This window comes from Gymnoscopelus braueri, assembly GCF_963280865.1.
Source record: "Gymnoscopelus braueri genome assembly, chromosome: 6".
Taxonomy (NCBI): Eukaryota; Metazoa; Chordata; class Actinopteri; order Myctophiformes; family Myctophidae; genus Gymnoscopelus; species Gymnoscopelus braueri.
In genome coordinates this window covers 27641834-27696359 of record NC_137607.1, presented here as the reverse complement: position 1 = coordinate 27696359, position 54526 = coordinate 27641834, and the positions used below count along the sequence as shown (strand labels likewise).

At 41.9% G+C, this 54526-nt stretch overlaps 2 protein-coding genes across 8 annotated transcripts; one reads left to right on the top strand and one right to left on the bottom strand.

Annotated features, from left to right (window-relative positions):
- The first annotated feature begins 8943 nt into the window (after nucleotides 1-8943).
- On the top strand, nucleotides 8944-43586 carry tprb (translocated promoter region b, nuclear basket protein). 5 transcript variants are annotated; one of them, XM_080429781.1, is made up of 51 exons: nucleotides 8944-9095; nucleotides 9997-10101; nucleotides 10969-11042; nucleotides 11295-11391; nucleotides 11526-11629; nucleotides 11847-12011; nucleotides 12204-12296; nucleotides 12628-12708; nucleotides 12900-12987; nucleotides 14038-14178; nucleotides 14385-14488; nucleotides 14773-14970; nucleotides 15106-15213; nucleotides 16184-16410; nucleotides 17310-17473; nucleotides 17590-17726; nucleotides 18134-18282; nucleotides 19748-19910; nucleotides 20031-20165; nucleotides 20632-20772; nucleotides 20978-21152; nucleotides 21988-22154; nucleotides 22368-22520; nucleotides 22727-22843; nucleotides 23041-23244; nucleotides 23708-23895; nucleotides 24019-24166; nucleotides 24629-24766; nucleotides 25350-25481; nucleotides 25619-25749; nucleotides 25843-26053; nucleotides 27818-27964; nucleotides 28843-29041; nucleotides 29836-30029; nucleotides 30676-30743; nucleotides 30873-31060; nucleotides 32189-32455; nucleotides 32885-33036; nucleotides 33169-33249; nucleotides 33794-33976; nucleotides 34524-34679; nucleotides 37057-37150; nucleotides 37740-37900; nucleotides 39505-39573; nucleotides 39670-39758; nucleotides 39963-40072; nucleotides 40395-40493; nucleotides 40793-40931; nucleotides 41177-41301; nucleotides 41591-41716; nucleotides 43321-43586. In XM_080429781.1, exons 1-51 carry the CDS (start codon nucleotides 8945-8947, stop codon nucleotides 43368-43370), a joined length of 7086 nt encoding a protein of 2361 aa, XP_080285907.1. In that variant the 5' UTR covers nucleotide 8944; the 3' UTR covers nucleotides 43371-43586. The 5 variants fall into 5 exon arrangements, with proteins under 5 accessions (XP_080285907.1, XP_080285906.1, XP_080285905.1 ...); XM_080429780.1 differs by having other exon boundaries at nucleotides 17584-17726; nucleotides 33172-33249; XM_080429779.1 differs by having other exon boundaries at nucleotides 17584-17726; nucleotides 39673-39758.
- A 5-nt stretch (nucleotides 43587-43591) lies between these two features.
- On the bottom strand, nucleotides 43592-52407 carry prg4b (proteoglycan 4b). 3 transcript variants are annotated; one of them, XM_080429784.1, is made up of 15 exons: nucleotides 52351-52407; nucleotides 52117-52216; nucleotides 51424-51537; nucleotides 50900-51022; nucleotides 50286-50366; nucleotides 50108-50179; nucleotides 49259-49312; nucleotides 48692-48979; nucleotides 47443-48522; nucleotides 46716-46802; nucleotides 46222-46358; nucleotides 45715-45871; nucleotides 45146-45262; nucleotides 44698-44826; nucleotides 43592-43729 (listed from the first exon to the last, which is right to left on the bottom strand). In XM_080429784.1, the coding sequence occupies exons 2-15, from the start codon at nucleotides 52199-52201 to the stop codon at nucleotides 43614-43616; spliced, it is 2640 nt and encodes an 879-aa protein (XP_080285910.1). In that variant the 5' UTR covers nucleotides 52202-52216; nucleotides 52351-52407; the 3' UTR covers nucleotides 43592-43613. The 3 variants fall into 3 exon arrangements, with proteins under 3 accessions (XP_080285910.1, XP_080285909.1, XP_080285911.1); XM_080429783.1 differs by lacking the exon at nucleotides 52351-52407 and having other exon boundaries at nucleotides 52117-52263; XM_080429785.1 differs by lacking the exons at nucleotides 50286-50366; nucleotides 52351-52407 and having other exon boundaries at nucleotides 52117-52263.
- Between the last annotated feature and the right edge of the window lie 2119 nt (nucleotides 52408-54526).

The window sequence follows — 54526 nt, the reverse complement described above, 5'->3', positions numbered from 1 at the left end:
ACAGGAGTCCAAATTGAGCTGAACAGGCCAATCCTCTTAAAAGCGGATTAAGGTTGTAGCTTTGGTGTCTGTGCTTCTATATCTGTGACTGTGTGGGCTGAGAACGATAATAAAAAGAAAACTTTTACACTCATCTCAATCCTCAATAAAAGCAAGCTAAGGAACTCTGGAAATACATGCAAGTATTTATTAATTAATGTATTAATAAATGTATTTTATTTTGACCTAGCATAACTATGTACTGATCAGTATACTCCTTGATCAGAGGCAGGGATAGAAGACTTTGCATAATAGGTCACTCTCCATGTCTACAACAGGCTGTGACATGTTAACTAACCCTCAATCAATAGCCTGATAGCAGAGCAAATCTGACTCCTCTGTGACCCTAATCAGGTTTGAACAGTTCAAGCATAACAAAAACCACAACAGAGACGCATGTTTAGTACAGTCAGACGCATATTATTTAGCCACAATTTGATAACTAAATCATAAATTAAATTAATCTACTACCTGCCTTCTGTTAGAATTGACAGAAAATGGGCGTCATTATGTTTTACTTGCAGCTGCCATCTTCTAAATCGTTCATCCCCATGGCAATGCTACATAGGCTCTTTTTTATTTTTTACCTTATTACTGTAAGGAATGTTCAACTAATTAGTTAACCCTATACTAAGTTTGACCCCCCCCCCCCGGCTCTATATTTGGTCTGTTCCTTTTTTCCCTCTACACCAAATCTTGTTTCTCTATTACAAGCTTCTCAGAACTAATTATTAGTGGGGGTAGTTTGAAGTTGAAGGGTAGGGCCTAGTGTCCAATCCAGCACCTTATCCTTTCATTACACGTCAACCATTGAATTAAATAACAGCATACATACAGTACATAACATACAAGATAACATACAACACTATGGTATGTTAGAATTCCTTGAGGATGCATCACAAGTCCTATGAACATTTTGCCCACTTACCAAAATGGAATTTTGGGCATTTAGTCTGTCTGTATATCTTTAAAAAAGATTATCCTTTCAAATACATGCCAAGATATCTACTGTAGTTTGATGTTGTTTCTACTGCAGACAGCTTGTCTGCAATAAGGCCCTTGATTCCTAGTACATTTATCTGAGAATCTGTTTTTGCACTGATGTATTTGGCACCGCCTGCATAGCCCATAGCTGGAACTCGGTGTGCACTGAGTAGCGTGTCTAAGATATATCATAATTTCTGGGATACCTCCCACAAGAACCTTCCGTGCAACAAGGCTTTCCCAAGGTGCACAAACATGTCACAACAGTCTCACCAGGCTGTGCACCCAGACGCCCTAGACAAAATAGCAGTAGCTAAAATACTGCGTCTGGACTCTTCAGGCAGCGCAGTACATGTTACTGCTGGCCTTCACAGTTCACGCCAACCAAAAGTGTTTCTACATGTATGTAGATAATGTGGGCTGCACAGCATCACAGCCATGCATAATAAGTGCAACACATGGCTGGTGTTCTGATCACAGGGGGTCAGAGTTCAACGAGTGCAGTGAAAGCCTCTGGCTAAGTGGCAGCAATAGAATGTTTCAATTCACGAGAGGGTTATGAAACAACTTAAAACCAAACAACAAACAACTCAACTCTATTTAGAGGAGGCCCAAAAAGGAAAACACCCGACAGCATGCGATCAGAAGACATGTCATGCCTCAATATGCTATAACCAAACCCTATCAGAAGCAGATGACTCACTGCTGCACCACACATAAATATTTACTCCAAAGCACTGACCTTCTGATTCCTCTCATTTTGATTGGTCGTTCAATTCTGTTGCTTCCCTAATTGGAGAGCTTTTGTGTTGCTTGTTGTTGAGCCCAGCTGCAATGCTCTAGTTCACCCACACAAAAGCCCAACTCACTAAGGTGACGTCATGACACAGCTATACAGACCCCATCGGAGGCATCCCCTTCCCCGGTTACCCGAAATGGACAACGGAAGGTGGGTGGGCTGGTACTGTGAAACCCATATGTACACTCTGAGTTAAATTAACAGGATTTACTGTGTACAGGCCTTTTCACAAATGAATTACCCTTATAATTTGTATGCTTTTATTAAAGTGAGCCAAATCTCACTTTAAAAAAAGAAAAATTGTTTAGTATCTTTTGTTGCATAGTATAATAAGAAAAGTTACTCTCGTTTTTTATTACATAATTACATAATTATTACGTCACCAATGGGTGACGTCATGGCTCCCTTCGCCCATTCTTTTTGGGCGGTGTAGCCGCCCCTATAAGTGGGGTTGGGACACCTCATTAGTATTAGTTTCCTGCACTGTGATTGGCCCATTAGTACACCCCTAGCTGTACTGTGATTGGCTGACTCTATTGGCTGACTCTATTCAGCACTGTGATTGGCTAGCGAGACACATGATGACATTAATAACCTATAAATAGGATTATGCACTTCCAAAAATCATTTTTTTGGGAAGTGAGCTTCCATCACTATGATGACCACTGTGATGACCACACCGCCCACTTCACACTGGGTGTGATTTTTTTATATTAAATAGGCTTATAAGTGGTTGAAAATTCAGGATTCGGAGGCTCATGCTGAATGTCTTCACTTGCTTTAACCCATTAATTCTACAAATTCCTTCTAAACAACAGGTTTCCTCTAAGCACTTTCAAGATCTTCTAAACACTTTCAAGCTATTTCAAAAATGTTCAAACATAGTACAAGCTCGCAGCGTGGCATGAAGTGACGCGCTATGACACCCTGTGAGCTTGTATATCTTCTATTTTTGAATAGCCAAAGCTAAAATCTCAAATGACACAGATGCTTTACCAGTTTTAATGGGTTAAACATAAAGGATTTTCCAGGACAACGTCATGTATTCCAGGACATTTGAACTATTTTGTCATCGTTAATGACTGCATAAACTAAAGTTTTCCAGGATACGTGTACTACCAAAACAAAGGACTTGCTGAGTAATATGACAAAGGGGGAGGAAGGGTAAAGGAAGGATAAATGCCATAGTATATAGTCACAGTAGCGAAATTCGTGCACAAAACTAATTAATGATAGTCCTGCTGCCACCCACACATTTAAGTCCTCTTTTAGGGCAGGTCTTATAAGAGAGGAGTTTGTCTTCCCCAACATTACTATGGGATGAATGGATGGGAGGGTGGATAAATGGATGGGTGGGTGGATGAGTGGATGAATGGGTGGACAGACGGATGGATAGATGAATGGACAGAGTGAAGTGAAAGGATACATGACACTGACAGATAAAATAAACACTTAATCATTACATATCTCAGGCCTTTTCTGTATTCCTGATTATTTTAGTACAATGAGGACGAGATGCAGTTAGGTCAGGTTTTGCAATCTATAAAAAGACAAAATTGGTGATGGGTAATAGAAGATATGGCTGGGCCATATATCGATATTATTGATATCATGATGAGACTAGATATCATGTGGGATTTTGGATATCGTAATATCATGATATGACATAAGTGACATGACATTTGAAAGATCTTATGGAAATTGTATATTATCGTCAAAATACAACAATATGATCACAATGTCAATATCGAGGCCCAGCCCTAATAGCAGGCCCGGCGCCACGGGGGGGCCTGAGGGGGCATTGCCCCCTCAGTTTCAAATTGTGCCCCCTCAGTTTATTTTGGGGGGGGGGGGGAATGAAATTTATTTTCTTTATAATTATTTTTTTGATAAAAAAATCGGTAAAATCAGGCAAAAATAAGAATTAAATAACATAAGCCTAACCTAACCCTAACCCCGAAATAAAGTAACAAAAAACGCCCAAAAACTGCCACAATCCGCACAATTAACCGCAAAATTTTGCGAGCGCCCGCTGCGCGCGCGTGCATGCTGCACGACTGGTGTGCCCCCCCACAATTTTCAACTGCCCCCTCAGTGATTTCATCCTGGCGCCTGGCCTGCCTAATAGAGGGGTTCAGTAGGCATGAGTCAGGTGCTTCACGTGACTATACATACCACACCTTTCTTAAACACCATGGAATGCAACATATGTAGCCACATTTGACACAAAGTATTTACTCTGGGTTTCACTTTTATGACAAGTGTTGAAACATCTCACACAGTTTAAGAAGTTTGACAAAACTTCAGACAAAAAGGAGTACTCCGGTGTTTGTTACAACCTGTCTGGACATGGCTATACTGTGTACAGTATGTGTCACAAGGGGCACCGGTGGTGTTGAAACTGAAACTGCGGAGGCGTTTACTTAAAGCATCCTCTTGGAGGAAAAAGCAGTAATCCAGGATAATGCAATAAATGCCTCGATCAATTATTAAGAATTAAGAAGTTGCCAGAGGAAGGCCTCAAGCATTTGTCACTGACTTATTTTATTTTCAAGGAAATATCAAACTTCATTAAATTGTCTCACATTCATTTCCTTGAAATGTGAATGAAGTGATCGTAATTGAGTGGTAGTTCTTATGATAGGGAAGATTACCATTATATTACTGTATACTGCATCCATATTTACATTAGGTACTGTATATTATTTTAGGTATGATGAAGCATTGCAACATGTAGACTGGACATAATGAGAGATCAATTAATTAAATCACAGATGGAAGATTGATGTTTTCACATTTCAAGGCTATAATAGCAAAATTGACATTGTGGTTGTAAGAAACTATAGAAAATCTATTTCCACTAACAGTTTTAGAATTGATTTCAAGATGACACTGATTACTTTTAACAACTGGCTTCCCTACTTTGAGAAAGAAAACCTTTTTTCAAATACCATGAGCTTGTAGATCGGCTATTTTAGCTATTCTTTAAACTAGAAAAAAGCCCCCTTCGGAGGTTTGGCCACTTTCTATGTGAAAGGCCCCTGATCTTGTGTTTTTTTCCCTATAGAAACTGGGACCTATATAAGTAGATGGCAAACAATACAGAGGTAGGAATAGAAGATTTACAGAAAAGGTCACTCTCCATGTCTACAATGGGCTGTGGCATGTTAACCAACCTCAACCAATAGCCTGATAACAGAGAAAATCTGACTCCTCTGTGACCCTAATGAGGTGAACAGTTCAAGCATAACAAAACCACGACACAGAAGCATGTTTAGTACAGATACATATAATTCAGCCGCAATTTAATGTGTCATGAATCAAATTAAGCTGTTTCCTGCTTTCTCTTAAAATCAATTGACACCCACAGCGGTTAGGTGAATTGTGGCTTATGCTAGTAAACAGAGAAATTAGGACCTGCTTTACAGAGGGTCTGTACTCTGTAGTATACGATTCTGTTTTGTGGTTCCAGGGCATGCACTACAGTGTATAAGGTTTATCAGTTGTCCTTGATAAGCAGCCACACAATATAAAGTAGATGTGAGCCGTTTGAAGGTCTTTGTCTTCTATCCATGTCCTCAAGTACTTTTTACTGAAGTAGTCATTAAATTGTCTGGCAATGTGAACGAAGAAATGTGCTATACAAGTGCTATACAAATAAAGATTGCATTATTGAATACACAGGACAACAATGGAAACAAGCCCTTAGGGCTTTTTGTGTTATCCGTTTATCACCATTGTATAATCGTGCCACTGTACTATTTGCAAACTGTTAATAAAGTATTCAATCGATCAATATTATTATTATTATTATTATTATTATTATTATTATTATTAAGTATTAACAGTAAAATTCTTTAACACATTGCCTGCCAAAGACGTTTTAAAACGTCTTTTAAAATACACCACTTGCCTGCCAAAGTCGTTTAAAAACGTCTTTTTAAAAAAACGTCAGGATCAGGAGATAACGTGATCCAAAGATTTACTGCTCCATTCACTTTGTGGTTGACATATTACTTTAAAATCCTGTATCTCGGTCGGTGATCGCGGAAGATATTCTGTGACTACTTGAAAAGGTAAGAAAATCGTAAAAAATGCTGGCAGAGGCTGCAGCCTGTTTTAGGAAACCCCTGGCAGTGTTGAAGAGATTTTTGAAGAGATTTTTGAAGACAGTATATGATCATATTTGCAGATTAGTCACTGCTGTTTGATACATACATGTACTGGACACACATTGGTGTACTGCTCCACTTTGTCCTCAACCCTCAGTTCAAACTGCTTATCACAATTAGCAGGCACAGGAACTAATTTGTGTGCCTAAGACTATCTGTTGACTGTGTCGAGTCAACAAGGCTGTAAGAGAAAACCAGGGATTATCCTTGAAATAGTTTATCCGCAACAATACCGTGCATCTACGTAGCCTTTAAGCCTCTTAAAAATGTGCTTTGGACCTAAAGTCTTCTGTTTAGGATTTCCCTGTCTCAGAGTCCTATTTCAAGCACCAGTGCACTGTGTAGTGTACTAGTGTTGTTGCCATTTTGTGTTGTACCTTGATGTGATTAGTCTACAGTTGCCTCACAGCAGAAGGTTCATACTGAGGCCTTTGCATGTTCTCCGACTCCCAGTGTTCAAGTGGGCTTCCTCTGGGTCTTCTGGTTTCCTGCAACACTAAAAGACATACATGCATGTTAGGCATGTATATGTTCAACATTCGGATACAGGATAGGTGGGCACTATAGGACATCTGGGCACCTCGATGTAAAATGGCTATTTTGACCAAAATGTAAAAAAAAAAAATTGTATTTTTTAACATTTTGGAAAAAATAGCCAATTTAACACTGAGGTGCCCACTCTTCCTTGGTGCCCACCTATCCTGTTACCCAACTATCAGCAGTGCCAAGGCCCTTAACCAAGACACTGGTCTTGCTGGAAGCTAGAGTAGGTCCCTGGGAGTTGCTCAGTGGCAGAACACTGCTCCTGATACTTAGGGAAAACTGGTCCTAAAAAATCCCTTATTCCCTGTTTTACATTTAAAAACCAGAACAACGTGACAAAATACCAATACCCAATTATCAGTTTCAGTTTTATAGTGTTCCAGTTCCAAATGTTCTGCTCTTTTTTTGTTCTGTTTCATCACTTACAATTTCACTTGTTTAACCTGTTTACTGTATGAGTTCTGTCGCCTGATTGGATAGGCCTACAATTGGTATCCCGACTTGAACATTTATTTTCAGTTCACTAAAGAGACCCTGTTACTGAACAAACACAATAGCAATTATTGCAATACAGAACTATTTAACACGTAGTTTAAACAAACAAAAATATCACTTTACACCACCTTTGCTAGAACTCTACTGATTGAATTGATTGCTGGTTGAAATCAAATGAAATTACATTACCTCCGTTTTTCCAAAGTGATGCATCGTCGCCATCTGCTGGGGGAAATTGCCTCGCGTAAACATATATAGATCAGTACAAAAAGTACAACAATTTTGTATTTTTTGTAGTAAAGAGTAAAAGTACTCACATTTTGTATTTAAATAAAAGTATCAATACTGCAATGTAGAAACTACTATGTTACAATACTACTATGTTAAAGGAGCTACACCATGAATTTAAAAAAAATATTTGATATTTAATATCATATGGTGTATGTCCCTCAAACCTTTTTCAAAAGGTTTGAGCCTAAATCATCACTCAGATATACTCATCCCAAGTCAATTGTCTCTGGCTTATACAGCGCTTTCAGCTGCAATACCAAAACGTCCTCTTGGGCAGGGGGGGCTACTGAGCAATTCTGTCTGTTAATACAAAAAAATATTTTAAAAAATTATTTAAAAAAAGGGAAAAAAATTCTGCATAAAAAGAAGCATCTAAGAAAAATACAAAATCGAAAAAAAAAAACACTTTGAACATTTTTGAACAATTCCACCAAGTGTTTGAGGTGCCTGTTTCACCCACTTCCGGGGGGCGGAGCCAAAATCCGAGCCCGAAGTATTTGTTCGTAGACCCCCACTTAGGGGGGGTAGAAAAAGTTTCGGAGCGATTCGGGCACTTTTCATTTAACATTGGGTTTGCCATCAATAATGTTTGTGACATCATAAACATTTCCATTCTGAGATCGCCTGTTCAGACACGCCCATTCTGGAAATCCATGAAATGAGAAGGAATGACTGAATTTAAAAAAAAAACATTTTTTTGGGTACAAGAGACACTGGGGACCCCAAAAAATACAAAAAAACAAGAAAAAAGTGATTTTCATGGTGTAGACCCTTTAAGTAAAAGTCCAGAATTCAAAATGTACTTAAGTAAAAGTACTAAATTATTGCCATCAAATCTACTTAAAGTACCCAAAGTAAATGTACCCATTATGCAGAATGTCCCTTTTCACAGGTTTCAAATGTATTAAAATATTTTGAAAATAGTCAAAGTTTTATAATAATAATCCAAATCTACAAAGTAACTAGTAACTTAAGTTTTCTATTAATTGTAGTGGAGTAAAAAGTAAAAAATACCTTAAAAAGTACAGTACGTGAGTAAATGTACTTACTTTACACCACTTTTATCGTTCTTATGTTTTCAGGTAGTAGTCATAGAGTTAAAAATAAGGTATTAGTCCACTCACCACCAGACAACAGTCAATCATTTCAAAGAAATTCATGGCAATAAATTGTTAAATTACTGAAGCTCAGCCAAGTTGCAGTAGTTCCACGTCTCCCGGTGTTAAAAAAATCCACTATTCACCACACCAAGTCGGGCATGGGTGAGAGATGGTGGCATATTTGGAACATTATTTGGGCACCCATGCTGCAGGCAGGGTCACAAAACATTTTACTTTGTTTGTTGACCTGAACCAGAGTGTAGAAGAGAGAGTAACGTCACGCTTTGATCTATGAGATGGGCTATAGTTCCAAACATTGGAACTATCTCATTGAGACAGAGAACTTCCGCATTCCATTCTTACAATGGGAATCAGTCAACGCTAGTGTCGTAAAACTCTCTTAAACGGCTCTGACACTTTAACCACGTGACATCGAAACACTACAGCTCCCATAATGCCCTACGATGTGAAAAGCTCCCAACTGCGCGTGCGTGCTCACCTTCCACACTTGCGGCGGAAAAATGGCGGCGGTACTGCTGCAAGTGTTAGAACGAACGGAGATCGGTAAATTACCAAAAGCGGTTCAAAATAAACTGGAGAAGTTCCTTTTGGACCAGCAATATGAGATAGACTCGTTGAAGGCCCAGCAGGAGCAGTCCAGGGTCGATAACGGTAAGATAAAGCCTGTTGTTTGAGTTAGAAAGCCGAGGTAGCTGTAAGCTTGTTTTGGCATATTAAGCTGGGCTGCGCGCGCCGGTGTCGCGCATTCGAAAATAGCAGATCTACAAGCTCACAACGCGTCGCGATGCTACGCGTTGTGAGCTTGTAGATCTGCTATTTTCGATGCGCGACCAACTCGGACTTTAGCTGTCTAGCTAGTCACAAACGTGATAACGTTTTGCAAAAGCATGAACCAAGCTTTTGGCATGGCATGAACGACGGCTGTCCATTAATAAAGCGTCACGTTTTAAGTAACTATTTACTATTTAATAAATAGTATTTATTAGGGCACACAGGCAGTGGTGGAAAAAGTACAAAAAATGTTGTACTTTTCAATACTGCAATGTAGAAATACTCCGTTACTTACAAGTTAAAGTCCAGAATTCAAAATGTACTTGAGTAAAAGTACAAAAGTATTGTTATCAAAGTGTTCTTAAAGTACCAAAAGTAGAAAGTACTCATTATGCGGTATGTCCCATTTCACAGGTTTCAAATGTGTAACATTAACAAGGCTTGTAGATCAGCTATTTTCAAATAGCCAAAGTTTAAATAGGGCTGAAGTGGTTAATGTATGTTTTCTAATAATAATCCAAATCTACAAGTAACTAGTAACTAAAGTTTTCAAATAATTGTATGGAGTCAAAAAGTACAATATTTGACTCTGAGATGTAGTGGAGTAAAAGTATAAAAAATTGGAAATACTCCAGTAAAGTAAAAGTACCTCAAAATTGTACTTACATATAGTACCTTAAGTAAATTTACCTAAATTCACCTAACTGTCTTTCCGTGTTGACCGACACATGTGTCAGACACATTTTAATGAGTGTGTTGTTGTCATTTATTCCTCCTGCAGAGCAACAATTCTTCGAGAAAGTGAGGCTGCTGGAGCATTGCCAGGAAGAGTTTGTGCACCAGACTCATGATCACCATGCTTTGAAAAAGGCGTTCGCTGAGCTTCGTAAGACTGTTTTGAACATAAATATGGTTACAGTGTTGATTTTGACGGCAAATTTTGATTTAGTTTTAGTCATAGTCTTTTGAATAAAATTCTGTTTCGTTTCGGTCATATTCTAGTCATCTGAAATATTTTACTTTTAGTCTAGTTTTCTACAGTAAATCTACAGTTGATTTAGTTGACTGAAATGTATTTTGTCAGGCCTTGATGGCGTCATAATGCCTGATTTTACACTAGTTGCATTGCATGCTGAAAATAGCCGATCTACAAGCTCACAACGCGTGGCGACGCTTTGTGAGCTTGTAGATCTGCTATTTTCAGAGCGCAACCAAACGTAAAATGATTCGTCTTTAGTTCTACTGAATCTTCTACTGATTCTACTGAATCTCTTCTCCATTAGTCCTTCCCTAACATTTTAGTCTAGTTTTTATTTGTTGATGAAATTGTAAATATATTTAGTCTTAGTTTTAGTCATCATAGCTTAGTTTTTATCTAGTTTTTATTTAGTTTTCGTCAGTGAAAAAAGGTAGTCGGCGAACATCTTTCGTCATAGTTTTAGTCAACGAAATCAACACAGTATTATACATACATTCTGCATGACTGTAATCCCCTTTTTCCAGAATGTGACATTTCCTGTTCCCAATCAGTTTCTCCATTGCTTCATTTTACTAGAAACACTAAATGCAGTTAAACTATTTATAGTTATTAATTCTATCAGGTGTCATTTACCTTGAGAATAAAAATGCACAAAATAAAAATGTCTCCACTGCAATTTTTTTATTCCAAGTGGTGTGGCTAGCCATTTGTTTAGTGTTTGTATCACCGATAAGGTCTTTAATGTTTCCCTTTCGATTAAATCTTTTTTAATAGAGGAGGAACTAAATACCGTTCGGGAGAAGAACAAGGAATATGAAGTCGCTCAAGAGAAATTACTATCAGAACGGGTAAGGGAATTTTAAGTTATCTATTATTTTAGTAGCTGGTTACATGACGATGGTGGCTTTGGCAAATTTGTTTGGTTTTCAGTGTATTTACAGTAAATACTATAACAAACCCTGTTGACATTTGTTGTGGACTACCACAGAAAACATTTTGCATCAGGGAGAATTTGGATGTCCACGCCAGTTACAGTTGTAGCAACTAGCCAGCACAAGTACCAATAAGTACAATTGCTTAAGCTAAAACATCTCTTTTAGACTGTGCTGTCAAAAGCCAAAGAAGAACTGGATGCAGAAAAACGAGAGCTTATGCGAACATTGGAGAGGAGGTCCTTGGAAGTGGACAATCTTAATGGTATGGATTGATGAGTGAAAAAAATATCAGAACATTGGCCTACAAGTGCAGAGTCTCAGACAAACAAGTTAATTTGCAGACCTTTGCACGTATCATACTCAACTCTTAGTCTTGGAATTTGTTTTCCTCACCAGAGGACACCAGGAAGCTCAATGACAAGTTGGTGGAAGTCAGCGCCTCCAAGATGGGGCTGCAAATGAAACTGGATGAGCTTGAAGCTGCAGAGGTGAACATAAAGGTAAGCCATAAGATCTAAATTCAGACCACTTGTTATTGGATGGATGTAAGTCCCATGCTTCCTCATTGTGGCTGAGATGCAGTGTGTCAGGTCCCAGTGAAATCCACAGGCATGAAGTTTCACAGAAACTGAATGTTCAGCTGAGTGCTGAAAAGAAGAGACCATATTACCGATCCTACCCACCCCTGACTTTTACTCTTGTGGATTGGCTTTTCAGTACAGGGAGAAGCGTATGGACCAGGAAAAGGAGCTACTTCAGGGTCAGATAACCTGGCTGAACGGGGAGCTAAAAGCCAAGAGCGAGATGTTGCTGTCTCTGTCCCGCCAGAAGGGTAATGAGATCCTGGAACTTAAATGCAACTTGGAGAACAAAGAGGATGAGGTATGTCGTTTTTTTTCCCGTCCCATTTTGTCCTCCGAAATGTAGTATCTTCTCTTATAGAAAATTTATATTGGAAAAAGTAATTCCCATTAATAATAATATGGTTAGTGTATATAAGAGCCGAGTTAAATTTCATTGAGATGTGTGTTAATATGATCAGGTCAAGAATGTTGTTCTGTTTGTGTTTTCAAGTTGAACAGATTGCAAGACCAAGTGGCTAGCTTGAAGACGTCAAATGAAAACCTTCAGAGACGGGCTGAAGACATGATTGGCAAATTGAAAGAGGTATGCGTATGATATTTCTTAAGCCTGATTTATACTTTGTATAAATCAGGCTTAAGAATGGTACAGTGAACAGAATGGTTCAAGTTCACAACGCATTGCATCCATGACACATTGTGAATGTTTAGGTCTGTTTTCAGCGTGCGATAAAGCATAAATTGGGCTTTAGGTTTCCTTTTTTCTCTTCAATTGGACAGCTAAAATTACTTTAAGATGCTGTGAAGAAATTGGGATCACATAAGTCTTCAAAATAAAGTTGTTCGTTGTCCCTCTGTAAATTTGTCTTTGGCAGCATTGTGAGAACAGTATGTGATTGGACATCTCCTTCTTTCAGGCAAAGGAACAACAGGCAAGCATGGAAGAGAAGTTCAGGAACGAGCTGAATGCCAACATTAAGCTGTCTAATTTATACAAGGTGGGTAGAATATGGAGAATATGAAATAATAGTGAAACACTGACCTAATGTAAATGTCATCTTCTAGCATTCAAATTCTAGTACTACATCAGAATAAAATGCTGAATAAAATGCTGTTGTGGTCATGTAGAATATTGCCTAGTTCCATTAGGTAGAATTTACCACTGCTAACGTTATGCCTCTGTTTGCAGGGAGCAGCAGCCGACTCGGAGTCGAAGAGTGAAGAGCTGAGTCGTGCGGTGGAGGAGCTGCACAAGCTACTGAAGGACGCTGGAGAAGGTGAGAGGCTGCGATAAAGTGAATCTAAAAACGAATTGATTATTATATTATTATTTTTTCATAATCAATTAAATTATTAGTTTGGTTAACTGTTGCTCCCCAAGATGCTTTTTCTATTATTATTAGTTGCTTTAATTTTCATACATTCTGTAATCACATTATATGGATATACGGACATACACAACACAACACAAAACAAAAACAAACAAAAACAAAAATTGCATCACACATTCAACAGCATCAGACACATTAAAGAAAAACGTACAAAGGCATCACAGACACAGGCAACCAAAAATCATTATTCTAACGGCACCAATCATCCATACATGACCTTAAGACACTCTGGCCAATAGCGCAGGGCGGACAGGCAACCAGGCCTTTCGATCAACTCCTGTCCATCGACATTAAAGGGGGACCGCATCCCCAATCAGTCAGGGCAGCTGCAGTACTATCGGTCTCCATCTGATATTGAAATCCTCTGTCCTCATATTATGTAGTCTAGCTGTAATGCTTTCCATCAGGTGTATGCTTTTTAGCCTCTCCCTCCATTGCTGGATAGTCGGTGGCTTTATATTTCTCCAAGACACAGTAATAATTGTTTTTGCGATCAACAGCAACACCCCAAGCAGATACGGTATGTCTGGTTCTTGGTTACTATTCCCCCCGGAATCTCACCAAGTATAAAGAACGCTGGCTCAAAAGGAATGTCAACTCCCATAATTTGTTTAATCTCCCCTTGAATATCCCCCCAAAATGTAAGTATTTTGGGACAATCCCAAAATATGTGGGTATGGTCCCCTATCTTCCCACATTCTCTCCGGCATAATTCTGATGTGTTGCTGTGTTTCGCTACGCATTTTTGTTTTCCATTCAAACTCTCCAATTAGGACTGCTTGTTAATTTATGACCATTAACTCTTTCACTGCCAGAGTATATACATTAATAAACTCACCCACTGCCAGAGATTTTTTTATACTGCTATATTGATATTACCTTATTACACATATACTGTACTGTGGAAAAACACAACAAATGCTCTCCCCACTACAGCAAACAAGGCCCTGGAGGAGAAGCTAGAGGAAATGAATGGTGCCAAAGACGAGGCTGCCGCTGAACTCAGGGAGAGGATCCAGAGCCTAGAGAAAGAGTTGGACAATGCCAACGTACTGCTGTCGGACTCCAAATTCAGAGGTTAGTCAGTGCTCTTTGAGGTGCTTTTCACCGCTGATGGTGTCTTACTGTTTCAGTTTCATCTGGTCCTGTATTTTCTTTTTGTATTGATAAAATTAGTGGTACGATATGATTGTCTTCATTTTGAATAAAATCTACATCATAAGAACGGTTAAGGTCCGTTTAAATGGAAGAAGACATTTATAGACATAACGTTGTATTTCCAGGTCCTGCTGGTGCAGCCACATTACTGTCGGAGGAGCGGATGACGACCATGTCTCCGACAGCAGCCGCTGTAGCCAAGATAAAACCTGGCATGAAGCTGACTGAGGTACATATTGCTCATATCGCTTTCTTTTACTAACTTGACCAAAATATCTCACAGCCTACATTGTGTTTTTTGTGCATTCCCAAACTAATTATTGTTCACGAACATTCCAAAATGGACATGTGCAGTTTATGATCGGCAACTTTTAACACTCCCTTGAAGGAGACTTTGGTCCAAACAATGGATGTGATTGTCTTACTCTGAATTCAGGTTACTTTGTTGCTGAAAGCGTACAGTTGTGCTCAGTAATCATGTCATTGAGTGTTATAATCTCCCCTCTACCGCAGCTGTACACAGCCTATGTGGAGAGCCAAGAACAGCTGCAGCTGGAGCGCTTGGAGAACAAGCGGGTGAACACGTACCTGGATGACATAGTGCAGGAGGTGGAGGCCAAGGCTCCTATCCTTAAACGACAGAGAGATGAACACGAGCGCATGCAGAAGTCCGTTGCTAGCCTGTCGGGCAAGCTGGAACACTCTGTGAAGGTGAGTCATTTAGACAAAGCTGGGTGTGTGCAGGGAGGGATGGGAGTATTCATTTATCAGCATTTCATTCGTTTCCTTTTGCTGCTATAGCAGTGGTTTGTTTCTTATATTATCTGTGTGTCCACATGTCTTCAGGAGGTGCATCGCCTACAGAAGGATTCTGATGAATCCAACAAGTGCTCCTCTCTACTGGAGAGGGAAAACAGGAGGTGTGAGCTGCAGCTGGTAGACATGGCTCAACAGGTGAGACTTTCCATACACAATTGTCAGGAGTGGCGTGTGTGTGTGGGGGAGAGAGTGTACATAGTATATGAGCCGGGATAAAATGGGCAGAGGCATTCAGTGAAGGTAAAGGCATGACCTAAAAAAAAAAACTAGTAGGCATAGCTTTGTCACCGGTTGCCTTCGCCGGCCGTCCAAGCCCATACAATGATTTGAAATGTATCTAGGCAATTGGTAGGCAGAGATATCCTATCATCTGGCTATGCAAGACTTATCTTAATTTGGAGTATGCTCCAGGCTTTACCGCTCACCTAATTTTCCCCCTTTCTTGCCTAGATTTCCTCCCAGCACTCACCACTCAAAAATGTCCAAAAGTGGTTCTGTTTTGTGATGTCATGCTCGTAGTGGCATGTGCTGTGATTGGTTTACTTAATACATAGTACAGACAAACCTTGTTGTAGATGGCATATGACCATAGATATTTAAAGAAAAGTTTCTGCAGTAAGACATGCCCCCTAGTCTGAGAGCGTTAGACTTTGATGTTTATTGGCTGGCAGCACATGATGAGTTTGCAACTTTGACACAGAAATGGAATCAGTACAACTGGTGTGAAAATGTGTGTGTTTGCTTGTTAGTGCAATACACAGATGAGAACATTAATGTATACTTGGTTGTAAATGTTTTTCGTCTAAGCCTAGAAAAAAAGAGCTTTTAGTTGTCCATCTGCAGAAAATTGTAGTTTCATCACAGCAGACCTACATTAATAACATCCACCGTAGCATAATTACGTCACCTAGTACACAGTATGTGCAATGACTATTGGCACTGCGCTTATCTTTTTATTTTATTTTTTATCTTTTAGAGTTCAGCTTTCACATCTCTCCTTGACCTCATGACATTTTCCATTGAGGTCAAATAAAAGTGGTTAAGAAAAGACAATTCGGATGTAGCACTAGTCTTGTTATAAACCACATGCCGTTCTTCCCACCAGGTGCGTGTACTGCTGCTGGAGCTGGAGGAGGCCCGTGGGAACCATGTGGTCCTGGAAGAGGAGCTCAGCTCAGCTGACATCAGCAGCACGTCTGAGGTGATCAGCCAGCACCTGGTGACCTTCCGCAGCGTGGAGGAGTTGCAGCAGCAGAACCAGCGCCTTCTGGTGGCCATCAGGGATCTCAGTGAAGCCCAGGAGGAAGAGGAGTTGGAGACTGCAGGCACCAAGTAAGATAGGGGGGGGGGGGGTGTGTGTGTGTGTGTGTGTGTGTGTGTGTGTGTGTGTGTGTGTGTGTGTGTGTGTGTGTGTGTGTGTGTGTGTGTGTGTGAGTGTGAGAAATAACCTGATGGTTCCCAATGGGTCACAATGTCTGTTGTTTGAGTTGTGCCCAAATGTTTCTCTTGGGTCCTCTATGACTGCCTAGAGAGATATGTTCCAAACCGGCCCCTCAGGTCTTCAAGTGCTGACCTGCTCGAGGTGCCTACAATGACATATAAAAAATACGGTGAAGCAGCATTCTGCTTCTACGGACCGACAGCGTGGAATAAACTCCCATTACACCTAAGACAGGCAGCCTCTGTTGATAGCTTTAAAGCACAGCTCAAGACCTACTTCTAAACTCTTGCTTTTAGCTGATTTTTTTGGTTGATTTTTAAATCTCTGTGTTGTTACCCATTTCCTCACTGTATTGCCTGATTCACTGCCTTTTGCTATTATTTTAATGTTCTATGCTTTTGCTTCTTTTTTTTTGCTTTATTGTTAAATTGGTTGTAACTGTAATTGTATTCTTGCTCTGTAAAGCACTTTGAGCTGCATTTCATGTCATGAAAGGTGCTATACAAATAAAGTTTATTATTATTATAAAGTTTATTATTGTTGGTGAGATGTTGGAATAGACAAGAATAGACCATAAGAATCTGTGTTTTTGGAAAGTTTGCAAGCATTCGGACATCTCAAGACCTTAAAACAAGTACGATAAGCAGGCATGCTGATTGGCTTAAAATTGTGTAACGTTTTAGGTCTCAGGTTTTACCTCAGATTTGAAAACTACAGGGTTAAACCCAGTTATCTTATGCATGCGATATAGAAAATGGTCTGTTAAGCTATTTTAAATGTACTACCCTAGGCGCAGTGAGGTGGAGCGCAGTCTGGAGAAAGCCCAGTCTGAGCTGGAGGGTCTGAAGGAGCAACGTAACCAGCATATGCAGCTGACCGAGTCCATCGTCAGGCAGAGGGACATGTACCGTGTACTCCTGGCCCAGGCGACAGGAGTCAGCTTCCCTCAGCAAGGTATCGTACACCATTTTTATTTTGAGAAGAAAGAAAGTGAAATCATCAGAAAGTGCCTGCCGTCTTCTATGCCTGTTCCATTGAGCTACTGACCTATGATTTCTCTTAAGGAACAGGACAAGAGGAGTTGTCCCTGACCTCCACTCCTCGCCGCTCACCGGCAACCACGCCCACCACAGCCACGCCCACTGCACTCGTCTCCATGACCGCAGAGTCTGCTGAAGCTGTGGAGGCCAAGGCCGCCCTGCGACAGGTGAGTCTCGGAGTTCCACTGTGAGTCTGTTGGATTGAGTAAGTAGGGATGTCCTCATTGTGGAAGTTTGTGTAACTCATGTAATGTCAGCAGATGACAACAGGGTATATTCAACTGTCCAGCAGATGACAACAGGTTATATTCAACTGTCCCAAATCAGTGATATGCACAACCTTTGTAGCCCATTAAACACGTTTAACAAATTCTGTGCCTCTGAACCTTGTGGTAACCAGATTCTGAATTTCATTATATAAACTAAAATGTCCCCAAACCTTCCCTAGATCAGTTGTTGTGGGCAGGTTTATCCATCAGCCAGAGTGGCTTAGCTCTGACACTAGAGGGCAGTATATGCCTACTGTACTTACCAACTTAATATTATAAGTATGTGTGTCTGGTTGCATCTGCAGTTGCAGGAGGTGTTCTCCACCTACAAGAAGGAGCGCGTCGAGAGCGACAAGGCTTTGGCAGAGCAGAATGAGAAGATGCAGGAGCAGCAGTCTGACCTACGCTCCCAGAATGCCAAGATAGCCACCCAGCTGGAGTTTGCCTCCAAGAGGTAAGAGTGGAAGTCAAAACATGTTCAGGCTTAGTTCCCCCCGTGACAATAAATAAACAACTCCTTTTACCCAATTAAGTCGTTAGGGGGCGGAAATTGGTAGGTACCTGACGATTCGGTTCCGATTCCGAGGGCTACGATTCAATTAAATTGCGATTCGCGATTAATTTACTTCCATTATCTTTTATTGATAATAAAAACTAATGGAAGAGATGTGTCACTGTCAGCTGGAAGGTTATATTGGCCAACATCAACAATTGCAGAAAAGCAACAAGAAGTCCTTTTTTGTAAAATAATACTGACTTCTAACTAAGGCTTCTCAATATTCTGATAACCAACCAAAATATGGCTGCTGCTCTGTGCAATAAAAACGCTTTTAATCGATTTTTGACATTTGTGAATCGATTCATAATAGTCCATGTCCGATTCGCGATTAATTGCTGAATCGATTATATCTATATCGTATATACTTTATATACCATTTTTTTTCCCATTTCACTGAAAATAGCAAATCTACAAGCTCATGACGGGTTGTGATCTTGTAGATCTACTATTTGCACCTAATGTTTGACAGTTTTTGCTGAATATTCACCTATTATGACATGGGAAGTTATGGTTCATGTGGTCAATTTCCAGTAGATTTCCTAATGCTTTTCCCTCTTTTTACTCACATTTTTGTCTGGCCCGGTACAAAAGCCTAACAATTGAACCACAGGCTTGTATTGTTGTATTTTATTGAGCCATGAACCAGACATTGCTTAAATCTTTGATGTGTCGTTACTCACCTACCGACGTAAACAGTGGCATTGTTTATTTCCAGAGATTCCCCTGTCGTCATATTTTCAACCCCCTCCGTTGTCATAATGGGAGCGCGTGTCATAGGGAAATTCGTCTATTATAACCGATGCAAAGTTATTTTTTTCGAGCTAACGCTAGTTGCTTGTTTCTCAACATGGCAACACCAAGTTGCCAGGTTCTGGGAGAGAAACAAGCAACTAGTGTTAGCTCGTTCGTCATTAGCGGTAGCCTCTCAGGAACTTTCACTGCATGTTTGACTATCATGAGACTCCACAATGAGTAGTAGTAGAGAAAAAAATAACTTTGCATCGGTTATAATAGACGAATTTCCCTATGACACGCACTCCCATTATGACAACGGAGGGGGTTGAAAATATGACGACAGGGGAATCTCTGGAAATAAACAATGCCACTGTTTACGTCGGTAGGTGAGTAACGACACATCAAAGATAACACTTAAAATGTCCGGATTTCTCATTTAATATAACAATGACTCCACTGCACAAGATAACTCTGTAACTAAATTATAATTAGAGTTCAGCTCTCGTCGGTCAACAAAATATTTAGAACATTTTTTGGATTGTTCAACTTTGCCCCACATAAGAGATGGATGAAAATGGCATTTTAGACAACTGACATGCTGTCTTCCATCTGATGATGGTGATAGATATGAGATGCTGCAGGACAATGTGGAGGTCTACAGGAAGGAGATTGCCTCCCTCAGGGAAAAGGGGCAGAAGATGGCTGCCGCCGCCCAGAGGAGCGAGCAGACGGTTCACACCATGACACAAGACCTGAGGGCCGCTGAGGAGAAGCTCACTATGTCTGAGGTGTGTATTTGTGTTTTAAGCAACATTGTGGTGAATGATCTACATGCCAGGTGTTATTTGGCCATGCTTTATACATGAAGTGTTGTAAAGTGTTGAGGCGTGTCCCCTCCACCACCTCAGGGTCGTGCTGAAAGTGTGCGTAAGGAGAAAGACCTACTGAAGATGGTGGAGTCCAGACTGATGCAGGAGAAGGAAACCATCCTCAGCCAGCAGAGGAACCAGAACCTGCTGCTCACCAACCTTCAGACCATCCAGGTAATTCACCTGTCGCAGTGTGCCGTCTCTTTCACAAACACACAATATACCACACACCCAAATATATTAGTAGTTGAGCCTGTACTGTTCTGTTTTTTTTCTGCGCTGTTTCTGCCTGTGTATTTCCTTCCCCTTGGTTTTCACCATACAATCTGGCACAAAGAAAGTTGCTGTTTCAATGTATCGGTAGTATCAATTTTAGGCATTGCAGGCTTAAACTAAATATTGTGACACTCGCAGAAATGTTCCAAACACTGACACAGACTGCCAGTGGGCCATAAGTAATTGGTGGGCATTGGGCAATAACCTTTTTTTTTTTTTTAGATCAAAACTATTTTTGTTACCTTGCAACCCAACTTGTGTGATCCTGTCTGGGAACCACAGAATCCACTTTTGGCTCCCAGACCCATGAGTTGAGGTACTCTCAACTCCCCCTCCATTAATGTTAACCTCCAATGTGTCGTAGGCCACTCTGGAGCGCTCTGAGACGGACACCCGTCAGCGTCTCAACAGCCAGGTGGAGAAGCAGGAGAGGGAGATCTCCCAGCTGCAGAAGAGGCTGGAGCACGAGGTGGAGCAGCGCCATCTGCTCAACAGGAACCAAGATGTAAGCACGGATTCTCACCAACTGTCGCCCATCTGTTTTTACCTGCCGTTGCACCACAGAATGATTTATCTCCTTTTTGACATCCACACCCCCTATTCTTTCCGTCTTTGCAGTGGGGTGATTTTAAAAATGAAATCAAAAGGTTGACAAAGTAAAACATGGTGACTTCATCTCTCCGTGTCTCTCCGTGTCTTCTTTCACTCAGATCCAGCTGATGGAGGCCAAGAGGCAACTGGAGACCCAAGTGGCTCTGCACCAGAAGACCAGGGAGCTTCTCAATGTCACCCAGCTGGAGATCAACAACCTCAGGGGGCAGCAAGGAAGCGGGGAGGCCCGAATGGTGCTCAGTGCTCCCACCACACCCACTCTGAGCTTCAGAGGTTTGTACACACAAACACACAGTTCTGTGTCACCCCCAGGTTTAGGCTATGCTTAGCTTGAAAAGAGGTTGTAGTGAGTCAAGTGATGCATGCCATGAGTTAACTGAAGTCGATGTGGAGTCTTGTGGACCAACTTAACCTTGTTTTGGTACTTTTCTTCCAAAGGAAATGGCAGCCTATTTAATCGGTCCAGTCCAGTAAATGTTTTATTTCAATTGGTCAATTTTACGTCCAGTATTTATTTAGACACTTTATTTTTATGTTTGTCCTAATTTATCAGATGGAGGTCCGAATTGATAGCCCAGCTCTCATTTGCTCATGTGGCTTTGAGGCAAGACATAGTAAAAGACCCCAATGAAATACTTAAACAGTCGGCTTTGAAAATGTTGCGGTTGGTTAAGCACAAACACAACTCGAATGATAGTTTTATTAGTCGTAGTTCGTATTGCTTTCTATCACTCCTTTACTTTTTCCTCATCGTTGCTGTCAGACAGAAGCCTTGTAAATCCAAAACCATGACTTTTCAGGAAATGGAAAAAACGAACCTGTGTTCCAATGTAGTTATTTAGTCACAAGTTCTTGTTAATACTTTTCATTGTAAAAAAAGAAAAAACACAGACTTAACCACTGTCAACCTGGTGTCCCTATTTTTTTTTTAATTTTAGACATACTTGTAGATCAGCTATTTTTGCATACGACAATGTACTATTTAATACAGAAAAAACAAATCTGAAAAATGGAAGTACAAGCTTTCTGGCGGACAGCAACGTCATCCAACCATTGTTAACCATGCACTGTGCTATGACATCACACCCCTCCCCTCTATCACCTTCAGGTGTTCAGGTTTCAGACCAGGACAGCGAGGACCTGCGCGGTCGCCTGCAGCAGGCCGAGACCCGGGTCGAGGAGCTGGCAGAGCGCCTGAAGGGGGCCAGCTCCAGCATGGAGCAGTACAGAGCCATGGCCCAGAGCCTGGAGGAGTCACTGAACAAAGAGAAGCAGGTGGGTCTAGTCTACTGTGACTGGTGACACGATCCCAACAAACCACATTACTTTACCACCGCCTATGAAACGGATGGCTATCAACCACAAATAAAGTTACAGCATCACATTGAGATGCGTGCAAGTTGTAGATATTGGCATGTAGCAGGAAGGACATTTTTGGTTATTAGCCTGCATGTCTTCATGGTACTTTGTCCTGTGGTCTGGGTCTAGGTGACGGAGCAAGTGCGCTCCTCTATTGAAGCCCGCGTGAAAGAGGGCCAGGAGCAGCACAGGCAGCTGGAGAAAAAGCTTCTGGAGGCAGAGAAGGCAAAGCAGGAGGTGGAGGAGGGGAAGAGGAGAGCCCTGGTCTCTGTCGAGCAGCAGGTACACCATTGAATGGCAAATACATTTAATGAACTCAGTATTGTACGGCGTATTGGCTTGTACGGCTCATTTTAGCGTGCATGGGCAAAACATTTACAGTATTCAGTTTGACGTTTTTGGACTGCCCTTAGTCGCCTTTTGGGGAATCTGCAACAACAATATTGAAATGCATTTTCTTAATTTTACTTTGTGTGCATGTGCGTTAGATGAACGAGCTGAGGAGAAGTCTGAGCAGTGTCCAGGCAGACCACAAGGAGGCGTTGCAGAAAGCAGCCGTGGCTGAGGCCCAGCAGAAGCAGGCTGTTTTGGACAGCCAGGAGCAGGTCAGGAACCTGAAATGATATTGTCAACAGTAGCTTGTAACACCACTTAATGCAGTTTGACTAACATGAATCTTTTCACAAGGTACTGATATATGAACATAAACTAGGTAGAGAATTAATAAAATGTTAGAATCGATATACAACTTCCCCTTAGAACCACCATTGTCTTAAATGTTTTTATTTTTCCTGTTCGCCAGGCTAAGCTGGCAGCTGAAGCCCAGGATAAATATGAGCGGGAGATGATGCTGCATGCTGCTGACGTGGAAGCCCTCCAAGCAGCCAAGGCCCAGGCCCTGCAGGCTGCCGAGTTCAAGCACCAGCTGGAGGAGAGGGCACAGAGAGCCAGTGCACAGCTACTGGAGGCCAAGGTGTCTTGGGAGGCGCAAGAGAGGATCTTCAAGGTTGGTAGCAAAAAGATGACTGGATAAATGGATAGGTCAATTATTACGAAATTTTACTATATTGGCATTATTTATACTAGCACCGGCCTATGCAGGGAGTGGACCACACAAGTCGGGAACGATGTAAGTCTGGAACGCAAGTTGGGAATGCATGCCCCACCTGGTTATGCAATACCTGTTATCAGATTATTACATTTATTTATAAATGGACACCGGCCTACACAGTAACAATGTAAGTTGGGAATGCAAGCCACACCCAGGGATTCCGCCAGACAAATCTTAGCAACAAATACCATTTTGTTGCAATTGACTTACCGAAGGCGAAAAAAGTTTTAGTTAATTTGAATGTTGCCGCCTTTAGGCCAGTCGCAAAAGCCTGAATGTAAAGGTCAACAAAATAAATGTATACCATGATAAAATCACTGAATTAACCATTATATTTTGAATCTCGAATGTCTTCCAGGAAGAGATGTCAAAACTGGAGACCCGCTCTGAGGAGCTGCAGAGACAGAACACACTGCTTCATGAGCAGATCCAGACCATGAGCAGCAAGATGGCTGCTAATCTGCAACGTGCTGCCAACGAGAGCCCCATGAACATTTCTCTCACTGAGGAGGGCAAATCTCAAGACCAAGTCCTGGAGATACTCAGGTGAAAAATAATATGAATAAATAACAAGCTTTGATAAACAAGGTGTCTCACATAGGAAAGAAACACTGAAGTGCATGCAGTAAATTTAACTGAGAGCTAAATTGTGCCCCTGTGCTATCCCAGGTTTGTGCGTCGGGAGAAGGAGATTGCAGAGTCTCGTTTCGAGGTGGCCCAGGGGGAGAGCCTGCGTCACCGTCTGAGGGTGCAGCACCTAGAGCGAGAGCTGAAGGAGGCGCAGGACAGCCTGAACACACAGAGGGAGAGAATGCAGGTCAGTATTAGGTGTATAGACCCCCTGACCTATACATTTAGTAAATGTGGTAAATTGGCAATTCTACTATCGGTTATCCCCTTTTTAAATTACTAGACGTTCGGGCCTACGTCGCACCACCGCATTGTAAGAACAGGAATGAGATTTATATTATGATGCGTGGCTTCTTGTATTTAAAATGTAGTGTTTTGTAGAGTGTATATAGGTCCATTTACAAACAGAAGCTGTGGTAATGGCATTTAGGTAACAATGAAACAGCTGGTTACAAGGAATTATCACTTTTCCCGAGTCACAACATCATAAGCACCGTGGAAGTCTCTTGCACATGTAGCCTGAGACGCCTGCTCCACATTGCCTGTATCATTTTAGACATGGCATTTAGAAGTAGGTAGGCACACAACACAGGCATCTTTCTTTTACCATGTCCAAGTGGTGGTGTGTTAAACCTTGTCGTTTGACCAGGTTACGGCCAAGACGCTGGCTCAGCACGACGAGCTGATGAAGAAGACGGAGACCATGAGTGTCCTGATGGAGACCAACAAGATGCTGAGAGAGGAGAAGGACAGGATGGATCAGGAGCTTCAACAGACCCAGGCCAAGGTAAGAGCTGTGTTCAGTGAAAGGATTCTGTTTGTGTGTAACCTTTATTTAAGAGAGCCTCATGAAGGTATGAAACCAATTTTGCAAGAGAGACCTGGCCAAGATGGGGCCAAAGCAGTACAACAGATTACAACATGATAACAGTGTAACAAATTTAATAAAAAAAAAAGAAAAAAGATAATCAAATTAAAAAGTAGTAGTGTTAATTTGTTGAGGAGGAGGGAGCACTGCGCTTTATCAATAAGCAATACTCCTTTTTATCAAACTATCATTTCAACTATAGAAACTAAATCACGTAAATTTCGGACTATAAGCTGCAACTTTTTTCCCATTTTTCGACCCTGCGGCTTATATAATGGTGCGGCTTATCTATGGATTTTTACAGCTAACGGCCACTAGGGGACCTCCTAAATCTATGGATTTTACACCCGCAGCTTATAGTCCAGTGCGGCTTATATATGTACAAATCATTCAATTTAGCTGCTGCGGCTTATATTCAGGTGCGGCTTATAGTGCGAAAATTACGGTAATTATACTTAAGTTTGGGGTTAGCTTTAACCCTCTCTCCCCCTGTGTCATTCAGGTGCGTAAGCTGGAGTCGGACATCATGCCGATGCAGCAGGCAAACTCAGAGTTGAGTGAGAAGAGCAGCATGCTGCAGGCTGAGAAGAAGATTCTGGAAGAAGAGATCAAACGCTGGAGGAACCGCACTCAGGTCAGCTGGACACCTAGACTAGAACAGTTAGCAAAGTATTGTGCTTTCTCACATTTTGATCTTGTTGAAAGGAGAATGCAAATATTGTAATGTACATTAATAGTTACACTAAGTTTGTCCCTCATGTGTTTCTCCAGGTCTTGGTGAGCCAGCAGAAAGACACAGATCCAGAGGAATACAAGCGTATGCATTCAGAGAAGGAGATGCACCTCAAACGCCTCCAGCAGCTCACCGAGGAGAACAGCCGCCTCAAAGCAGAGGTGTCCAGGTGATGAGGGGGACCTTTAACTTGCTCATGCCTCACACAGGTCCCCAACTCTCAATTCCCTCATTCCTGAACCCCTGTCATTTCTGTCTGCAGGTGCAGCGGGTCAGTGACTTCCCTGCAGAGTCAGCTGCAGAACCTGCGTGAGAACATGGGCAAGGTGGCGGAGGAGAGGACCAACCTGAGGAGGGAGGTGGAGGTCAAGAACCAGGATCTGCAGGAGAAGTTTCGCACCATCACCCAGGTCAAGAAGATCGGCCGACGCTACAAGACCCAGTATGATGAGCTCAAGATGGAACATGACAAGGTGTGTGGAGGAAACAGAAATTGGTGGCTCAGCCAGTTCACACTATGCACTAACCACATGCTCCTTGTGAGTCGCAAGGACTCAAGTTTGAATCTGGCTTACCCGAGGAATGTTCCTCACATTCCTCCACGTTCCACGTTCTTCACAAATATTTGAAACTGTTCAGTTTAATTATGGGTGCACTTTCACCGATGTACAGTGCCTTGCATAAGTATTCACCCCCTTGAACCTTGGGATTTTATGTAAAAGACCTAGTCAAAGTAGTGCATAATTTTGAAGTGGGAGGGAAATATTACATGGTTTTCGAAATGATTTAAAGAAAATAATCTGAAGTGTTGAGTGCATATGTATTTACCCCCTTTACTCTGAAACCCCTAAAGCTAGCTCTCCACCGCACCGACGTCGGGGGTGGAAGGCGTTTGAAAGCGTCTTTTGCCGACAACCTATTTCGTTCGGGTCCTGACAGGCCATAGTTATAATATATATATATATATATATATATAGAGGGCGGATTGCCCCGCCCCCAGCTATTCATTTCTATGAAAGTAGCTCAGTGGCGTTTGAAGCACCCGGAAGATTGCCGGAAGTTTAAAGTGGTCTACACTCTGATTGGGTCTGTCTGCCGGAAGTACTGAATATTGAGTCGAAAAGGCGTGTCCATAGAGTTCTGAGCGGACGCACAAACGAAAATATTTTATTAAATGCGGAAGTGTTGCATTCTCAGATTGACCACCAGGCGATGGCCGATTCAATGTTCTACCGCGGCTCTGGGGGCCGAGCCTGGGGGTGGTGGAAAAGGCTCCGTAGAGTACACCTCTCGTCTGCTACTGGTGCAGAAGCCAAGCCTAAATAAGCCAGAGACCTTGCCCGTCGCCCATTTGAACTAGATACCATATTCTCAACTCTAAATTCCTATACCGATTGATCAACTCCAAAGCAGAGCAGTAGGCTACCACGTGTTTTTTGTTTTGGTCCAAACTGAGGGCCCCAGTGTTGCCAGATTCTGAGTGAAACGAGCAACCAGGTCTATGAAAACAAGCCCAAAAGAAACGACCAGTTTTACCACTTGAGCCCTATTACATCTGCCATTTTCAAAAAAGTATCTTGAAAACAAGCTCAAATAGGCTACTACACTTCAGAAACAAGCCCAAACAAAAGCAACCTGCAACTATGAATATTTACAAGCAACTTTACAGGAAAACAAGACTGCCAGTCTGGTCAGTGATAAAGTTGTGGAGAAGTATAAATCAGGGTTGGGTTATAAAAGAATATCCCAAGCTTTGAACATCTCACGGAGCACTATTAAATACATCATCCGAAAGTGTTAAGAGTATGGCATCACCACTAACTTACCAAGACAGGGCCACTTAAACTGGCAGGCCGGGCAACCAAAAGGCCCATGGTGAAACTGGAGGAGCAGCAAAGCTCCACAGCTCAAGTGGGAGAATCTGTCCACAGGACAACTATTAGTGGTGCACTTCACAAATCTGGCCTTTATGGAAGAGTGGCAAGAAGAAAGACATTGTTGAAAGAAAGTGTGACTAAGCTTTGTGTGACTGCTTTTGGGCCCTAATTTTTGTTTGTGTCCCAATAAAATGTATTTTCCACTTTCAAAGCATTGTGCATTTTGTGTTGATGAAATGGTGAAGACCATTTCATTCCAGTTGGTAACGCTAGAAAATGTGGAAAAGTTCAAGGGGGGTGAATACTTATGCAAGGCACTGTTTGAGTCTTCATTAACATGCCATGCCGTGGTTCCTCCAGATTGTGGCTGAGGCAGCAGCGGGCCCGTCCCAGGACCAGGAGGCCCATCAAGCCTCAGTCCAGGAGCTTCAGGGCCTGAGAGATTCCCTGGCCCAGGCAGAAACCAGAACCAGAGATCTTGAGGCACAGTTGGAGAACCTCAACACGGTCAGAGACCATCATGTCACCCTTTTCTATTTCCTTCATCCATTTGAATGTTAATTGTCTGCAGATCTATCTTACTTTTCGGAGTGACCTGCAAAATGAAAGCGTACTCACCCGAAAGAAAATATCACAAAGAAATAACTACAAAAGTGTGCTCCTCGGAGCTCAGGTCTCTACCAGGCCAGGTTGCCTACCCAGGGCCCGCAAACTTTGGACGGCAGTCATAGCCTGGAATGGGATCTGAAAAATCTGACTGAGGCATCTTGATCACATGACCCCAGAGATGACGTGTACCGATTTGTGAGGAGTAGTAGCAAAAAGTGTGTTTTGAAGAAAACGCAAAATGGTGGAAAATGTAATCTGGCACCAATGGCCGGGGCCTATATGAAGAGTGATGGTCCAAGGAATCCAGGGAAAAAATGATTTTGATTATATGACCTACGGTTCAAGAGATAAGGCGAAAACCGTATGTGGGATGTTGTAGCACCACCATGAGGCCCATTTTAAAAATTGGTGGTGGAGGTTGTTCTTGTCCTATTGTGACTGTGTGCAAAGTTCCACTGCAATCATTATGGATACTTCTTGATCACATGACTACAGAGATAATGTGTAACGAATTGTGCATGCAAAGTTTCACACCGGTGCCGGAGATTAGCTGCTCACAGACAAACGGACATACAGGAGCGAAAACGTATCTCCGGGCCTTTGGTCTTCCGTACTGGCAGAGACAATAATATAAAACATTGAATTGCTTTAAATATGATTTTTATTATTATTAAGACAAGTATCTGTTGATGGTGTCGACTGCCAAAATAACGTGTTATCAACTGAAGCATTAAACATGATTATAAACATGATTATGTCTGTCTGCCCTGCGCCAGGTGCTCGGGGAGCGTGATTCGGAGGTGCGTGCGGCCCAGGAGCAGTCAACCAGGCTGCAGGTAGAGATGGGCAGGATGAGGTCGGAGTTGCATGACAGGGCTACCCAGGAGGACACGCTGAAGCAGCAGATGGCCGACAAGGAGGAAAAGACCAGGAAAGCTTTTGTGGGTGCCAAACAGAAGATCAACCAGCTCGCAGGTAAGAGTGGAGTGCTCATCTTAGATCCCTGATCATGTCCACTTGTAGCATGTGTCTTAACCACATGAACCCTAGCACCATGTCATAATAGGCGAACCTTTGGTGAAAGTAGACAAACATAATGCTGAAATATATCTACAAGATCACAACAAATTGTGTTGAGACATTTTGTGAGCTTGTCGATCAGCTATTTTGAGGAAAGAGATTTTGTATAGAGGGAAAAAAGGAGGGGATGAAACGTAGACCCCTGGGGTACACTGGTCAACAAAGTATTAGAGGGTTTAAGTGGTAAATTTGGAGCTGAAATCTCTTACAACATCACTATTTTAACTACTTAAGCTCTATACACTTCACTGTATGGCAAATAGCGAAAATTGACAAGCTCGCACAACGCGTCTCATCGTGACTCGCTGAGCTTGCAGATCTGCACAAAATAATTAATTCCCCAAATAGGGATACTAGGGAATAGGGATGGTTAAAGACATTGCATTGGGGCACACCTACTGCATATCCTCTGTATTATACAAACACCAATACGGACATCAATCAAATGCATACCATTTTAACTGAGCAGGATTTCCGCCTTTGAAACGGAACAAAATGGCAATTCATGCCAACAATATTGAGCGAGTGACAGATAAACGGAGAAAACTACAAGCAGCATACATATCAACAGGAGGGGCTGTGCAATTGATACAGTATGGTGAAAAATATAGTGATACTCGGCTGTATTGATTTTCTAGGCACACATCCCTATTCCTAATTAAAATGCTTGCTCGTTTGTTTTTCTCCAGCCACTAAGGACGTTCTACAGAAGGAAAATGAGGAGCTGAAGCAGCAGCGCGAGGAGCTGGAGGTGCGCGTGAGCGCGCTCAAATCTCAGTACGAGGGCCGTCTGGGCCGACAGGAGAGAGAGCTCCGGGAGCTCCGGGGTCAGCAGGAGAGACAGGAGCAGAGGGATGAGCCCCCTGAGGCGGGCCCCAGCAAGGTGAGCTTGGTTTTAAGGGCTTTAGTAGCACAGACTTGACACATGGGAATCAACCAAAATAAAAGGTTGATATCTTTGTACAACCAGTAGTTATTAAAGTAAAGAGAAAAGGGTGCTACAGTTCAAATACCCGAAAGGAATTTATCAGTGGATTGAGATTCCCTCATCAACTTTAAATGTTTTGTTTCTGTTGTTGTTTACTTTACCGTAGGGTTTTTAATTCATGCAGAAAATGAGTTGTTTAACATGAGTATCAGTTATACCTTATAACTTTCATAAGTTTGACATGAAAGTTAATAAATTTTACCCTTTAATATCTCAACATGAAATCTGAAGCCATTATGTTTTCTGTTTTAACTTGATAACTGCCTGTGTGGTTCCAAAATTCAAAAAAGGGATTTGTAGACACTATCTTGTGAACAAAACATGTTAATATCATAAAGATTTTTTGCTAAAGTGCACATGTTTGTAATTTAACCAAAACCTAATGCAAAGATTCCAACAAATCTGCAGGGTTACATCATCCTTGTAGCACTATAGAATATTTGTTTAACTACCAATCTGAAACGATTCTGCAATAATCCAGTTGTTACATTGATGGTCAAACTATGAGTTTGTGATCATTGTCCACCTGTCCTAATGTTAGACCCAGGAACAGCAAAGGAATACAGAGCAAAGACAGATGAAGCCCACCCAAGCTGCAGACAGGGGCAGGTATGATTTAAACTCTCATTCAGAGGATATATAGTATATACTGTATACTTGTCATTCATGCACAGTTTTTTTTAAAGGTTTGCTTACTTCATCCACGCCATTACTTGGTGTAATTTTTTGTTTTCTCAGTGCCAGTGCATCAGAGCCCCCGACCGCCAACATTAAGCCGACTCCTGTGGGGGCTCAGGCTGGCAAGCAGCCTGTCAACCCAGGCAACAAGCCCACCCCAAGGGCTAGCATCCGACCCATGGTCACTCCAGCCACCCCAACACCCACGGCCACGGTCATGCCCACTACACAGGTGGAGAACCAGGAAGGTAAGTCTGTTGTTGCATTATGTGTAAGAATTTGCATTCCACATAGAAAGGTTTTCACTTAAAAATGATGTTCATTCAGCATGAACTGAACCAATAGATGCATGTTTAATTGTAGAATGTAGCAGCATATTACCTTTTTATGAAGGGAAATTCCGCCCAAAAGCAATTGAATGATATCACAGAATAAAGAAATTGGCAACATGCATACATTTGTTTGGCTGCCGATTGTAATTTGGTTAATTGTAACTCAGCAACTGCAACAAGGTTATGCTTTACTGTATATTGTGGGAAAGTGGGTACACCCAAGAAAAAAGCATAAAACAACATTGTGGATAATATTTTAGATTATAACTCCAGGAGTATATCGAACCTTAACTCATTCACTGCCACTGACGTAATTGACGTAATTTCTCCCGTTTACCAATCCTGCCACTGACGTAAAAAACGTAATTTTTTTTTTAGTTTTTGTTTCAAATTTGACCCAAAGACCAAGGAGATATGATTGTTTTAAGATCTAGACTCCCATCCACTTCCTTGTTAACTTAAAACTTAAAAAATCTGTATCTCGGCTCCTGAGTACTTTTTTTTTTCGATGAAAAATCTCTGGCAGTGGGCAAACGCGGCCAGCAATAATTGTGGCAGTGAATGAGTTAATGACTGACAACTCGAAACAGATGAGTATTTTTAAGTGTGCTTTATACTTAGTTGTGCGTCTGTGTCACACACTGAAAATAGCAGAATAAACGGTAGACACGTTCAACTCTGGCAGTGATCAGGCATGTGCGCAACACGAGCATAGGCGACCGTTTCTTGGGATCACGCCCGCTTTTCACTCTACCTGTCCAATTGCCCACACCTCTATACCTGCCGCAAAATGAATTACTGTGTGCATCAATCGCCTTCCATGTGAAAAGACCTTAAGGCTTATCGGTATGATCTTGACCTTGCTACACAGGGGTCTCAACTGAATGGAATGTTCTCTCTTTGACAATTTATTTGGACCATGTATGTATTTAGCATAGCAAAGACCAGTATATAGTAACTTCTATCACAGATGTTCTTTTAATCTTAATGGAAGCAGGACTATTAAAAAGCACTGTGTTCCACTTTCTTTTCCCTCTTCTCCAGCCATGCAGTCCAGTGAGGGTCCTCCAGTGGAGCATGTGACCGTGTACGGCAGTGCCAGCGGCTCTGTGCGTTCCACCAGCCCCAATGTCCAGACCACACTGGCTGGTCCCATGCTGACTGTGCAGCAGACGCAGACACAGACCACCGCGTTTGTTCAACCAACGCAGCAGCAGAGCGCCACCCAGGAACCACCGTCCATGGTGATGGAGGCAGCACCCAGCTCACAGGTGGAGAGACCTTCGACGTCCTCGGCTGTGTTCGGCACCGGTGAGACTCATTAATGTTATGAGGAGAGAAAGAAATGGTTAAAATATATTTTCGTGAACGGCTTTCGGGGAGATGTGGTTCCAGACTCTATATAGCATTCAGAGATTGTGGAATACTTGTCTGGCTACGCTAACATGAACCCTAGCATTCTATTCTAGACTTGTCATAATAGGTGAACATTCAACGAAAATAGACAAATATTTGGAGAAAATAGCAGATCTACAAGCTCACAAGACATCACAACAGATCAGCTTTTTTCAGCAAAGATTTGGTGTCGAGTGAAAAAGGAGGGGGGCAGGTACAGACCATTGGGGGACCCCAGTATATAGGGTTTTAAGTGGTTAATAATTGAATTGTCACAATCATTGATATTATAGCTGTGAGAAAAGTTATGTTAAAATGTGACCCATCTCTGTTTCTAAAATTTAGTTTCAGCTACTCCAGGCACCTCCTCCATGTCGAAGAGGCCTCGTGAGGAGGAGCAGGACAGTTCGTCGATGGTCACCGACACGGAGCAGGAGGACCCCTCTGAGTTCCCCGTTCCCAAAAAGTTACGCATCATTCAGAGGGTGGGCCCTGAGGTGAGAGAAGAATTACCTCTAATCTACGTATGTTAACCATTATAGTGTTCAACAGTATTGGAAGGTAAATTGGGTGTTTCCAGTAATCTGATGGTTATTGTGTGAGGCTTAAGTGTTGTGGGTTCTCCCTAGGAGGAGGTGCTGGCTGAGGACAGTACTGAGGCAGAGGGAGTGGTGCCAACAGACAGCCAGGAAGGTCCAGATGCCAATCAGGTCAACCATTTATCATCAATCATATCCGTGCATTATTCCAGGATTTATTTTTCTTATTTAATGTCTAATGCCAGTAAGACCTGGAACTTTGTCATTTTTTGATTTGAGCTAAAAAAAGCATTATTTTACACTTTGGCTATTCAAAAATAGCAGATATACAAGCTCGTAGCGCGGCACCGAGTGCCGCGCTACGAGCTTGTAGATCTGCTATTTTTGAAAAATCGTGAAAATGTGTGCAAATCTTTGAATATATATATTTTTAAAGTGAACATTTGTAACTCAAATATTTGCTTCTGGGGGGTCCCTAGAACAAAATATTTTGATGGGGGTCCGCGGCCAAATACATATAATTTTGGGGGTCCTTGACATGAAAAAGATTGAGCACCACTGATATAGAAACAGACATTTTTCAGAATACTGTTGAGATTTAGGAGACATGTAGAATCGGCTTCAGGTCTCAATGGGTTAATGTCTAATGCCAGTTAAGAACCTAGAGACATGTCATGGATGACAGGTGAACATTGTATTGTATGTGATCTTACAGGGAGAGTTTCAGGTACTGGAGGAGGTTGAAGAGGAGGGAGCATCCCAGTCTGTCCCTGTGGAGCTGGACATCGCCGACACCCCCGACCAGCCCCAGCAAGACGTTATCGTCATACTAACTGACACAGAGAGCGAGGATGACCAGGAGGAGGACGAAGAAGAGGACGAGGAAGATGATGAGCAGGTACAGTATCTTCCACTGGGAAGCTTTGAAGAAGGATCACATTGCGAAACACTTTTAGCAAAGCAGATGTTGACAATGCATAAGAAAACGATTCCAGGTACTTAATTTATTAGAAAGTGAAATGATTGTATTGATGTTATATTACCACGTTGACAGTCATTTACAGTTTTACATTTACAGTCATTTAGCAGACGCTTTTATCCAAAGCGACTTAAAAGAATTCAACATAACTTTAAATCTGTTACACTTTGGAGTTACAGTACAGCAATGATGGCATGTTCAACTTTATTATTATTATTGAGATCTGTACAATTTATCCAGATCAAGAAAATACTGTAATCGAGTGGTTGTCAAACATTTTGTTCACGTTCAAAAATAGCCGATCTTGTAGATCAACTATTTTTTAATAGCCGGAACACATAATAGAGGGGACACATAATAGGAACCCCTTCAAGGACGTCTGGGGGTCCCCAGACCCCACTTTGAGAACCAGTGCTGTAGTCTGTAAGATATTGTCTGTAAATACCGGTTTTCATGGCTACCGTAGGACTACGATGAAGAGGATGAGGAGGAAGATGACGATGAGGAAGAGGAGGATGAGGAAGATGAAGATGAGGATGACGGTGCAATCGGAGAGGAAGGGGAGGACAGCAATGAAGGGAGCGGGGACGGCAATGAGGCCTATGAGGGAGACGACACAGAGGTTCGATCACCACATCGCACATGCACACACACCCAGAGTTACTGCTCTGAACTATTACTTGCCCTCACACACTCTGTTACGCAAACACGCACACACGCCCTCCTCTGCCCACCCACTCAGTTTTTCCACACTCTCATCCCCCCGCCACATGTGTGTTGTTATCCCTCTTGTCATAACTACGTCTGTCTGTGTACAAGGTGTGTGTTGACTTTAGCTATTTACCTTGCTTTAGTTCTGTGCCAGTGTGTGTGTGTACACACACGCACACACACACACGTTAAGCAGGATGAATCACAGTGTCTAGATGAATACTAAAGCGACCTTGGCCTTACTTGTACACATAATCTGCAATGGCAGTAATGATTGGAATGGATTCCCCAGTTCCACCTTGAGGCTTTTTTCCCCCTTTTTTAACTGTGTGGGTCTGAAAGAAGTATCCGTCTAGAACAGAGTCTGTCTGTCTCTCTGTGTCCATAGCTAATCTCACAAACCACTAGACCAATCAGCGCCACATTTCTTGTGCACACTGGTACTAGGCTAACGTGGAATCCCAGTATCACTAACCCATTTTAGTTTACACCTGTATACCTTTTTCTAAATATATATTTTTTTACTTTTAATCACTTATAATGGAAGTCAAAAAGGATCGGATTGACCGGTGACATCATCGGCTAGACTCTTTCAGAGCCATGCCGTCAATAAGGAAGTGAGTGGTGGTGGAACGAGACTGAAAACTTGCCCAAATATGGAGTCATATCATAAGTCATAAGTCATAGACTGCCGTTATAGACTGGCCACATGAAGTCCATAATCTGTGGGAAGTTGGACTGTTATTGGACCCAGTCTTGTTACACTTTAGACTTTAAAGGGCAAGACCACTTTGGTAGAGGTCTGGGTTGTGTAGTTACCTTGCCATGATGTAACTCCAAAGGTGAACAAGAAATACAAAATAATTGCTCCATTGATTAGAAATTGATCATTCAAAATATGCTCCCCATTGACTTACATTGTACAGTAAAACAGCTCTCAAAGTCGCTCTTTTAGCATGTAAACAAAGTTGATTCAGACAATATAGAACATCATCCCAGTACTGTTTGTTTTTTTGATAAAAATGTTAACTTACTGTTGATTTTGCTATTTTTATTAGAAAAACCCGGACTGGATCAACGGATCCGGATCTTCAAATAGTAAAATCATCAGGAAGTTTTTTTTGTAATTAAAGTATTTATTCATTTTTCAACAAATAAACATGACATAACATAACAGACAAAGACCAACAACACAACAGTACAAATAAATTAAACAACAACAACAACAACATAAAATACATTTTTTTTAAAAGAAGAAAAAAAGCAGGCAGTCATAACTAAGCTAAGCGGACAACACCCCCCTACACCCCTTTATTATCAGTTGTGAATCATCAGGAAGTTGACATTTTTATTAAAAAAATAAACGGTACTGGGTTTGGTGATGTTCTATATTGTCTGAATCAGCTTTGTTTGTGTTCGTTTACGGGCTAAAAGAGTGACTTTGAGAGCTGTTTCAGTGTACAATGTAAGTCAATGAGGAGCATATTTTGAATTATCAATTTCTACTTAATGGAGCAATTATTTTTCATTTCTTGTCCACCTTTGGAGTTACATCATGGCAAGGAAACTATACAACCCAAACCTCTACCAAAGTGGTCTTGCCCTTTAAGTGGAACAACCCAGTTTTATTTAACTGATATAATATCAATAAATGTATAGAATAATACATACTGTATAATATGCTAATATGCTCTCAACTAATACTATAAATATATTTTCAAATAACATGCTGAAATCATAGGACAATGTAAACGCTTTTTAAAACCATTACTTATGGTCTGTCTCATGTCCATCATTGTGTCCACTGTAAGGTTGATTCAATTCAATTACCAATTAGCAAATTGTAAAACGTACGATGGGCTACTGTCGCTTCTCTGGGTTTTTTCATCAAAGTCGTGAAACAAAGAATGAGCCTATATTAAATTCCCTGTCCTCAAAAGAAAAGCCAGGGAATCTCTAGATCCAGGAAAGTATTTTTTTGTCACAGAAACGGTGTGACACCCCTATAGCCCCCGTTTGTATTATATTTCATGTGTGTATGCATATGGCTGCTGTTTTTCCAGGGTAGGGGGAAATGAATCATAATCGACTTGTGGTGCCCTGCCAATATAACCTGGCAGCAGCCATGATGGTGTGTTGGAACTCTCCTGTACACTCTCCCACCCATCCCTCGTCTTTACTTTTCTCTTTAATTTTTCACCCTTTCTATCATTTTCTGTCTTTCCCATTGGGATTTCCCTCTTTCATTTTGATGACTTTGACACACCTCTCTTTGTCTCCCTTACCAGGGAGCTGATGTGACTGATCCAGGCACGGAGACTGAGGAAAGCTTGGGAGCGACTGACTCCACCCAGCGGCCGGCCGACTCCCAGACACCCAGCTGTAAGATCCAGGAAAACGCTGACAAAAAGCATGCATACACACACATACACCCGCCCCCGTCTCTCCACACGCACATTCACAGACACAGACGCTCACACCCCAATGTATCCCCCCACCCCACACACACACACACACTCCCTCTCTCTCTTTCGTCCCGACGTAGAATTAGCTATCTGACCACTTAGTGATGACTGAGAAAGCTGTAATATGTTATTGTCCGTCTGGGGCAGAGGGTGGCAGACCTATTAGTGCTATGCAGAATTTATTTTCAACTAAAACACATAAACGTTATTTGGTTGGCGTGTGGACGTTTTTACTGTCTTTACATTATTTTATAGCTCTGTAACATATAGCTCTGTATATAGTGTATACGCTTTCTGAAACCTTTTGTGGCTGAGACCCAAATTGAGCAGATACAGTGACATCTTGGTACCCAGACATATTAAAACATATTGTTAACTAACCACTTTACTGGTGGGCCCTACCAGAAATTGACCCATGACCCGTCTTGGGTGTTGACCCATAGTTTAACAGTCGCTGTTGAAAACCAGGTCCAAACTAATTTGTTAAATCTTGCTCTTTTTCTCAGTTGAAGGAAACATGATGGAAGCCTTCTCCACAGAGCAACCAATCACAAGTTCCAGTCAACGCATGTCCCAGTCACCACGGAGACCACCAAACCAACTGCCCCCCCGCCTAAACATCCACCCTGCCCAGACACAGGAGCTGGGGCCCCCAGCTCAGGTCCAGGTATAAAAGGATAGAAATGTAACCTTTTAGCCACACAGTTGACCCTTGGCACTCCCATTTTGTTCTGTTTCTCTGCTTTTATCGTATGTTTTTTGCCATTTTATTAAATAAAATCAATTTTATAAATGAATGAAAGAAATTGTTTTATTTTTCACCTGATAGTACTACCTTGATAGTACTTGGTTATATATTTCTTAGGCTACATCTACACCAATATGTTTTTGCTTTTGTTTTAAAATGACCATCTTTTGACGCTCCATCTAGGTCAGGCATGCCAAACACAGGCATGCCAAACACATTTTAAGTTGCGGGCAGGATTGGTTCAAATTTTACTTTATGCGGGCCAGATGTGGTGTTTGGGCATGTGTGTGTCCAATGCTGAAAGGCACAAATGCTGCTAAACATACTGAAACCTTTTTCAACAGTTGCTTTTGTACTTGGTGCCATTATGGCACAAAGAATGGGACAATTTTAAGTAGAAGCTGTGTCAGCTTAGCACCTTCCCACACATGTTTCCAAACATTGTAGTCGTACCAAAGAACTAATTCAGATGATAAATGTTGAATTTCATTCATGGAAATGTTCTTTAGCTTAGACTTTAATATGAAACCTTAATACTCAAGTTTTGTGAAAACTCAGGTGTGAGAGATTGGTCAAACATGAAATCCATAATTTTGCAGGATTTCCTCCATCAAGGTGGCTGCAGGTAGCCTTGAAAGCGCTGGGGGAGCAGCTTCCCAACATGCGTACCTAGATTCACCAGTATCTGGTGGTATGTCATAAGTAATAAGGGTGCTCACTGCTCAGGTGGGCAAAAGTCAGAAGAATTGGTACTCTGTACTGGGGAGTTCCTGCCCAATTCAAGCAATGTCTGTAACAATGATGTTCATGTCAAATTTCTAGATGTACTGTATACTAATTGAAAGGAACCTTTGAGCACAGCTCCTTTGCTCAACCAGCGTATTTTAGTGTGGCTGGGTCAGCCGGGTAAAATATCTTCTGACAAAATATAACAAACTTGTCGATATATCAATGCAGTAGCGAGTCTTCCCTTGTCACTCTGGTAATACAACGTATACTGCATGCTACCTTGATAAGTACATCCACAGGCACCCTCATATTTGTTGTTGCTCCTTCCACATATGGGTCAATTAGCTTGCCTCCTGCGCATGTAGGCAGTAAATGGCATGATAAAAAAAAGAATTTAACTGCACAACAGCTGGCATAGTTAACTAGGTCAGTAATGCCTGTAATTCGTTGTCCATGTTGAATTAACTACTAGTTGTCAAAACATTTGTTTTCTTCCGGAAAAGGATCATGTAATAGTGACGTTAAGGAGGGAAGGCCACGTTACATAAGAATCAATCAGGAAGCAAACGTGGGTGCCACCCTCATTTTCTAGTCTTTATTCCTGCCGTCTAGACTAAAATGTAAACACAAAAAAAAAAACGTTTTAAAACGCAGGAGTAGTGTGGATATTAGGTGCAAAAGTACTGTAGCAAAAGGTACTTGTCTTGGTGTGGATGTAGCCCTAGTAGAGAGCATGTTTGATGCGGCCAGACACTTGCAGATCTGTGATGCTGTCACACAATGTTGTCTTGCAGCGTATGCCCGTTCGTCGCCAGTCTGTCCCCAGAGTCCCTCAGCTTACACCTGGGATGGCCAGCAGTTCAGTAAGTGTATCAGTTCACCAATATAACATACTGACGTGTTCTATTATGTGGGTGTGTGCTATTGTTTATCCACATCACTTTGCTGTCTGTCTGCAGCAGCACTTTTTTGATGACGATGACAGGATGGTTCCCAGCACCCCCACTCTGGTGGTACACCGTTCCGATGGCTTTGATCAGGCAATCCTGTAAGTCACACTGGAAGCATGCCTGCACAGTATGAAATCAGGAATGGAAAGCAGATTTTTAAATATATCTTTTTTTCACTAGCTTGGGCTGTATTGAAATTATACGACTTCTGCCACTGCAAGTTATTATAGTGTCACACACACACACCACTCAAGTTTGTATTGTTCTTGACTCTTTGCTCTGTGTGTGTATGTGTGCACCAGTTCCCCTCAGGTGGCAGGTGTTCCTCGGTTCAGGTTTGGCTCTCCAGAGGACTTCCCCCAGGCCAGTTCTTCCTCCCACTCAGACCTAGGACAGCTTGCATCACAAGGAGGTTCGTCACCACACTGTGTGGTATTTTTATATATACTCGGGTTGGAAAGGTCTCTGGGAAATATTAGACAATTCAACACACAACCTCCTATGAAACCAAATGATAATAATGAAAGACTTATAGGTGGGGTGGCAGTGCCTCTAACTAATAGGGTGTCCAACCCCTTCAAGTTAAATGGCCGAGCATTAGCTGGATGAGCCTCTCCTCTTCTTGTCATCTATGTATTGTGTTCTTTGTCTCATATAATTTGATATATCTCTACAGGATATATCCCAATAGGAACCAGTTAGTAAGTGTGTGTGTGTGTGTGTGTGTATTGCAGGTCTGGGGATGTATGACAGCCCTCTGTTCCTGTCATCTCATGAAGAGGACTCTGGTGGACGCACTGTTCCCACCACACCTTTACAAGTATCGGCACCAGGTGACACCCAGTTCCTCTTTCTGTCTCTCACTAATGTCCTGACAATAGCTGTATCAGGTTAATTACATAGTTCAATATTGGTTAAAGTCCATCCTGTTCAGCAAGAACTCTGAGCTCTTTTATTGTTAAGAATATAAGAGTGGGGTGCCTTTTTGATCAGATCATATGCTCCTTGTAAACGCAACCCGGGTTCAAATCTGACCCCCCGTCTTGTGTTGCATGTGTCCTCTCACTCTGCCCCTGGTTTCCTGTAAGTGTAGCAATCAGGTCAACTTAATTTTCTATTTTGACTCCCACAGTAACAGTCTTCTCAGAGGACTGTACAGAACACGCCTCCCAGTCGGTGCCCATGGTGAGCACCTCCACACCAGGCCTGATGGCACCAGGAGGACCCAGTCCAGGAGAGGAGAGGGATGATGTCTTCCTGGAGCCAGACAGGTCTGTTATGAGTCTCTCTGAATCACTTTTGAGTAATCTTATACAGGGCTCAGATTCATGGTGTGTCGGCCATAAGTTGGCCTCTATGGTTGATCTGACCCAGGGTCTCTGGGGTTTATTCAAAGCATTGTTTCAATGCTTAACCCTATGTTTCATGCAGCCAATTTTTTCAATTTTTTTTTCTTTCTCTGAATCAAGTATTATCTCTTATTGTTGTTGGCACTATCAATGTTTGTGTGTTCCAGGTCCAGTGCAGAGGCATCAGTGGATCCTGTGGTGTCCCAGGGGGACGTTGAGGAGCCTAGCCAGCCCTCGGATGAGGCAAGCCTCCTCCCCTCCACCAGCCAGGAGCCTTCTTCCAGCTCTGCAGGTACAGTTAGAACCTCTTTTCCATTCAGCTTCAGTTCTACTGCTCCTGGGTTTGTGATTTGATAGCATTAAGTACATAGTTGGTGTTCATTGAAAGAGACTCATATTCACAAAGTTCAGCGTGAACTACCGCTCTGCTGCCACAGTAGAATCCCACCAAAGAGTTTGCATAGCTTTGAGGAAGAGATTTTTGCTACCAAAACCACACGTGTTAAGTTCAGTATGTCTCCAACCAACTCTGCTCAACAACTTGATTATGGTCCTCTGATGATCCTCTTGTCTTTGTCTAGATACCAGCAGTATTCTACCGAAACCGTCTAGACCTTCACCCAACAGACCTGCACCCAGCAGACCTGCACCCAGCAGACAGCTGCAGCGCTGGCCAGAGGGCCGTGGTGGCCGTATGAAGAGAGGAGGTAACACACACTTCTGTTCTCCCATTGAGTGATACTTATCACATGCTGTATATTATATGATAACTATAGCTTCCATTGATTGCACACATCGATATGGACATCACAATTACATTGGACGAAACCAGATGCATTGTTTACAGTGTATATAGCACAAGTGCTAATTTTCAACACCTGTCCACAGGAAGCTTTTCTAAAATAGAGCAACACCAATCAGGTACAAAATAAATATATATATGTATATGTATATGTATATGTATATGTATATGTATATGTATGTATGTATATGTATATGTTACAGGGAAATTGGAGAACCAGGGAAATTGGAGAAGGAGCACTCGTTTTCACCGCCCCCCAAGCAATTCTGTAGAACCAACACTAGAAGGCAATGCAAGCCACGAGGCTTCCCAACCACAGTGCACTAACATATATGGCCCCCACCACACACACGCACGCCCGCGCTCATGCGCGCGCGCTCATGCTTTCAATTTGGTTTATTGAAAGCATGACTGTTAAGATAATTTTATTGTGTTCTGGCTTTTAACATTTGTTTTAGTTTATCCCTGACACACACACATGGATAGTGATCCATGAAAAGATCTATTCTCTCCCTATCGGTTTAAAACTCGGACGGCGCTGATTCGACTAGCAGAGCATCGGCCGGTCAGTGCGGGCACTCGCCTCCTCGGCCTCAAGCTCTGCTAAGTCGGCGCGCCTCCATCATGGACAATAACTATTATCACGTGTGCATGTGAACGCGTGTTCAGCGTTCCCCTAGCGTAGCTTCCTGGTTGCTATGTGGGGGGAACAACAAAAGCCAGGTCCGCCTCGCATCAAAGCCCCGCCTCGCGCCGCCGCCTCTTCCTCCTCCTCCTCATCACGCCGCCTCGCATCAAAGCCCCGCCTCGCGGCGCCACGTCCTCCTTCTCGAGACAGGGTTTCGTAAAAAACCCTGTCTCGAAAAGCCCCGCCTCGCCCCGAAGCCCCGCACCTAAAAACGAGCGCTCCGTTATCAATTTCCCTGGTTCTCCAATTTCCCTGTGACATATATACTAATAATTAACATCATCAAAATCAGACCCAATACATTAACTTGTGAAAACAAAAGAAGACAATCATTCAGATCACCAATCAGTAACTATACATGTGAGCACAGTTGATTTGATTTCAACCATAATTTGAGTCCTCTGTTAATTTACATTATAAGAACTATAGCTTCCATATGGATCACATTCATTGAAATGTGAGAGCTATAGATTCCATATTGATCACATATATTACAATATGAGGATTATAACTTCCATATTTGTTTCTAAAAAGAAGAAAAGAAGATATTTATGTGTAATTGCAGTTGAAAGTTCTAGATTGTAGTGAGCATGTCAGCTCAGCAAACGACAAATAGCATTGTGAATAATCTTACACACAGCACACCACTGAATGTGTCAGTACGTTATCATTTTAATATTGGAAAAACAAAACAATCAGAAAACAAACTGCATCTGAGATTACCTTTTTTGATACAAAAATTCCTGCAATAGCACATTTTATACAGACTTTTTACATCATTATAGCAGGCTTTTTCTAACAAATCTTTTCTTTGCGACCAGGGCATCCATTCCCTTCTCGGGGTTTTCATGGGAGAAGATTTGCGAGATGAATCACTGATCCACCGTTTCAACCGTGACACAATATACAAGACAGCATTCCTGCCTACAAAACATTTTATAGTGAATTTTCCCATCTGTGTTTGAATTATGTAACTAGTTCATAGTTCATTTGTTGTTGTTGCCTATTTTTTTTTCTTCATGTTAAACAGTCCATGCTGAAGCATTGTTTTATTATAAGATAATAAAGTTTTCAAAGGGTGACAAAAGTGAGTGAATAAGTGAGTGTTTTCTGATCAGACCTCATTGGGGCACTTGAAAAAGTCTTTGGCGGAGTTCTTCTGTGGTGTAGTGGACTGAGGCGTTGCAATGACTGGTTGCGCACCATCCATTCTCACGTTGTAGTATTTGGCTAAAACAGGAAGATGGGTGGTTAGTTGATCATTGTTTTGGACTTTTTAAAGTTGTTGGAGCTGTCCATGAAATTACATTTTGTTTGTCCAATCCATGCAATTTACAGTATCTAGTCTAGGGCATTAGCACTGAAATGGGAAAAAATTACATGCAGCTTCTTCAACGTGCCTGGTGGGCACAAACAAGGTCTTACCATGAGTTTTAAGAGGTGTCATGTTTACTATGTTGCTTTAGTGACACAATTGACTAGACAGACAGTAGCCCACCCCTGCCAACAACATTTCATTCATTAGTGTTGAAGCCTAAACCTCTAAAGATTTATTTTTTTGTGAGAATATTTATTACCTTTGCTTTTGTGGATCCCTTATTTTATAGTATCATTTATTTAGACCCTGTACTTTATTCATTGGATGATTAATGTTCTCACACTTGGTGAATGAACCCAATCTTCTCATCTGCCTAACCACCCCACCCAAACACACATGGTTTTTGTCAGACATGATGTGGGTAATGGTAACAACACGTGTCTGAGTGCAGACAGGTGCAAGTTTTTTTTCTTTTCTTTTTTTTTTTTTCAACAGTAGGCAATTCACATAAACAGTTTTTATATTGAGGCCAGAGGAATGACGTGTGGGACGTAAAGAGGGTTTAGCCACTAAACCATAAATGCGACAGTTTTACATGTCCATCTGGGGAAGCTCTTATAGCTACTATCTGAGACTTATTTTAATTCATAATACGGTATTTTAACCAATCTGGATGGTAGAAAATGCAGTCACACATCTGCAGGGGTTGTAGATGATCTCCCTACTCTTCCCTTGAGAAATTTCACCCCCTATTGTTGCAGTTACGTCTGTACTCCGGTAGAGAGAGACAACGAACATAACACTTATGGATTGTAGCTTTAAGACTAAGTAGCTGAAATAATCTATATCAAAATGACTCTGATGTGCATTGGAAACTTACATCTGGAGAAGACGTAGTACTTGTATCCATCCAGGACACTGCGGGTGGGGACAGACACAGCAGAAGTGACAGCCGTGGGGAAACCTCTCCAGGACACCCGAATGTTGATGGGGGATCCGAGGCTAGATACTGGAGATAAAACAACAAGGAATAATATTGTGATGAGCAGATAAGACATTGGGGCTTCTGATTACTGATTTGAATATCATTTTGTTTCATAAAATAATGACTATACTATTACATTACTTGTATCTGAAATATTGACACATGACCATCATTTGTGCAGTTACAACCATATAAACATGTGGACTGTGTTTCTCTGCACTACTTGCACATGCCATGGACATGTCTTTCACCAACCCCCACATTTTACAGTCACAACAACCACTGCATGACTGATTTTTAGAAGAACAAGGATTCTCAAGGTCAGGCAAATACAATAGTGCACCTGCTTGGCGGGCCGTTCGAGTGCGGACAGTGTACACAGCATACTGGACCTGCGTCCTCCCGGTCCCACATGTTGGCCGGGTGCCAGACTGGTATGAATACTTCTGGACCTGACCCCCTGGGGCAGAACCAAACAAGGACATCAGTGTCTCGGAACTCAGACAATCATCACTGAAGATCTACTCCATATGAAATTAATTACAATTCACACAGCAAAAAGGAAGAATATAATGTATGATCATAAGCTGTCATTGATATTGACTTCGTCGTAAAGATAGTTTATATTCATACTCACATTCTGCAAAGAAAACAAAATACCATTAAAACAGTTTGGACCAGGAGTTCCCAAACCTTTCCATGCCAAGGACCCCCAAGTAGCCATAGCCTCTGGCTGTGGCCCCCCATGGTGAGATGGCTTTAAAAGATAAGCCAATCTACAAGCTCACCCATTGCAGCTACTTTCAATATCGACAATGTTTGACAATTTCTGACAATAATGACATGCCCAAAATAGGGACGCCAGGTTGAAATGTGGTCAACTGGCACAATCATCATGGTCTAGACAATCACCTCTCTTGAAGAAGTACACAGATTCCCTCCTCTGCCGGTACTCCGGCACTGACAGAGCAGCTGTGATCTGGCCCCGCAGCCCGTCAAAGCCTGTGGAGATGGATCTGGGGTAGCCGGGGTCCACCATGTCGTTGTTAAACCTCCAGTACTGTGCTCCCTGTCAGGGTCACATATTGTATGTCACAAACATATTCATAAAAGGAAAGAATGGAACCACCAAACTTTTGACAATAATGACATGCCCAATAATAGGGACCCCAGGTTGAAAGTGATTAACTGGCACAATAATCCTATGAATAATTGGTTGACGAGGTTCCCCAGGGGTCCCCTGGTTCCAACCTTTTTCCCTCCACACTATTCTCTTCTGTGAAAATGCTATTTTTGTAGAATGTTCACCTATTATGACATTCCCAGAATATGGATGCTAGGGTTCTTGTGCGTAACAGCTCAAGAGAATTGCCAAGTACTTTACAGAAACACCCTGCTCATTGTATAGAGGGAGCTTACCCTGAAGATGTACGTTTTGCCTTGGCAGTTGCAGCGGGTGAAAACAGTGTCAACAGGAGAGGGGACACCCCAAGTCTCTGTGATGCCACGGGCAGGACCTGGCACCCTGTTTCCATCCAGGACCCAGAAGTAGTGTCCTATAACAAAATAACATCATTTTGGAGTGCTGGTCCACCTTAATGGCATAACTCTAAATGTAATTTTGACTGGCATTAATAGATTTTTGTTACGATGCTTACTGAAAGATATATATTTTTTTCCTTCTTACATGAGTATTCCATTGCATACTGTATGTGTGTGATAACTATTTGTTTTCTCCCTTTGTACAGTATGTGTTCTGCTGTACACAAACAAAATGGCAGGTGTTTTGTTTAAACCATAAGTGTTGCATATCTCTTGACTGTGGGTGACACACCAGAGAGCCATGTTCAGTGTCAGGCAGAGAGGATGCAGGCGTGGTCAGGTTGGCCCTGCAGCAACGGTCTGGCACTAACCTCGGAAAACAACCATTGTCCCGTTGCTCAGGGTGGTGATTGCACCGGCTGGCCGTCCGCTACAGAGGTTGGTATCGTTGTTGTCATCTAGAGAAAAATAAGCATTTACTTAAGGAACCATATGTGTGGTGGCAAAACACTGAATAGGACAAATATTAAAAAAAACACACAAAGTCAAACTGTTAAATTAATTGGTGAAATACTTTTTTCCTGGAGCTGCCTGCCTGCATTCTCCTACACTGCGATCTCTGTTATGTTCCATTATTTAAAATAACTGAGTTTTGTTTCCACATCTAAAACTAATTTGGGGTGGAGGAAAAAAGGTCACTGCTGTCACTTAATATCTTGTGGAGAAACTTTGAAGCCTGTTCACCCAGAGGCATAATAAACACCAGCTCATAAAGAGCGAGAAAGAGAACGAGAGAGAGTGTAGTAGAGCAGTGGTTTTTAAACAGGAACACCTATTCATAGCGAAAATAGCCGATCTACAAACTCGCAAGGAATTGTGCATAAAGTACTGATCAATTAAAAAATAATTCGCAACGTTTTGTGTAATTGTATATATTGCAATAACAATGTGTTATCACAAAATCCCAATGCACACCTGGACTTGCCTCCTGCATCAGCACACTGTGTGAGAACCACTGCAGTAGAGTACGTGTGGAAGAGAAACTGCATCTTTGCAATAGTGTTCAAATAACAGGATTAAAGTCCTAGCATGACTCACCTGCTTGATAGTCTTTAATGTTGTCTATGTTTGGAGGTGCTATTTCTACAGGCTTGGGCTTGGGTTTAGAAGTAGGTTTGACTTGGCCTGGCTTTGTTGGAAGGGGTTTGGGTTGGTCGGGTTTGCTCTGGGGTTTGGAGGTAGGATTGGATTGCATGACACTGGTTGGAGCTGGTGTTGCATCATCCACCCCCTGGTCCTGAGCTGGGTCTGTGGGTGAGGGTCCAGGCCCATCCCAGCTATCTGGATTGTCCCCTCTGACCCCGGGCCCAGACTCAGATCCTGGCCCTGGGCCATTGTCAGCCTGGTAACTGGTGGCAGAAGGAGAGGAGTCAGTGGTTGTTGTTGTGGAAGGGTCGGGAGGCGCTGAAGAACCAGAGGTTGGTTCTGGGTCCCCTGGGGATGGTGAGGAGGAGCCATCTGTGGGTCCAGTGGATACCGGACCTGTTGTTGTGGGTTTAGAGGCTACAGTGGAGGCTGGCTCTGGCCCATTGTCAGCCTGGGAACTGATGGCATCGGGATCCTGGGTGTCGGAAGGAGAGGAGTCAAGGGTTGTTGTGGAGGGGTCGGGAGGCGCTGAAGAACCAGAGGTTGGTTCTGACTCCCCTGGGGATGGTGAGGAGCCATCTGTGGGTCCAGCGGATACCAGACCTGCTGTTGTGGGTTTAGAGGTTACAGTGGAGGCTGTGGTTGTGTCCAGGCTTGGATTTATAGTTGTAGTAGATGACTGGTTCAAGTCTGCGTTTGGCGAGTCCTCATCTTCTGGCTCAGAAGGCGGGTCTTCAGGCTGAAGAGTAGTGGAAGTACTTGGGTCTACAATCTGGCCCTCTGGAAGTTGTTCATCATCAGGTATCGCCTCACTGCCTTCAGGCTGTAAGTCATCCTGGCCTTCAGGCTGGATTTCTGGGGTGCTGGATGTAGGATCAAACCCAGAAGGGGATCCAGGATAAGACTCTGAACTTGGGTTAGGCTGAGTGGAGACCTGGGAGGATACAGTGGAGGTTGGAGTAAGCTGAGGGGAAGTTATTCCTGGTTCAGATGTGTGGGTGGGATCAGACTGTTCCTCGGGATTGCTGGCGTCTGCCAGTTGAAAAATATGATGAAAAAACATGATTAAAAACAGCGTAATCATTAGGAATCCAAATAACGGACATGATGAGTAACATGTACCGTAATTAAATGCTGTAATTTCCCAGAACAGTGCTATCAGCTCATTTTTATTGCCAAGTTATTCTTGGCTCTGACATACCTGTACTCTCAGTGGGACCTTCTGCATCGGCTTGGTCAGAGGGCAAGAGATCTGTGTTGGCCTGTGTTGGCCCGTTATCTGAAGGGCCTCCAGGGGCCTCATCAGTTGGAGGGAGGTGTGTGAACATTTCCTCTGGTGTCAGCTCCAGCTTAGAGTCATCCTCTGAGTTTGGCAGGGAGGGGTCAGAGGTCACAGGTTCAGGCAGGTCAGTTGGAGAGGGTTCGTAGCCACTAGTGCTCTCTGGGATTGGCTCTGGGTCCTGCAGTCCAGTCTCAGAATACGGATCATCTGGGTTATTAGGAAAGTGTATGTCATATAGTGAGAAAGGTACATTTACTTTATTAGTGAAAAATCAGAGCAAGATTTTATTATGCAATATATTAACCACGTAAGCTCTACAGTATATACTTCATCGTATGACAAAAAGTGAAAATAGCCAATCTACAAGCTCATAGCCATTGTAGAGATGATATTTTCACAATTTCTTTTTTTATTGTGAAAATTGAAAATTTGCCCAAAATAGGGACACCAAGATTAATGGGGTTAAACAAACAATCCATCTCTCACCATCGCCAATATCATCTTGTGGGTCTGGAGTGACCAGCGGTATATAGTCATCACCTGTTAACAGATGAAGTATAATTAGACATTAATTGCAAATATTTTACAAATGGCATTAATTCGTTTTTGTTCGTTTTTTTGATCAGTTATGTTTCATTTATATTCCTTCCACATGTATCTATATTTGTTTCTGTTTCAGTGATTGCCAGCTTATGACCAAGCACTTGGACATTAACTGACGGGAGGAAATGTCATGGCATGTCAGCCTCCTGGGAGATAAATGATGTGGATGGCAGCATGTCTCCACTGTATCCAGTAAACTGTTCCAGACCAAGCTTGTAATTCATAAAAGCATAAAAACATACAGTCATTCATTCTCAGCCTCGTTTGTGCTTCCCTCTCTTGACTTTTTGTGACTGGGCTTGTGCCCATAAACCTCCTCCACATGGTCCAATCATAACAACACATGTTCCCTGTGTTTGTCTTGGCCAGTGAGACCTAAGCTCTTGGCAAGACCTTGTCCTCAAAACATGTCACAGCGACAGAACCACTGTGTGACACATCCAGCTAAAAAACAAAACAACATCTCCTCATATACATTTTTCTAACGTGTGCCTTACTGATTTTTTTCAGTTCATCACAGTTCAAAATACATTTGTTTTATGAGAAGAACGTTACTCAGATCCTATTCTTTTTTTACTGAAGAAATCAGTTTATTTATAGTTAAATTAACTTATTTATTTGATTTAGTCTTAATTTAACCAGGCAAGTTAATCGAGGACCAGTTCTCATTTACGATGATGACCTATGTTCTTTCTTGTGAATGTTTCTTCTCAGCTTACGGTGGCTACTCACCTGGGTCATCTCCCTCACTGAATGTGGGCGGGGTCACATTTGGATCCTCAGATTGTTCGTCCACAGTAGGTTCTGTGAATTAAAATAGAGAATTAGGGTAGCACTATGATGGAAAAAAAATCCCTCCCATCTATGTAGCTAATAAAAATCCAAGCTTTTGTTTAATGAAATAATATACCTTTGGGTTTGTTATTTTTTACATTATCGCATGAGCTAGTCTCCCCCGGTGTCGTTTTACTGTCTGGTCCATTCATTGCTTCTGTGATAAATTACCAAGACAGAAGATATTATCAGCTACTGTATGACCTGATGCATTTATGCAGATTACTTCATGTATCACATATTGTACATGCTGACTGTCATGCAAGGGTACTCTTGGGACAAAATGGTACACTGCCAAGGCACAAAGAATATGGGCCATTATAATGTACAGTATCATTACCCCTATTGGAATCACCAATAGTGAACATGCATCTAACTACAAATTGTCATAACTATAAAAAAATATAACTATAAAAAGATGATCCATGTTTAATACAGCTAGGTGCTGAGGCTAACATGCAGGCCATTATTTAACCATGCTCGCGTTCAAGTGTAATGAAGTTAATTTATGAGATGGTATCATGTCTTCATTATAGATGGATGGATATGTACAGTTTATGCTGTGTGTGCGTGCATGTGTGTGTGTGTGTGTGTGTGCGTGTGTGTAAAATCAATAACGATGCCATGCTGAAAGATATTATGCAAAGACTTCACATAAACATGCTGAAAGTGTTTGACAGGAGGACTTACCATCTGTGCCACACGAGTTCTGGTAGTCTGAGCAACACTGCTTGTACTTAAAACAGTCACTATCACATGTACACTGCCTGCCTCTCTTGAAGGGCTCTCCACACCGGCCCAAACACGAGTCTCCTGTGTAACACACACACACACACACACACACACACACACACACACACACACACACACACACACACACACACACACACACAGCAGAATTCAGGTTACAGAGCATCGGTAGGGCTACATGCAGATTCTAATTCATGATACATACATAATTAGTGGCAAATGCATTAGAAAATGTGTATTTATAGCATCATATATCTGTGAGAAACAAAGGTTTAATGGAAATATAGGTCTACTGTTGCTTTGTGAGGGCAATGGCTTTATGTTGCCTATATCTTATCGCTTAACAGAAAAACATACAAGTAGGCTACTGCAATTAAAACAACTTTTAGTACTATTATGTCATAGCGACTATAAGGCAACGATTATGTCATAAGCCACAGCAAAGTCCCAGGGAAAGGCCTTACTTGTAGTGCACTGGGATTCGTAGTCTTTGCAGCACTCATCATGAACTATGCACTCATAGTCACATTGACACTCACTACCCCTGTAGTATTCACCACCACACCGTCCTCTGCAGCCTACATGTGATTAAAACACATTTTGCACATGGAAATTCATAACACCTACAAGCTCATAGGAACATAAATCATACTTTTTGAGGGCAGTGAACCTTTATCTGTAACTAGAGATAGGCCTAATAATACAATATAATTTTTACTGTAACTAACTTAGCATATGAAGTAATAGTGCATATGACAAACAATAAATGCATGTATGATAACAATGCATTTCTCATATCAAGAAATTCTATCCCATCGACTGTTTTCCCTCTTAAAATAATTTATAACAAAGTAAATAGGAAATGAGTGCGAGCACAGCAAACTTTTGTAGCCTAACTTCCAGGAAAAGCATTTAATTACACATTTCTATAGTGATTAATAGCCTACATCTTCATTTGTATTCAATATTTTAATGTCTTTTGTGTATAGCACTTGACATTGGTCAGCTTAAACTGTGTTTAAAATGTGCTCTAGAAATAAACTTTACTTATAGCCTATTTGCTTTACTTACATTATCAACACATTGAGTCCATTTACAATTACAGTAGGCCTATGACATTTCATATTATGATCCAGGTTAGAATAGCCTTTACTCACTCTGGGCAGCAGCAAATGTAAAGGCACAAGCCATAAAAATAGCCACAAAAAGTGCAGGTGGAGACATCTTCAGAGATTGTACCATGATGACCCTATAAAACTGAACATGATATATAACAGAAAGAAATCAATGAATACAAATAGATTTAAACACACAGTATAGGCTACACAGAAACACAGAAAGAACGTGTCCTGCTGGCTGCTTATAAGAAGACAGAAGAAACTTGCTCTCACCCAGAGACAGCCGCTGTCCGAGTCCTGATGAATGTTTGATGGCGCTACCTTTTAAAGGGCCAGACCGTTACCTTTTAAAGGGCCAGACCAGCTGAATTCCCGTTAACGCTAATTGGAGCGGGGGAAGTGAAATGCGTGATGAGTTCACAGACGTCCCACGCACGTCTGGGTGGGGTCGGATCACCCTCCAGGACAGACTAGTACATGTTTCCACACAAATGTTTCTTTGGAAGCACATCAACGCATTCTTAGCCTATATGCGCCAGATGGGTGACATCACTGTCTTGGAATAGCAAGAAATAAAAAAAACGTTAAGATGTAATTAACGGATCAAAAACAAAGTTATTTTTTATTAAAGTTACTTTTCTTTTCAAATAAACAAGCTGATCATTGAATGCAGTCTGATCTTTAATTTGAGAATAGCTATCCTATCATTTGATCAGCTAATTTGTCCACTGTTCAGTGCCTTTCAGTTGACTGTCTATATCCATGGTCAGAGATAAGCTCTGTTGTGTGGTAGCTATACTGCAGCCTATTCTTGAAAAGATTATAAAGGAAAATAAAATTTACAAAATTCTCCACTGAAAACCAAACACAATCACAACTGAGAGAGAGAGAGAGAGAGATAATATGTAGAATGTAGCCTACCGATTTGCGTGATGTTTGGACAAAATCTGTAGGAATAATATTTAAAAATGTGTTTTGCAAAGATTGGCCTCCTGGTGGCGCTATAACAGGGTAATGTCAAAAGGGTGGCATTTGTTCCTCAATGGGGCGGCCATAGCTGAGTGGTTAGTGAGCCCGCCTAGAGAGCCAGAGGCCCTGGTTGCCCCAGGTACGATTCCAGGCCACGCCAGCATATGTGTCGATGAAATGAAATTTGTCCCTGAGCAAGACTCTTAACCCCTAATTGCTCACAGGCCCTCATTGGACACAAGCCCGCAAGGACTTTCATGAACGTCCTGTTAAAAGGAATTATCTTATCTTTAATGTAGTGCGAATGTGCGTGCAAAGTTTCAGCACTATTGGATGCTGCGTTCATGATTTGAGGCATTTTGTTCAAACGGGCCAATCCTGCAAACTTTAGATGTCAATCTTAGCCAATCAGGATGGAATATGAAACATCTAACAGATCGTTTTCGTTTAATGACTATAGAGATACTGTGTACCGATTTGCGTGATGTTTGGACAAAATCTGTAGGAGTACTGTCAATTTTTTGTGTGTGCAAAAATCGGCCTCCTGTTGGCGCTATAACAGGCCCATGTGAAAACTTTGGGCCAGAGGTTCTGCTCTGGCATCCAGGGAGTGTGTGTGCACAGTTTCGCTATGACCAAGCCAATGGTGCCAGAGATTACCTGGTCACAGACACATGGACACACACACGCACGCACACGCACACACACACACACACACACACACAGGGTGCAAAACAAAGTCTCTGCCACGCCCTCGGCCTCACGGCCTGGCGGATTTTTTTAGGTGGGATGCTCTCAAGGCAATATGCCCAAGTTGCTAATTGTCATCCCATGGCCATTTCGTTTTCATTGTAGGGTTTGGCCAGTATTATTTGTGGCTTGTGGTTGGTGATGGTAGACCATATCATCATGCCTGTGGTATATTTACTCATCATGTCACGTAGGTTTTACAGGAAAATTGCTCATTAGTGGACTAGTGTTGGGTGATATTTCATTAGAGAAAACAGGATCTGATTGACCTTGGAAATAACTGTGTACCAAACAGTCTGACAAACAGACACCGGGGAAATAGCCCAGTAATATTAATGGAAGTAATTGGCTGGCGTGAATAGGAAGTAGCAGACAAGGCCTTATTATGTTGGTTTGAATCACTTATCCCAGCCAGGTCTCTAAAACTGTCCTATATTAGTAGCCTACGCACTCACAAGAGACGGTTAGATTGAAGTCTGCCTTATAGGCTACTGTAGCTATTAAAGTTAAAGGTAGTGCAAAGGTAGTGCAAACACGCCACCATGTGGTCTACCAGTGGTGTAATTTGTAAAGTAACTAAGTACATTTACTCAAGTAGCCCACTGTACTTAAGTACAATTTTGAGGTACTTTTACTTTACTGCAGTATTTCAAATTTTCTGCACTTTTACTTCTACGCCACTACATCTCAGAGGCAAATATTGTATTTTTACTCCATTACAATTATTTGA

What these genes read in the sequence shown, in the direction of transcription:
- tprb (XM_080429778.1), top strand. Translation starts at nt 8,945, where the DNA reads ATGGCGGCGGTACTGCTGCAAGTGTTAGAACGAACGGAGATCGGTAAA. An exon ending in GTCGGACTCCAAATTCAGAG is followed by an intron (nt 14,179 to 14,384) that starts GTTAGTCAGTGC and finishes TTGTATTTCCAG; the next exon opens with GTCCTGCTGGTGCAGCCACA. An exon ending in TTTTGGACAGCCAGGAGCAG is followed by an intron (nt 22,844 to 23,040) that starts GTCAGGAACCTG and finishes CCTGTTCGCCAG; the next exon opens with GCTAAGCTGGCAGCTGAAGC.
- prg4b (XM_080429784.1), bottom strand. Translation starts at nt 52,201, where the DNA reads ATGGTACAATCTCTGAAGATGTCTCCACCTGCACTTTTTGTGGCTATT. An exon ending in TACATTTGCTGCTGCCCAGA is followed by an intron (nt 51,538 to 52,116) that starts GTGAGTAAAGGC and finishes AATCACATGTAG; the next exon opens with GCTGCAGAGGACGGTGTGGT. An exon ending in AGGTCCCACTGAGAGTACAG is followed by an intron (nt 48,523 to 48,691) that starts GTATGTCAGAGC and finishes TTCAACTGGCAG; the next exon opens with ACGCCAGCAATCCCGAGGAA.